At 33.5% G+C, this 71411-nt stretch overlaps 7 protein-coding genes across 10 annotated transcripts; 6 read left to right on the forward strand and 1 right to left on the reverse strand.

Moving 5' to 3' along the window:
- The first annotated feature begins 5382 nt into the window (after positions 1 to 5382).
- Positions 5383 to 7734, forward strand: LOC133290863 (protein PLANT CADMIUM RESISTANCE 2-like). The gene is made up of 4 exons (XM_061489005.1): positions 5383 to 5664; positions 5744 to 5815; positions 6281 to 6493; positions 7496 to 7734. The coding sequence occupies exons 1-4, from the start codon at positions 5472 to 5474 to the stop codon at positions 7579 to 7581; spliced, it is 564 nt and encodes a 187-aa protein (XP_061344989.1). The 5' UTR covers positions 5383 to 5471; the 3' UTR covers positions 7582 to 7734.
- Positions 7735 to 14411: 6677 nt separating this feature from the next.
- On the forward strand, positions 14412 to 15540 carry LOC133290835 (protein PLANT CADMIUM RESISTANCE 2-like). Its single transcript, XM_061488956.1, has 4 exons — positions 14412 to 14577; positions 14674 to 14745; positions 14907 to 15119; positions 15458 to 15540. The coding sequence occupies exons 1-4, from the start codon at positions 14412 to 14414 to the stop codon at positions 15538 to 15540; spliced, it is 534 nt and encodes a 177-aa protein (XP_061344940.1).
- Positions 15541 to 22613: 7073 nt separating this feature from the next.
- LOC133290889 (uncharacterized) lies at positions 22614 to 25598 on the forward strand. The gene is made up of 2 exons (XM_061489035.1): positions 22614 to 22999; positions 25078 to 25598. The coding sequence occupies exons 1-2, from the start codon at positions 22760 to 22762 to the stop codon at positions 25237 to 25239; spliced, it is 402 nt and encodes a 133-aa protein (XP_061345019.1). The 5' UTR covers positions 22614 to 22759; the 3' UTR covers positions 25240 to 25598.
- Positions 25599 to 28306: 2708 nt separating this feature from the next.
- LOC133290877 (F-box protein SKIP28) lies at positions 28307 to 29824 on the forward strand. Its single transcript, XM_061489019.1, has 2 exons — positions 28307 to 28702; positions 29115 to 29824. Exons 1-2 carry the CDS (start codon positions 28343 to 28345, stop codon positions 29718 to 29720), a joined length of 966 nt encoding a protein of 321 aa, XP_061345003.1. The 5' UTR covers positions 28307 to 28342; the 3' UTR covers positions 29721 to 29824.
- Positions 29825 to 30087: 263 nt separating this feature from the next.
- LOC133290882 (glucan endo-1,3-beta-glucosidase 3) lies at positions 30088 to 34938 on the reverse strand. Of its 2 annotated transcripts, none has more exons than XM_061489026.1 (4): positions 34780 to 34938; positions 31461 to 32714; positions 30560 to 30587; positions 30088 to 30343 (listed from the first exon to the last, which is right to left on the reverse strand). In XM_061489026.1, exons 1-4 carry the CDS (start codon positions 34859 to 34861, stop codon positions 30190 to 30192), a joined length of 1518 nt encoding a protein of 505 aa, XP_061345010.1. In that variant the 5' UTR covers positions 34862 to 34938; the 3' UTR covers positions 30088 to 30189. The 2 variants fall into 2 exon arrangements, with proteins under 2 accessions (XP_061345010.1, XP_061345009.1); XM_061489025.1 differs by having other exon boundaries at positions 34774 to 34938.
- A 5590-nt stretch (positions 34939 to 40528) lies between these two features.
- LOC133290836 (uncharacterized) lies at positions 40529 to 42302 on the forward strand. The gene is made up of 4 exons (XM_061488958.1): positions 40529 to 40660; positions 40760 to 41062; positions 41180 to 41477; positions 41572 to 42302. Exons 1-4 carry the CDS (start codon positions 40529 to 40531, stop codon positions 42300 to 42302), a joined length of 1464 nt encoding a protein of 487 aa, XP_061344942.1.
- A 22516-nt stretch (positions 42303 to 64818) lies between these two features.
- On the forward strand, positions 64819 to 68610 carry LOC133290853 (protein TIFY 6B-like). 3 transcript variants are annotated; one of them, XM_061488987.1, is made up of 7 exons: positions 64819 to 65141; positions 65790 to 65989; positions 66435 to 66709; positions 66786 to 66876; positions 67013 to 67325; positions 67487 to 67544; positions 68184 to 68610. In XM_061488987.1, the coding sequence occupies exons 1-7, from the start codon at positions 65054 to 65056 to the stop codon at positions 68305 to 68307; spliced, it is 1149 nt and encodes a 382-aa protein (XP_061344971.1). In that variant the 5' UTR covers positions 64819 to 65053; the 3' UTR covers positions 68308 to 68610. The 3 variants fall into 3 exon arrangements, with proteins under 3 accessions (XP_061344971.1, XP_061344972.1, XP_061344973.1); XM_061488988.1 differs by having other exon boundaries at positions 66792 to 66876; XM_061488989.1 differs by having other exon boundaries at positions 65790 to 65866.
- Positions 68611 to 71411: the final 2801 nt, after the last annotated feature.

The raw sequence follows: 71411 nt of genomic DNA on the forward strand, positions 1-71411 counted from the left end.
AACACGGAATAACAACAATCTGTATACAAGGACATATTTTTTCATATTGGCGTCACGCGGTACAACTATCCTTTTCAATGCTTAATTATTTAGAGCTCATTTTGATGGGCTTCAAAAGGATTTTATTATTTCTTTAAGACACTTTTTAAAAATTAAAGTTTTTTTTTTAAAGTATTTAAAAAATAATTTTAAGTAAAACATCTATTTGAATTTTAAAATTAAAAAAATATTTTTTATGCATAAAATTATTAAAATAAATATGTAATCGTAATAGTGGTGGAGTGGATATTATAAGACTGGTCAATAGGGGTGTCAATATAGATTTTGACACGCGGGTCGACCCGCAGAAAAATTCGTGTCGTGTTCGTGTTGGAAAAAAATGATATGTAAAAAATTTGTGTCGTGTTCGGGTTGATGTATTCGTGTTCGGTTTGACCCGTATTCTTTTTAATTTTTTTATTTTCGATCCATTTTTTTTAAAAAAATTGTCAATTACCGTTTTGACTCCTATTTTACGTGTTATTTGTGTCGTGTCAACCCGCAAAAAATTCGTGTCGTGTCAGTGTTGAAGATTTTGACACGAATAAAAATTCGCGCCGTATTCGTGTGTTACAAGTCGAAGGAGATCAAACCGTGAGAGAAGGGATTCGGTTCTTCTAGCTGATTATGTGGCTTAGTGGTTAGTAGTTTAGACACGTATTAGTTGTTGAAACGTGTTAGCTTAGGAAGCATGTGAATAATACTGGCTTACACGTGTATGGACAGATAGCATTTGCAGTTACATTAGTTGGTTAATGTTGAATTGTATAAATACATGTAAAGAGATACTCTTCAGATTCATCTTGAATAATATCAGAATTCTTTTCCTCTTCATCTTCCTTTCCTTTCTCCTTTTAAGGGTTTCTCCCTTAACATTGGTGCTTTCATTTTGCACTCCCTGTTCTTGACGCTATGACTAGGGTTCAAGAATTGTCGGAGGAGTTTCATTCCTTCAAGCAACGGGTTGACAACCAATTTGAAGAATTGCGTGCGCAATCAACGATGCAAGCGACGGACACCCGCAACCAGATTTCCTTGCTGGTTCATCAGATGCAACAACTTCAAGAGGTGGTGATTGCTAACCATTCACCTCGCCGTGACCCTCCTCATAGCAATAGTTCAAATTCGCTACCATTGCGTTCAGATTCCACCGATAATCGTTCCTTACTCAAAGGGATTCGGATGGAGATGTCGTTGTTCAATGGCAATGATCCCAATAATTGGATCTTTAAGGCTGAACTCTTTTTCACTCTTCAATCGATTCCAGAAGACACCAAGGTGCCATTGGCGGGGTTGAAGATGGATGGTATGGCTGCTTCCTGGTTTCAATGGATCTTTAAATCAGGTACTGCTTGTTCTTGGGGTGATTTCAGTTCTGCTCTTCGTCATCGTTTTGGCATCCCTGGGTTCACCAATTTGAAAGGGGCGTTATCTAAATTGACCCAGACCTCCTCTCTTCGCCATTTCATTCAGCAATTTGAGGCGTTAGTGAATCAAACTCCTGAATTAGATGATGATCTTCTTAAGAATTTTTTCATATCGGGCCTCCAATCGGAGCTTCGAGGTGCGGTTCAATTACGGGAACCCAATTCTTTGCACCAAGCCATTCAACTTGCTATGGCATATGATGATCATTTCAGTGAGTTGAAGAATTCTTTTCAGGGTACACAACGCAAATTTGCGACACGATCCAATTCGGTGGTTGATCCCACACCTGTTACTACACATTCACCTACTCCTATGGGAGTCAACCAACTTCCTGTGTCCACAACACAACGTTTGGCCCTTCCTGCTCCTAATCATGGAAAACGTTTTTCGCATGTTGACTTGCAAAAACGTAGAGATTTGGGTCTGTGTTATACTTGTGATGAACTCCTAGACGAATTGGGAGGCTCCACTGTGTTTACAAAGCTGGATCTAAGGGCAGGATACCATCAAATTAGAATGTTACCCACTGATATTCACAAGACTGCCTTTAGAACTCATGATGGTCATTTTGAGTTTCTAGTCATGCCATTTGGCTTGACCAATGCCCCAGCTACTTTTCAGGCAGTTATGAATCATCTATTCAAGCCTTACCTACGGCAATTCATCATAGTATTTTTTGATGATATCCTGGTGTTCAGCAAATCATTGGAAGACCACATTCAGCATCTGGAAATAGCACTGGATTGTTTACAGCAACATTGTTTCTTTGTCAAGCTTAGTAAGTGTTCCTTTGGCACTCAAAAAATGGAGTATTTGGGTCATGTGATTGATGTCAATGGTGTTTATGCGGATCCTAAAAAAATATCTGCTATGGTGGAGTGGCCTGTGCCTAAAACACTAAAGCAGTTGAGGGGATTTTTAGGCCTCACTGGCTATTATCGAAGATTTGTCCGCAGCTATGCTACATTAGCATTTCCTTTGACAGAACTTTTAAGGGGATCAGAGACATTTTCCTGGTCTGCCAAAGCTGATGAATCCTTCTCACAACTTAAGGCTGCCATGACTCAAACCCCTGTGTTGCGTTTGCCAAATTTTGAGGATCCATTTGTGCTTGAAACTGATGCATCAGGAAGTGGAGTAGGTGTTGTTCTTCTCCAGCATGAGCAGCCCATCTCTTATTTTAGTAAAAAATTAAATTTCAGATTAGCAAATGCATCAACATATATACGGGAGTTGTATGCTATAACGGCTGCGGTTAAAAGATGGCGCCAATATTTGCTAGGCTCCAAGTTTGTTATTCGCACTGACCACAGGAGTATCAAGGAGCTTCTTACACAAACCATTCACACGGAGGAACAGAAAAAATACCTCTGCAAGTTAATGGGGTACACTTTTCGAATTGAGTATAAACCTGGAAAGGCAAATTCTGTTGCTGATGCCTTATCTAGGAAGTTCGAAGAAGGAAATCTCAATACCATTTTATCTGAGCCACTCTTTGATATAGTAACTGAGATCCAGAATCAAAACACTACAGATCTACACTTGTTGCAACGTCATCAGCAGCTTAAGGACAACCCCAATGTTGATCCTGAATTTGTGGTTCACGATGGAATTATTTTTTTCAAGGGGAGGTATTATCTCAGCTCTTTTTCTTCTCTTATTCCTATACTCATTACTGAGGCTCATTCTTCTTTACTTGGTGGTCATGCTGGAGTTTTACGAACCTTCTTGAGACTTTCTGCTACCTTCTACTGGTCTACTATGCGTAAGGATGTTAAATCCTTTGTTAGAGAATGCCAAATTTGTCAACAAGTTAAGTATGAGACCTCTAAGTCCTCTGGTTTGTTACAACCTTTGCCTATACCCGAAGGAGTGTTCGAAGAATTGTCTATGGATTTTATCACTAGGTTACCAACCTCTAAAGGATTCACCACCATCTTGGTAGTTGTAGATAGGCTATCCAAGTTTGCTTATTTTGGTAGTTTACCTGCATCTTATACAGCTGCTAAGGTTGCTGCATTATTTTGTGACCTCATTGTGCGGGTACATGGTTTCCCACGTCCGATTTTGACGGATAGAGATAGTATATTTCTTAGTCAATTTTGGATCCATTTATTCAAACTAAGTGGCACCACATTGAGGACTACATCTTCCTATCATCCTCAATCGGATGGACAAACCGAAGTGACTAATAGATATTTGGAACAATATCTTCGCTCGTTTTGTTTTGAGCAACCACAATTATGGTCTCAATTCTTGCCTTGGGCTCAATACCACTATAATTCAGCTAATCATTCTGCAATAGCTATGACACCGTATCAAGCAGTCTTTGGGAAGCCACTAACATTGATCCCTTTTTATCCAAGGGGACTCATAAAAATAGAAGCCATTGATACTATGTTACAGCAACGCAATGATATAATGAAGCATCTGAAATTACATTTTCAAAGAGCACAGAACCGGATGAAGATACAGTATGACAAACACCACAAGGAGAGATCTTTTCAAGTGGGAGATCAGGTATGGGTCTGCTTACAACCTTATCGTCAAGTCACTGTGGAACGAAGAGCTAATCATAAGCTCAGTAAAAGATTTTTTGGTCCATTTGAAGTATCACGTGTAATGGGGCCTGCTGCATATGAAGTGAAACTACCACAAAGATGTCAAATTCATCCTGTTTTCCATGTCTCACAGTTGAAGCCTTGCGTAGGAACTCAGCTAGTGACTCCCCATCCTCTGCCTTCCTTCGCTGTTGACAACAAGCCTGTACAGGTTCCTTTGGCTGTCTTAAGTGAACGGGTTGTATCTTCTAACAACCAGCAAGTTCGTGAATTCCTAATTCAATGGTCTCACTCAGTTCCTGAAGATGCCACCTGGGAGAAGGGAGATGATTTGCAACGTTGCTATCCTAATCTTGACCTTGAGGACAAGGTCACTTGTGAAGAGCAGGGGAATGTTACAAGTCGAAGGAGATCAAACCGTGAGAGAAGGGATTCGGTTCTTCTAGCTGATTATGTGGCTTAGTGGTTAGTAGTTTAGACACGTATTAGTTGTTGAAACGTGTTAGCTTAGGAAGCATGTAATAATACTGGCTTACACGTGTATGGACAGATAGCATTTGCAGTTACATTAGTTGGTTAATGTTGAATTGTATAAATACATGTAAAGAGATACTCTTCAGATTCATCTTGAATAATATTAGAATTCTTTTCCTCTTCATCTTCCTTTCCTTTCTCCTTTTAAGGGTTTCTCCCATTTTGACGTGTATTTGTGTATTTTCCTCTTCATCTTGAATAATATCAGATTCATCGTGTATTCGTGTCGTGTCAAATTCATGTCGTGTCAACCTATTTTGACACCCCTACTGGTTAGATGGAATTGGGCCTAAATTAAATTTTAAATAATATTTGTTTGTTTAACACGGATGTTGACTTAAAAATAATAATATTTTAAAAATTACCGTTTTTAAAAAATTGGTATCCAAATGCATGTTGTAAACCAAGAACTTTGGACTTTTTATAATTAATTTCTTTTTAGGTAAAGCGCCATCCAAACACTCTCTTAATAGTTGTGGATGTATTTATTATTTTCAAGTTTGAGTTGCTGATAATATGATTATGTTAAAATTTGGTAGGACAATCTTGCCATCCATTTGATTAATACTCGCCCTAAATCGAATTATGTTAAAATTTGGTAAGAGAGCTTTACCGTCTATTTAATTGTACTCGACCTAAATTGAATTAATCGAATAACTGGAAAAATTGTACACGGTTAATTATCCACTCAGTTATTGACCTTGACTGACAATTAATATCATTGAACCATTCTACCCTACCGCGTCCCTCACTAAGTTATCCAAATTCTGCTATTATAAATTGTGGAGCCATATTCATAGATTTACAAAACCGTCTATCAACGCCCCCTTACTTAAACAAATTGCTCCAACTTTAATAATTTCTGCTCCTTTTTCCCAACACCAGAGCTAGTTCCGGCAGCATTTAGTTATGTATCAAACATCCTCAGACTCAGCAAAGCCACCATCCAATCAGCCAGCAGCCACCGGTTTCCCGGTGAGCTACAGCAACCCAACACCCTACTACACCACCGACAATTCCCACTACCATCAACCACCGCCACCTCCCCAGCCTACGGAATGGTCCACCGGCCTATGTGACTGCTTCTCCGACACTAAAAATTGTAAGCCCCCTCCTCTGCTTCACCCCATTCCAGTCAATAGTATATATATGTTTTGTAATAAGTGTCTAATATGTTTCAGGTTGCATAACGTGTTGGTGTCCATGCGTTACATTTGGCCAAGTTGCAGAGATTGTTGACAAGGGATCAACCTGTAAGAAACTCATTTATGGCTACTAATTCATTTAATATTGAAAAAAATGTTTGTACTCTTAGACATAAATTATGTGATTTTATTTTACTCTGTTAAAGAAATGGGACTTAGATTTTTATTTTTTTTCGTGATTTATTTCTTTCTTTCACTTAAACAGTTTTATATTCTTTAAAATATTACACATTTTCCTTTTAACATTATATATAAACCATTCATTAATTATTATTGAAATTAGTGTTTCTCGTATTGTAGGAGATAATTTTATTTTCTACGTACATAAAAATATATGTGGGACTCGTAATTTCTTTTTTCTCTCCCTTTTTTTTTTTCGATGGATTCACAAACTTTTATTTTGGGATAAAATTATCTCCTAAAAGAATCCCATCATTAATACTGGGTGGAGATTGTTGGTTTCTTGGCAATTATGATTAACGAGACTAATTGTTTAAAATATGTGATTGGCAGCATGCGGTGCAAGTGGGGCTCTGTATACGCTAATTTGTTGTGTGATTGGAAGTGGTTGCTTATATTCTTGCTTCTACCGTTCCAAGATGAGACGCCAATACAATTTGAAGGGAAGTGGTTGCGTTGATTGCTTGACTCATTGCTTCTGCGAGTCCTGCGCCTTGTGCCAAGAATATCGTGAGCTTGAAAATCGTGGATTTGACATGGATATTGGTATGATCCATATAAGAACTATTAGCTTCTAGCCGCTGATTTTTTTTTTTTTTTTTTTATTATTATTATATAAAATTTTGGTCTTTGTTTTGAATCTTTTCTTCCTTCAATTTAGGATGTGGCTGGACATGTCTAAACTTAACATAAAAACGATCGTTTGTCGTAACTGTCGCTTGAATTTTTTGATTGGGCTCTGTTTTGTGACTCTTCTCTTCGATGTATAGACGTCATAGAATATCATGTCTCAAATATTTTCTCATCACTCTTTCTATTTACTTTCTTCCTATAAATTTTATCCTGAATAGTAGAGGACGTTAAGAATTCACATTTTTTAACCAATAAATACAACTCTCTAGCTATTAGTTAAGAACCGTGGGATACACCACCCAAAAGCTAGCTCAAGGGTGGGAGTGCCCAAGGCCTTATAAAGGTCATATTAGTTGCCCATCCAATCAATGTGGGACTATATATCTCAACACGCCCCCTCACGCAAGAGCCCTTTAGGCTAGAAGCGTGGAAATTGCACAGGCCCATTTTCGGTTTACCTTTTTGTGCTTTTTTATTTTATTTTTAATTCTACTTTAAAGTGGGGGACGGTGAGGCTCTGATACCAAGTTAAGAACCGTGGGATACACCACCCCAAAAGCTAGCTCAAGGGGTGGGAGTGCCCAAGGCCTTATAAAGGCCATATTAGTTGCCCATCCAATCAATGTGGGACTATATATCTCAACACTATTTTCCCCTCTTAGATAAATCTCTCATTTCAAAGTAGCCATAAATCTTATATGCATTTGAATGTTCTATCAATCCTCGATCATGGGTGACCTTGCGGACATGTTTTATTTATATAACGACCCTCTTGTTTAAAATCTTCTGAATTCCCTGCAAAGAAGCAATCGAAATAGCAATAAGGATAAAGTTTGGAAAATAAATTTCTCATTTTGTAGATAGATTCTTTCTTTTTTGGTTTAATTAAATTTTGTTTGAACTTGCTATGGTTAGGGTGGCATGGAAATGTTGAGCAACGTACCCGGGGAGTAGCCATGACTGAAACAGCTCCAAAAGTCGAACCGGGCATGAACCGTTGAAGGGACGATCAATACAATAGTACACGCGCTTCTGTAATTGAGCATGATTCTTGTGTGAGATCTGATGTACAACAATGTATGAACAATAAGTGATTCCATTTTAGTTATTGTAATTGATGTTATATATTCCTCAATAACACAATGTATGAACAATAAGTGATTGCATTTTAGTAATTGTAATTGATGTTATATATTCCTCAATAAATTTTCAGTGTTTAACTTAACTGAGCCTATTTCAAGTTGTTATATATATAGATACATAAATATTTCTGGATAGTGACTACAGATAAGTTATTTACATTTATTCCCAAACGACGTTGTTTCGGGATTGAAATATTAAAAAATTATAATTATAAAGACTATAATAACCCTGAAATAAATTAAAATTAAAAAAACACTATAATTTCCGCACTAAAATGACGTCGTATTGGGCTTACTGCAGATAACTTATTTGTAGTAACAGCAGAAAAAGCGAACCCATATATATATATGGGGCAGGTTATATTTATAATTTTTTTTGTTTACAAACTACACTATCTTCTCTCGAGAGAACACTAGGTTTCACTATGTTCTCCCGGGAGAAGATAGTGTAGTTTGTAAAAATTTGTCAAAAAAATTTGTAAACGGATCCTACCCCTATATATATATATGTGAGGTAGGATCTTTTGACACCAATGTCAAATTTGAAATTTAAAACCAGTGTCAAATTTGAAATTTGACACCTCATTTGATAGTCGTTAGATCAAAAAAGATCAATGATGTCACATGCTTACAAATCAGAGTCGTTATTTTTTTTATGTAACGGCTCTTAAATGAGGTGTTAAATTTCAAATTTGACAATGATTTCAAAGGATCCTATATATATATATATATATATATATATATATATATATATGGGAAATAAACATCTCCTGTTATTGGAGATGTTTCCTCTTCGGCAACAAAGACAAACACAAGTGGGCCTCATTGTGTCTTTATTTTAAAAAAAAATGTTTGTGAGGACAAAATCATCTCCATATATATATATGAGAATGTTATATTTAAAATTTTTTTGTTTACAAACTCTTATAAACTACATTAAGGGGGTGTATTGGATTGAGATTTCAAAGGATTTTAATAGATTGTTTTTGGATAAAAAAATCCGTTGGTATTCGATTAGAATTTTAATGGATTGAAAAAAAGTCATGTGGTATTCGATTATGATTTTAAAAAATTATTTTAGAATCCGTCTAAATTCGTTGGTATTCAATTAGAACTTTAAATAATGGAATCACAATCTCGTGGTATTCAAAAATCCGACGATTTTAATGGATTTTCTATTGTTGTGGATTTCGTGAGACTTTTTAGTTAAAAATATAAATAGGATGCCTCTCTCACAATCTCACCGTAACCTCTAGGATTTCTTGAGATTTCTCTATTGCAGTGTTTTCTTCTTCCTTTGGCAGGTTGACCCGCTCGAAATCGGGTTCCGCCATGAAAGCTTCATCAAAACTCAAAATAGATATTTTTTAGCGATTTTCATTACAAAACCCAGAAACAAAAACCAACAAAAACATATTTTTCAATCATTTTTTAGAAATTTTGAAAGTTTAAAAAGTTATTTTTCAAGCTATGGGTCATAGTTTCTCTCGCCACAAAAATATGTGATTTTTGTATTAAAAACAATATAAAATAGTGGAAAAACAATAGGGAACTAAAATCCTCAAATCAATTTTCGTTTTACATCAATAAAACAATATCAATTGAAAGAAATATTGAAACTTTCATAATATTAATATGAACCCTATATTTTGTAACAATACATTCATGAACGAAATTTCTTCACTATAGGAAATGATTTCAAACAATTTTTGTGTCAATGGATAACTAAAAAAATTATTTTTCAAAAGTCCCAAAGCAATTTAAGGTTTCAATGTATGGATTGGAAATTTTTTGAGAAATTCTGTAAACTCTCATGTAATAAAATCAAAAAAATCAGATTAATGAAAATATGCATATGATATATGGTTAGAAAACTCTCATCACATAGAACAAAAACCCCAAGGTTTTCAAGATCAATTGCAAAAAATTCCATACAAAAATTTATAATGAACTTTAGGTTCTATATGCAAATTTAGAATTATTTTATTAATTAAAAAATTGGGTTTTATATCATTTATGCATAGCTTTGATACAAATGAAGAAGATAATTTTCAACCCATTGGTCAAACCCAAGAGCATAAACGAGAAAATGTTAATGCGTGGAGGACTAGTATAACTTTATGTGAAGAGCTGTTGCTTAGTAATTTTGAATGTTTGTTAAAAATTATATTATGTTTTACTGATTGAAAAAATTATATTACGTTTCAGTTTTTTTATTAATTTCATTGCATTTCTTTGTTATTTTGATTATTGACTCTTGTAATTTTGAATGTTTGCTAAAAATTTATACCGTTTTTTAAAATCTGATAAATTCATATTGTCATTTCAAATCTTATAAATTCTATTAAAATCCTTTAAAATCCAATCTTATGAAATCTTGATTATAAAAAAAGTCTTTAAAGTCTCTCCAATTCTAAAATGTCTTTTAAAATTTGTAAGATTTTTTATCTCAAAAAAATCTTTTAAAATCCTAACCCAATACACCCCCCTAAGTATGACCGGTCATACTTCAATCAAGAGTGTATGACTGGTCATACTTTGTGTAATTTGTAAAAAAAATTGTAAACGGATCTTTTCTATATATATATATAGATAGATAGATAGATAGATAAATAGAGAAAAAAAATATTTCTCAAATCACTTGAGATATATTTATCTCCAGTTAGGGGTGTTCATCAACCGATCCAAACCGATTCAAACCGCGGAAACCGAATTGAAAAATCGAAAACTGAATAAACCGAAAATCGAAAAACCGAAAACCGAAAAAAATCGCAAATTTTAATTAGATTGGATCGGTTTTCGGATGGGTTGATGAAAATCGATCCAATCCAAACCGATCCAATATATTAATTCTCCTCTACCTACTTGGTCCTTTCCCCAATCATAGCCCAAAAATTTCTATACCCAAGACCCATTAACTCATCAACTAAACCCAAGAAAAAACCTAGTTATATCTCATCAATAAAATTTCATCTGTGTATAGAGCTTCATATCTCATTGCGAAAAAAATTATAGTATCGTTTACTCTTATTTTTTTATTTTAAATTTTTTTTTTACAAAGCCAATATATACAAAAGATGTTATTTGCACAATAATCATGAAACTAATTTTAGTATATTAAAAAAATCGAATACCGATCCAATCCAAATCGAAAAAAATTAGATTGGATCGGATCAGATTTGAAAAAAAATTCAAACCGAATGGATGATTACATGATCAAACCGAAGGGATTGGTTCGGATGAGTTTTGCTTCCAAAATCGATCTAATCTAGACCGCGAACACCTCTATCTCCAGTCACCTTAAAATTACGTTATTTTGTTTATTTATTTTCTTATATTAATTGATTCATCTTTGAACAATTATGATTCCCTTTTTCTCTCTCTTTCTTTATCACCATTGATGCATCTTATTTGTACTGTTATGATTTAGTGGCCGAAGATAAATTTATCTCAAGTGACTTGAGAAATGATAAACTCATATATATATATATATATATATATATATATATATACACACATTTGTGTGGGTCTAACTTGAGAATTGCCCTTTCTTTCTCATCTCGATGACCGACGGTGAAGCAATACCGTGAGGGAAAGGTGAAAAAATCTCATTTTTTATTATTGTGACTCTTCCATGTTGTGTCTCAAGAACCTTTTCAATACGGTCTGGGTAGATTCCACCCTTATGTTATGGCTCGTCTCGCGCTTAGTCACTCGCAGGATTCGGATAGGGAAGCCTAATCATCAGATAGGGAAGTCGAGATCCTCTACTTAATTCCCGTAAGAAAAAGAAGACAATTCTCAGCCCGCCTAGAAGCTTCCAGCTTGGCTAAGCAAGGACTCCATCCTAAGTAAAGCAGTTTTAAAGAAAGATATATATATATATATATATAGAAATATTATATTTATAATTTTTTGTTTACAAACTACATTAAGTATGAGCGTTCATATTTCAATCAAGAGTGTATGACCGACCATCCTTAGTGTAATTTGTAGAAAAAGTTTGTAAACGGATCCTTCTCATACATATATATATATATATATATATATATATATATATATATATATATATATATATATATAGGGGCAGGATATTCTTACACTGGTGTAAGAGTTAGAAGTCTTACACTCAATCTTGATCATTGATCCACTTGAATCCAATGGCTCACATTACTAAAAAATTTGAGCCCTTAGATATAAATGAGATCAGTGGACAAGATTAAGAGTGTAACTTACACTGGTGTAAAATGATCCTAACCCATATATATATATATATAATATTTTCTCATGTTGTAGGAGAATTGTTTTTCTACTAGTAATCCTTCAATTTTCGTGCAATATTTTCTTTTGTTTTTTTAATAGATGTGGGCCCAACAAAAAATATATCTATGGCATAAGAAAATTTTCTTCTACTACACGAGAAATTTGAAACTCATATATATATATATATATAGGGGTAAACATTTCTACAGCCACTTTAGATAAGGTTATCTACAACCACCATTTTTAACTATGTTTTCCCGGGAGAACATAGTTATAATATTAAAGTTGCTTTTTTTTTCTCTCTCCTCAGTTACTTTTCAGAACTTGTTTGCTGATGTGGAGAGAGAAAAAAAAGCAACTTTAATATTATAACTATGTTCTCCCGGGAGAACATAGTTAAAATCGATGGCTGTAGATAACCTTATCTAAAGTTGCTGTAGAAATACTTCTCCCATATATATATATATATATAGAGGTAGGATCCTTTGACACCAGTGTCAAATTTGAAATTTGACACCTCATCTAAGAGCCATTAGATCCAAAAAGATCAACGACTCTGATTTGTAAGCATGTGACACCATTAATCTTTTTGAATCTAACGGCTCTCAGATAAGTTGTCAAATTTTAAATTTGACATTGGTGTCAAAGGATCCTACCTCATATATATATATATATATATATATATATATATATATATTAAAAAACACGTTTGTAATACAAAAAATATGTTTCAATGTTTCAAACTAAAAAATGAGTTTTTTTTTTTTATAAATTCACCTTTTGGGACGCTTAATTGTGCAGCTTACGAGGTCCTCATTAGAGGTGACAATGTGGGCAGCCCGCTCATCTCTGTCATCAACCCGCTAAAAAACAACCTAGTCTGCCCCATCCAGCTTTTGAGAGTGGGTTGAAAACCTCAGCCCGTTGGTCCGAACCTGTTTTACACTAAAGATTTGCATTTGTTATTTAACATGACACAACAAATTTTTCTACACACACAGTATTTTGTGGGGCCCACACTTTTTGAAGAAAAAAAAAGAAAAAAATTATGGCATTCTAAACGAATCTCTATAACATTACACAATCACTTTTCCTACACCATACCTCTTATAAAACCCTTTACACTAACTCTCCCTATCGTCAAAAAATGAGTTAACTTGTCCCGTCTCACTTTTGTGAGTGGATTGTAAAACTCATCCATCCTAATTCCCCGTGGCGGAGCCACATGTATGCTAGGTGTGGCCTCGGTCCGGGCTAAATTTTAACAAATTGTATTTATTATATATAATTATATAATTAATTATAATTTGGCCTGGGTTACAATTTGTAATTTGGCCCTATCTAAAACTTAAAATATTTTTGGTGAAAGATTTGAGTAAGTTGTATTAGGTTAAGTGTTCAATTTTCACTTATATATAAAAAATATTTTTAGTAAAATTAAAAATATTTAATAAAATTATAGCTCTTCTTAGTGCTATATGTTCAAGTACTCTGTATTTAATATAATTTAAATATATTATATATGAACCAACTAAAATTAAAAAAAATAAAAACACATAATTTTTTGACCCGGATTCAAATTGAAGCCAGCTCGCCACTGCTGGGTCAAACTTGTTTTGCCGGCCTGAGTCCTCGCCCCATCTATCAAATATCACTTATGTTCATTTGCATTGATTGGATACATTGGCATTGACCACGTTGTGAGTTGTGAGCTACAAGCAGCGAATGGGCTTAGCCGCGAACTGCGAAGGGCAGAAAGGGTTACCGAATATTAGGAAGTCACCGAGGAAAGCAAGAAAATAACGATTAGACTAAGGTGAAAGGTCACCATTTTTCAGTAATTTTGTACAATAAAGTATTTTAAATTTTAATTTCCAGACCATTTTTCAATAATTTTTATGAATTACATGTATTGTAAATACAAAATAATTTAATCTTTTTAAAAAACAAACTTCTAAAAAATAATAGATTCAAAGTTCAATTTTTCAGAAATCCATCAGCCCTCCGACTTAAAATCCACCATCGTTAATAAACATGATCCAAGTTTGTATATTAAACTCATATTATTCTTTTTCATTGCTTATTGTATGCCAAATTGACTCTGTCTTACATAGTATTTGGTTACAAAATAACCTTAGCAATATCCTCTTTTAATTCATTTTATTAACACCCACCCTTACTTGAAGAATTCATGTGGATTTTATTAGAATTTATTTGAAGCGTACGTTGGATTTATAAACCGCAGTTGGTGCGGTTAGATTTATAGTTTTCTCTTCGGCTCTTCCCTCGTACATATCGAGGAACCACTCCACGCTCGCAGTGTTCCTCAAATTTAACGCTTATATATATTGATATTCACACCCTCGCCATCATATTCATACCCTCCCTTACCAAAAATCTGTGCTTATTTTCCACTATAGTTAGTTATGTATCCACCAACCTCCCCTCATGCACAGCCACCTGTCACCGGTTTTCCGGTGACTTACAGCAGCTACAACCCACCGGTTACTCAGCCAGCACCACCTCCGCAACCTAAACTCCAGGTGGATTGGTCCACAGGCCTCTTTGACTGTTTCTCCGACTTCAAAAACTGTAAGCCCCTCATCACACAGCACCCTCTCTTAACTGATATTTATTATGTTATCCAATATTGCTCACAAGAGTCCTTCCCTCTCTATTTTGTTTCAGGTTGCATAACTTGCTGGTGTCCCTGTGTCACCTTTGGCCAAGTTGCAGAGATTGTTGACAAGGGATCAACCTGTAAGAAACTTGAATTAATTAAGTTCAATTGTTATATATACATATGATATGATTTTGGATATGAAAGCCAAATTCACATTAATTAGGGGTTGGTGTATATGATATGATATGATATGATGAATGAGGCTAATTAATTTTTTATTTTATTTTGTGATTTGAAGCATGTGGTGCTAGTGGGGCTCTGTATACGCTGATTTTATTTGTGATTGGTTCTGGTTGCTTATACTCTTGCTTCTACCGCTCCAAGATGAGGCGCCAATACATGTTGAAGGAAAGCCCTTGTGGGGATTGCTTGGTTCATTGTTGCTGCGAGGCCTGTGCCTTGTGTCAAGAATATCGTGAACTTCAAAACCGAGGATTTGACATGGTCATTGGTATGAACCATTTATGAAATGTTATTAGACTCTTATGTGCTGGCCCTTAACCTTTTTTTTTTTTTTTTTTATTTGTCTTACATTAACTTTTTAAAAATTATGTCTTAGTTAGCTGTTATCTGATTTTTTTATTGGGCTTTATTTTTTACTCCTCGCTCTCTAACACAGGTCATACTCAATCGGTTTCAGTTATTTATCTTACAATTATAATACTCAAGTTTATCTTTGAAATTCTCAACGAAACGAGCAATCAAAAGCAATAACGATAAAGTTTAGAAAATAGTTCTTTAAAAAAAATTTATATCTGCCTTGAATATATTTTATTTGAAATTGGTTAGGGTGGCAAGGAAATGTTGAGCAGCGAAACCAAGGAGTAGCCATGGCTCCAACGGCTCCAGCAGTTGAATACATGAACCGTTGAAGTGAGGATCCATACGCGATACGAGTTCACGTGTAGATCACATCGAGATCAATTATGATTGAAGAATGGATTATTACTGACTTGTTGATTTGTAGTTGTTGTAATTAATGTTACAAATTCTTCTATATGTGCGATATTACAATGTATGTAGAATTTCCAAGGCGTATGATGCAAGCGTTACCTTCATTTTGTGTGAAAAATCTCTTATATAAACTGCTAGGTGATCTTTTTCATTATGTATTCATATTAGAGTCACTGTGATGATTTGAATATATGACTTGAGAGTTTAGACTAAGGTATAGTCATGTTATTTTATAATCAATTATCAGTGGTTTATTATTTTATCACTAATCCCATACACTTTTTTTTTTCTTATCACTTACCTTTTTGTAATTTTTTCCATCCAAATCCACTTTAACAACGTTAATCATTGAACTAACTTACCTATTTTATCCTTGTTTTGTCTACGTCAAAAGCTCTAATTTATCATTCAAATTTTGGTCAAAACCACTAAATCATCAAAGGAAGTTTGTTGCTAGTAACCAATATTTATATCAAATTAATTAATAACTTTTGTGAAGGTAAAATAGGGATAAAATAGGCAGGTTGGTTCAATTATGAAACAAGTTAAATGTGAACTTAGATAAAAAAAAATCACAAGGAAGATAAGTAATAAGATAAAAAACATATGGAGACAAGTGATAAAAGAGTAAAATACAAGAGGATTTTTGGACTTTTCCCTTAATTATATAAATTGTGAATTCAATAGATCTATAACCAGTGAATTATAAAATGATATCAAGGTATTTAATCATAAATATTAAATAGCAAGTAAACTATTCCTAGTATGTTAAACAATCAATGAATTACTTATATTTTGAATAATATATTTAGGTTAATTTCTCATGAGAGTTGTTAGTAGGATTAATGGGGTTTTATGAGGAGGGTAGAGAGATTAAACAAGTAACATTTTGCAAGTAACATGTCAACAAGATTCGAACTTGAATCTCATTATTTGAGGATCAAAAGACTACCACTAGATCACTTTTATTTGTTGGCGCAATATTTATAATTTAATATTTTGTTATATATTATTTTAAATTTGAACCCGATTGAACCACTGACAAAATATCTCAACCAAATTAACGATTGATTCGAATTTTAAAACACTCTTTCAAACATCGGAGGTTGTGACTTGTGATATGTTGATATTGACATATATAAATTAAATATTATTTTATGGGAAAAGTATTTCTCATTACTGGAGATAAAATTATAATGACAAAAACTAATATAACCCTGCAATATATTATAATTACAAAAACACCTTAATTTTTGTCCCAAAACAACGTTGTTTTGAGCTCACTGTAGATAACTTTATCTCTGGTGACTGGAGAAATCTTTTACCCTTATTTTATAGTAATAAATAGTTCTTAAAAGAGAAATATATTTTAGAATTCATTATTAAATCTTGGGTACCAATCATATGTATTATGCTCCAAAAAAATATCACCTACTTAATTACGTACTTGTGAGCATGGCAAAAGGTAAAGGACAGTTTTGAAGCAGAATACAGGATGGCAGGACAGTATGATTCGTGAAACATTCCAAAAACTTTTTAGGGTGATTCATCATTTCAAAAAATAAAATAAAATCTTTAGTATCCAACATATAATAATGTACCCAAACTAGTAATAATGGATGTCTCGAGTCGAAATCCACACAACACCACTGGGAATGATAAAAATCAATAACCGAAGAGGAGGGAAATGACAGAAAGGCTAGCACTAACCATCAGATAGCAGAAAATAATGTCTTCGGTATTAAGATCATCACCATCAGAAGATAGAAAAAAGAAAATTAGTTAAGTACATTTATTCTATCACATTTTTATGATTAATGTTATATAAATCTCACTTATTTTTACTTTTAATACAGGCCTATGTACTATATGAATACTGAATACTTACTTCAGTGAGCCAAATCACTGTTTTGTGCTATTTACTCCGTTGTACCATGTTGCAGAAGGCGTACATTTGGCTAAATAGTTCACATTGCTAATAAAGGATGAACACATGTAACTAAGAAATTCGTTCGATCGGTTAACAAATTCTTATGCCGGTTATACTCACTTTCTTGGGTGGCGATCGAATTTCGTTTTGTCATTTGCAGTCTTCTGAATTCTTATTTTCAAGTGATCATCGGATACTCTTTTATTATGTTTTTTTAACATTTACACTTAGAAGTATATGTTAAAGAATTAAAATAATTTTTATTAATTAGTTATTAAATATTAAATATTTCTTTTAGAATTTTAAAATAATAAACACTTAAAAATTTTATTTAATATTTTTTATATATTATTCTTTAACATGTATTGTAAACTAAATTCTTATTGATTGATTTGGTCAAGGTTATGATTTTTTTTTTCTTTTTCAAATATATCTGTCGAATCATCGATTACCGATTCGAATATAATTAATTCAGTACTGGCTGGAAGAGACATCTTTTCATTATCATAAAAGCTTTATTTTTCTGAACTATATAAGCTTTGAGTATCTTTAACATTCTTTATGTAATATCTTGTTAGTTTTTCCAATACTGGTTGTAGCTAAACGTGTTTCCATTAATTTTCGAAAAACTCTATTTCTTTTTGTCCTCACTAGCCTCAAAAGGTTTCTCCAATAGGGTCTGTTTTGACTATTCTCTACACTTTCACAAGAAGTAATTCAATCCCTCACTGTACAAGAGTCAATTTGTTGCATGTCAATTTCGTACTCTATAAGATGGGACAATGACCATATTGTCACTTTTTTGGATAAAAATTTACTTGATTGTCACGCCTCAAAAAAAATTTGTCAAAATGCCACGTCACAATCTCGCTGGTCTGACAAGCGGAAATAGACTAGACATGTGTTAGCGTCTGAATGGTCAACCATTCTCGCTGGGCTGCCCAGCTAGAATGACAAAATGCTGACACGTGGCAAAAGTACAGGCATTCTCTGGATGTCTGTACTTTTGCTATGTGTCAGCATTCTATCATTCTAGCTGGGCAGTCCAGCGAGAATGGTTGACCATTCAGACGCTGACACGTGTCCAGTCTATTCTCGCTTGTAAGACCAGCAAAATTGTGACGTGACATTTTGACAAAAGAATTTTCAGACATGACAATCAAGTAAATTTTTATTAAAAGGGTGGCACAATGGTCAATGTCCCCCGTAAAGCTCCCTTTGAATACAAGTAGTAATTAAATTGTGAATTGGAGCTTGAATCAAAATACTTTCAGATTTTCAATTCTTCTATATTAGTTACTATAATTCGGTATATTTGTCTTACCGTTATTTTTAATTTTTTATTATTATTTTCAAAATTATTGGGTTGTTTAAGTAGTAGGTAATAATTTTGTTTGTTTTGTTATTTGAATTTTAACTTTGTTAAAGGATAGTTGTTATTTGAATTTTTTACAATTCAATGTTAGTGGATAGTTACTTTTATGGTTGACTTGTATTATCTATTTAAACCTTGAAATATTATAATAAAGATGATCAAATAAGAAGAAATATTTTATACACTTGTTTGTGTGCTTGAGGCCGTTCCCTCAATTGAACTCAAATCTCCTATTTTCTCCCAAAATACGTATATGTAACAACTTGGAGAAACGGTTGGAAAAATTTAGAAGGTACAGTTCAAACACTCTCCATTCAATTGAAGAAGATGTTCATCAAACTCTCTAATCGGTTAGATGCTCTAGTACCAACCACCAAACTCTCCCATTTTCATCGCTCTCATTTCATTTCTGAGGCTTCCACACTTAAATATTTTTTTCTTTCTCTCTCCATCAAATGAGTAACCTCGCTAAACACCTCAGATACCCCGACACACAAAATTTTGGAAAATATGCGTGTCGGACACCGACATGCGGTCAACATTTTGGGACACGCGGTCAACTCTTCGACACGTTCCGACACGTTTTTCTGACACACAGTCAACTCTTTTCGACACGCAGTCAACATTCTGACACGCATCCGACACTTTTTTTTTCTACTCTTAACTTTATTTTACTAACTAAACATAAAAAAAATAATTTATAAATCAATTTTTTTCTGTTATGAAATTTGACATTACAAATTAACAAAGTACGAAAAATTATTTTTATTTATATGAAATTTGAATATTTGATTGGTTATATGATTTATTATGGACTGTTATATGTATTAAATATAAATTAAATTATATATATTAAAAATATTATTTAATATCAAAACGTGTCCCAACATGTTGAAATATGACATTTTTTAGAATTAACGTGTCGGCGTGTCGTGTCGTGTCTCATGTCAGTGTCCATGCATCATAGCTTAACACTACCATTGCTATTAAAAATTTGAATACGATCCAATGAGTACCCTCGACCAATTAAGATCCCAAATTTTTGGTCGAATAAGTCATTCCCTTATGCAATTCTTTGAAAAGAGGAAAGAAAGAATTGTGGCCGAAGGACACTTTTCAATCAACAATAATGGAAAGACGGATATATCGAAGATAATTCAATTACTTGAAGTTGATTTTACTCTTGAGGACAAGAGTAAATTTTCAGGAGGAGGGAATCGTACCGTTATTTTTTTATTTTTATTTTCAGAATTATTGGGTTGTTTAAGTAGTAAACAGTAATTTTGTTTGTTTTGTTATTTAAATTTCATTTTTGCTAAAGGATAGGTGATGATTATCAATGTTAACGAGTAGTTACTTTAATGATTGATACTTGTATTATCTATTTAAACTTTAAAATATTAAAATAAAAAATAATCAGGGCAAAAAAATTTAATTATTGCATTTTAATTAAAAAATTACGTATTTATTGCAGTTTTAAAAATAATTACGGATCTATTGCACAATGTAACGCCTTTTTTGGGCGTCATATGTGACGCCTCATTTAGGCGTCTCTCACCTAAGGGAAGACGCCCCGTCTCTCACCTAAGGTTGACACGTGTCATTTTTTCTAAAAAAATAATAATTTAATCATAAAACTTCTGAAGGCCATAACTTTTGATTCGGGTATCCAATTTAGGTAATTCTTTTTTTGATTCCACATAACTTTTCGAGATCTACGCAATGACATCTCATTTTATATATTTTATTTCTCACAAAAATAATTTAAATTTAAATTAGGTAATCCTTCTTCCTTAGAGATTTAGAATATTTATTTAATTATTTCCTTTATTAATACAGATTTTTTAAATTGATTTTTGAGTTTAAATCACAAATCAAATCTTTATCTTGTTTTCCTTATTAATAATAATTGTTACTTTTAATTTAAATCACAAACAAAAAAATTTTATAATAAAAATAAAAAAATTTATTTTTTAAATTAAATCACACATCAAATCTTGATTTATTTTTTATATTAAATCACAAACGCAGAACTCAGAGGCTTTTGAGTTTAAAAATGTGACACGTGTCAACTCCTGACACGTCACCAATCACGTCTAAATTGAATTTTAATCAAGAGGGAATCACGCCTAATTTAGGTAATTTTATTTTTGAAAAATATTCATAAGCCATCATTAATTTCAGACCACGAATAATAACCCAGAAGCTTATAGCATTAATCATTAATTTCAGAAATATTATCCTTCTGCATTAAAGATTTAGAATATTTATTAAATTACTTTCTTTATTTCTACAGATTTTTCAAATTGATTTGTTAGTTTAAATCACAAATCAAATCTTTATTTTATTTTCCTTATTAATAATAATTTTTTTTTTATTTTTAATTTAAATCACAAACCAAATTTTGTTATAATAAAAAAAATTAAATCACAAAAGAATTACCTGAATTGGATAGTCGAGTCAAAAGTTATGGCCTTCAGAAGTTTCATGATTATTTCTTTTAGAAAAAAAAATGACACATGTCAACCTTAGGTGACAGATGTCTAAATGAGGCGTCACATGTGACGCCCAAAAAAAGCGTCACATTGTGCAATAGATCCGTAATTATTTCTAAAACTGCAATAAATACGTAATTATTTAATTAAAATGCAATAATTAATTTTTTTTGCCAAATAATCAGATAAAAAATATATTTTATGCACTTATTTATATCTTTGAGGCAATTTTCTAAATTCAAATCTCCTATTTTAGATGTATGTAAAAATTTGTAGAGATTTTATCGATAGCAAAAAAAAAAAAAAAAAAACTCAACGCCCAAGACCCAACTATACTGTTTCCTAATATCCTAGTCATTTCATAATTCATCGAGCTTGCAAAATTGCACATTGGTTGCGAGAAACGAAGCTTTTGGGTGACTTTCTAGGACCAAATATATGCTAAATACTGTTCTGTAGTCCGTAGGAAACTTCTACTTTAGCCAAATCAACGGCAAGAGTGGCAGACATGTTCCCTCTTAGTAGGTTTTGTCAATGTTTAGCAAATAAAAAGTACAATTCTTTATTGCTAAAAAAGAAAAGAAAAAAGCAAAAGTGAAAATGATTGATTTTGCAGGACTGTAAGAGGTAGGGTAACGACTACCATTCCTAATTCCGCAACGCCTTTTACTTCAAAAGAGTAGAGCAAGTGTATATACTACTTAGGACAAAGATAAACCTCTCACAATAAATTAAAAGGGTCATGCTAATCTATCAAGTATGATCACTTCAAATGCATTAGCTATGTCAGGGATGAAATACATGTTAAAAATAACACTTTTCAAAGGTTAAATATGATTACATTACGATCAATCAATTTTCATATGACACTTTATTGATATATTCAGAGATTTCAATGCCAAGTTTAGTTCTGAAACTTCTGTTTTTATTAAGTGCAACTCTCAGCATATCATAGTAAACTAGTAATTTGCAAACCGTGTCTACGCTTTAACCAATGACCTCGTCAACAGGCAACAGAGCCAACAGTAACAAATGCATGCATTAAAAGAAACAACTAGACTCAAAAACCAATACCAAACCCAACAAAGACATTTATACAGTAACACCACATCTCATATTTATGCTCTGTCTTAATCTTCCCATACTTATTCTGTTCTACTCTCTCTGTTCTTTTTCTTTTCTTTCTTATGGGCCCCTTCCGAAGCTAATGGAGTGCAAAAAATATTTGCCATTGCTTTAAGGTGGATTGTTGGCCACAATCTGAAAAGGCCAGTGCAAGAGAAGAAAAAGGGTTTCATCTGTGAGTTATGAGAGGGTAAGGAAAGTTAAGAGGGAACATGGAAGGTGCAGAGGAGGAGCTAGAGAGAAGAAGCATGTTTCTGAAAAGCTTGATACAGAAGAAGAAAGCCATAGAGCAACAAGAGCAGCATGACCACCTTCACAATAATGTCCGAATCAGAGCTTGTGACATGCCTCTTCCTTTGCAGAACCGTGCCTTTCGTTGTGCACGTGATATCCTAGATTCTATGCCAGGAAAAAAGCTTGATAGTAAACGTCTGGCCCTGGCCCTTAAGAAGGTTACTTTTTTTTATTAATGTTTTGTTTTAGTTTTGTTGGGGTAAATTTCTTTACCAAGATCTGTTTCTGGGTTCTGATCTTTTACCACATAGTACGAGGTCTGAATGGCCAATTTGGATGCTTTTGGAATTAGGAAAAATGCTCAGATATGGCATACAGTTATTCTTCCTTAATTTATTACTTTATGTTGGTTGTTTGATTTTGATGACTAAAGTACTTTTTGTTAATTCGTTCAACAATCTAGCTTGCACAATCAATGGTTTAAGGAACGCAAGTTTTATATGCAGATTTTGATTTTGGGTGTTGAACTGTTGATATTTTGTCAGTTGAGTGAACAACTATGGAACGTGTCTAATTGCTTGCTAGTTTCACTCTCTCAGATGGAACTAGGCTTGCTTGAAATTGGTCTGTTTCTTTATCTTTCTTGATGGTGATCTTTCTTCATGTATTGTTGGACTTCTACTGCCGATAGTACATATCTTGCAAGCACATGGTTTAATTGTTTGTTTGTGTTTGGTTGACTAAAATGTTTTTTTGTTAATGGTCATATGATGTCTTGAGAAAGTGCCTCTTTGCAAATAAGCAAGCGTAAGATTGCCCACATGGATCCTTCAGCTCACCCTCCCTAGTGGGAGTGGTTTAATGTTGCTTTGATGTCTAGAAATATTGCTTTCATATTTCTAAACTCTTATTTTCATAGTATCAAGCAAACTTTGCTTGAATTATTTTTTATCCTACACATTTTGTCTAGCTTTCTTCTAGCTTCACCATAATTACTCCTCGTTATCCTCAATATTCCTAGCTTACGCACACACACACAAAAAAAAAAAACCTTCTGTTCACTACAAACCTAAATTCACAAGTTCCAAATATTTCAATTCTGGTCTGGTTACCACCTGAATTTCAAGAAATCTCTGACCCTTCTTTCTTGAGCAGTGAGCACCCTCTAATATGGACTTTGTTTATAGACAGGTGGTCCACCCAGTAGTATAGTTGTAGTTGAGCACCCCTCTAGGCCACCATACAGTGGCAGCTCCTTAGCCTGGTGCTTGCTAAGTCTTACTGATTAACAGGGAAAATATAGCTAAACAATTCTGAAGTCCATACTAATAGACTAGTGTGAATGGTGAAGTCTTACATTGATTAAGAATAGATTAATAAAGGACCATATATGTGTAAGGACCCATTTGTCATAGGCTCGGCCAAAACTGCAGATTTATGGCATGTTTTGTTGGTTTTACTTTGAGTATACAGATGCAGCAATAGCCAATAGCTGATATTGAGCAGATTCATGAGTTTCCTCATGAGGAATGGATTAGGAATATGTAGATGAATTATATAAGTGGAATTAATAGAGGACCATATATGTGGAAGGACCCTTTGCCATGGACTCCCTTGGCCGAATATGTAGATTTATGGCATGTTTTGTTGGTTTTACCAATAGATGATATTGAGCAGACTCAGGAGTTTCCTTATGAGGCTTCACCAATTTTATACTCTATTTTATTGGAAAAGACTTGAAGTTTCAATAAAATGATAAATATGGGCAAACAGCCTCATGAGTATGGCTATAGGTTTGTTGGTTGTGATTATTAATGAATTTAGGTGGCTTGGTAGAGGTTATTTATGATGTCAAGAATGTTAGATGGTCCCTCATTTCATTGATGGGGGTCTTCCGGGATGGTAAGAATGTTAACCACAGTATGCATATCCTGGTTTTATTTAGAGCTTCTTGCTCACAGATCATGTGGATTAGTGGCAACCGAAGTGGTGTTTTTGTTCGGTGTATTTTTTATCCTTTGTTTCTTCACTAGACTAACAATATTTAAACTTGGATGAATTACAACTATATTTAGTATTAGATTACTTGCGAACCCTGTGATTATTTTTGGTGATTATCTTGATCTTTTTTGTTTTGGTCCTCTTGAGAAATGATGTTTTTTTGCAGAGTTATATTTCTCACTGCTCATATCTAGATGGAAAGTGACATTGGTGATCATTTTACCCCTCTTTCTGAATTATGCTACATGGTATGAACTACTTGATGGCTCATGACAGAAACATACTGATTTTACAGGAATTTGATTCTTCGTATGGTCCAGCTTGGCACTGTATTGTGGGTACTAGCTTTGGCTCCTATGTTACTTATTCTCTTGGCGGCTTCTTGTATTTTTCCATCGACAAGGTTTATATCCTTCTCTTCAAGACAGCTGTTGAACCATTAGACGGTCATTCATAACTTCCACAACTTCTCTGAGTTATATGCACATCTCTTTGGGAACTTAAATTTTAACAAAATAGACATCTGTGTTCTGTGAAGTATTTGATGCACTTCAGTTTGGATATTTCGTCCGTGGGAGAGCATTTCAGTGTGTAATTTGTTGTGACAAGCCACAGGATATTCATTCTTCACTCCACCTCAGAAGAAGAGAAATTTACCGAATCAATTCAGTTTAAAAATGTTTGTTGATTCTTGTTGGCTTATTTGTATACAAAGTGTTGCTTTATGGAGCATTTCAGTGTGTAATTTGTTGTGACAAGCCACAGGATATTACATTTTTTCTTTTAGACAATTGTGGGGCTCAGATCTCGCAGCTTCTCATTGAGTCATTGTTATCTAAATGGAATCTGTTTCAATATGATAGCTTTTTATTTTTTTAGTGTAAATTTTTTTTCTCATATCACACAGCTTTTTGACCACTGTAACTTTTAATTAACAATTAATTACCAAATTGACTCTGCTTATAAACTTTTGCAAAAATTTAACCTTTTCAACAAATATAATATCAATCTGTCAGTTTGACCGTTGACCCCTAAGATACCCGGGTATCCCCCTCCTTACCTGGGTATATTTCGCGAAATATAACTGTTCTTACATAACTTGAATTTTTATCTGAGTAAGGCACTCGGATACCCGTGTATGCAGTTATTTACCCGGGTAGGGAGGGAGATACCTGGGTATCTCAGAGAGCATATAAGCCATTCATCGATCATTGCACAATTGAGAGCATATAAGCAATTAGCTGATCTGGATGATGCACAAATTTCTCTGCTTGCCAAGGCAATAGCAGTATATCCTCATCTTTGGAACTTTTGTGGGGAGTTTAGTGAGCGCTTTCAAGCCTTGATGTTGAGAACTTTGGCGGATATGTTGTTGTTCCTTCGAGTTGAAAGCCCCATTAGTGTTACTTCTCAGCGAGAAAAGGAGTTCCATAGACTTTGCGATGCTGTTGTCCAACTTGGATTCGAGAGGCCATGGGTTGATGAAATGCGTCAACATGTTATGGTCAGGGACCCAGAGGTGGACCATGCGAGGGCTCAACTCAGTATGCTTTGCGAGAGGCATGATCATCTAACTCGCGAGCTTCGCAAGACAAAGGATGAAATTAATGACTTTGTTGATGCCCAGAAGAAGTTTCACGATTTTTTAGATATGGAAGTTCCACCTCTAGCAATTAAAAAAACTACTAGCAATTAGAAGTTCCACCTCTAGACCATGGTTTGTGTGGATTTTCTGATTCTTCTCTTTAGATATGGATATTGGACTTCTTTGCAATGCTTCTAAGATTTAAACCTTCCAAGGATGAAACTTTGATTTGTTAAGATAATTCAGGATCCAATTGTTTTTTCCGATTTTAAGGTCATTTTTATATCGTTTTATAATGTAAGGACAATATAAAACTGGGAAAGAGCAAAACTGGGAAAACTGAGAAATGCCAAGGTTCCCTGGGTCCTATTTTTTCAATCTGTTCATAGTCCTATTTTTTCTTTTCCCAAATCCGCCCCTGTTGTCAAACCTGTGATCTTGCTATAATGAATAGATACACGCGTATTCCCTCCTTACCGAGTAAATAATTCAAGTCATTTCTCAGATTTTGAACAATACCCGGGTTCTCACTTGACTATTCGAGTAGGGTGAAATTTTTAAAATATACTTGGATAACCGCTTATGTACCCGGATATTTTATGTTGTGCACAGTAAAACAGGAACAGATGAATAATATATTTTGATTGAAAGTCGAATTGATAATTAATTATTAAATAAAGCCTACTATAATCAAAAAGCCCACATCACACCAGCTTTGACTATATGATTTTGTTGACATTATTTTTGGGTCCACATAGACCTACAAAATTAGATAGCGTAATTAACCCATCTGGGAAAAAAGGTAATTACAAAAAGAGAAAGCAGAAGTTTTCTTTAGAGACGAAAGGCGATTCTAAATTATTTTCAGATATTGCTGTCAACACACAATTGGGGGTAAAATTAAGGAAAGAGTGCTCGGTTATTTTCCTTTGCAGATCAAGGACCTTCTATGCCCTTTTACTTTTAGTGGTATAACTTAGAATTGCTAATGTCATCAGTTGTGGTGGATATACTCAGTGGCACTGGAAGTAAATTTTAGCTAGTTCGAAAAGACCCAACCAGTTAGAATTCAACTGGTATTAAGATTGTACTGTTTTTAAAAATTAGCTGATGTAAAGGGAAAATTTTAATATCATCCCGGACCATATAATATTCATGTGCTTTGTATCACATAACTTTTTTATTTTACCCTTGTTTTTTTACATATTTTTTTATTTTACCCCCTATTTAATTAAAGGAACAAGTGCTCTAGGACCACACAATTATTGCTCAGTGCCAAGGCACCATCTAAGTAACAAGCAAGGCACCACCTAAGTAACAAGTGACTTTTTCACTGGATATACTTGGATTTACCTATTTGTGTTTAAAATAAGTTAAATTCGGTTCATCATTTCTTTTGGGGGATTATATTATATTTTTATTATCTTTTTATTACTATTAGATTAAATTTAAATTAATGGTCTCAAATATTATTTTACTTCTCTCTTGCTTATTTTCTTAATTAATTACACCCTTTATTTTTGTTCTTTTAACCATTGATTTAAATATAATCTAATAGTGAAAAAAAATAGTAGGAAGATTAAATAATAATGATAGAAAGACTAAATAAATAGTCAATATCGCCATTTTTTTAGACCAATAATAATAATAATTTAAGCCTTCATAAAGCTCTATTAAAATTATGATTTTTTTTTCCCTTGACTTTTTCACTAATGGTTAAAATTCTTTATTTTATTTTATTTTTCTAATGTAAAATTGATCTTTAGCTTTGATGCCAATCCAATTGAGACGGTCCTCGTGTGTTTTACGTGCATTACCGTCAACCATATTTAACTGTATTAACGTGTCACACTCTCCTTCAATTGAGATCTAATCTTAGCTCCTTCTCGTATCAAGTTCTTTTTATTTTATTTTAAGAAACCTGGCTATGGTTGCTGCCATATGTTTGCATTTAGAGAATAAAGTGAAGTCAAATATGGAAGAGTCTTCCAAGGCTTCCACCTCTTCTCTTAGCTTTATAGTTGAGCAAGTACAAGCAGAACCAGAGCCTCCTCACGAGGCTGTGTTTCTCGTCTTAGCTTACCTTCCAGTGTACGAGCTTCTAGTCATGTCTCAAGTTTGCACATCACTAAGGGATGCAGTGAACGATGATGTATTGCCATGGCTCAATGTTATTGTCGAAAGGCCTCTGAATTCGAGACTCTCTGACGAGATTCTAATGAAAATAACCTCCAAGGCCAATGGTAGGCTCAAAACTTTGGCTTTGATGAACTGCATCCACATTACCGATGAGGGGCTCCAAAGGGTCGTAGAACAAAACCCTCTCATAAACAAGGTATTAATATCCAAAACCCATGTTTTAGATTTCTATTTTGGTCATCTGATTCAACGGTTTTCTTTAAATAAGCAAAGTTTTTAGTCTGTCTTGAATGAAATTATGAGGTTGGTTTTAGCTACTTACCAAGTAGGTCAAATATTGAATTCAATGGATAACAAGTGTCTGGCTATCCTTGGTTGGTATTTTCCATAAAATAGTTGAAAATTGACACAGCTACTTGACAAAAGGGTGTCATATACATCTTGAAAACCAAGTTTAGAGAAGAAACTGAATGCATAAAAGAGGAAAAATTAAGTTTTGATAAGATACAATATTTAATATCCAAGGCAGTGTGAAGGCACCTTGGAACTTGCTTCCAACATAGTAGGATTTGAGTGTTGTCTCATTTCTGGTTTCATTTTCGTTATAGCTCCATATACCAGCATGCACTAGCTTAACCCCTGAAGGAGTTCTATGTTCCGTGAAAACGCTGTGCCAAATGAGCAACTGCTTAAGCACCTTAAGTTTAAACGGCATCTACAACCTGCAGAAGGAGCATCTTGACATGCTTGCCTTGAACCTCAGAAAGAACCTGCATTTAGGGGAGCAACAACCGCAGCAGCCTATCTACTATCATGAACGTGGTAGCATTTCATTATTTAAGCAAGAAGAAAGCCACCGGATTATTGATTTGGAGATATGTCCCAAGTGCTTTGAGGTGAGGATGGTTTATGATTGCCCCAAAGGGATGTGCAAGATGAGGGAATGGCCCCTAGCTCATTGTAGGGGATGCATATTTTGTATTCCAAGGTGTGAAAACTGTGGTGAATGTATTGGATCCGAAGAAGCGGAAGAGGGTGCCTGTGGAGATATCTTGTGCCTTGAATGTTGGTTAAAGCTTCCCAAGTGCAGTTTCTGTAACAAACCATACTGTAAGCAACACACAAGTTGGTGGTGCACTTCTTCAGACTCTTTATTCCTCTGTAAAGTTTGTGATGAAAATTCTCATGGATATACTTACACTGATGTTCTGTAATGAAGTGTTAAGCTCATGATAAGCTAAATTATCATGCCTCGCACTATGTAGTTTTGTTGTAACTTGTATATAAAGATTATAGCACTATAGAAATTATTGCTGATGAATGATGATAGTATTTGCATTATGTGTGGACCATATCCTGGTCATCATGCCAAAGACAAACATTCCAATGGATGCAAGAGACAAAATAATTCCAATTAAAAGAATATAAATTATGGTTAAAAAAGGCCCTAATAAGGTTACAACAATCATGTCTAATAATTACTCTGGTTTGTTAGTACAAAATTCAATGGACAACTCAGAGGTACAATTGCTGATACACATTTTGATCAACCTTGCCACCCTTTGAATTCTCAACAGGAGCAAAACAAAATTAGGCATGCTGCAATGCAATCTTCCGTAAGGCAGTTGAAGAGGATTGCTCCATGAATTATATTCCAATGATGAACAGGTAATGTGCCTAGTTTTACATGACAACTGCACTAAACAGTAAAACAACTAGAATCACACAGCTTGTGAAAGATCCACCATTGTAGTAGTATTGTGACAAGCAACCCGAACTTGTGGAATTAGATGGGGCCAGTGACGTGCCGTTTATTCTGGTGCCATTTTTACCGTGACTGTAGTTCACCACAAATATGCAACCAAAACAAAAAAGAATAAGACAGAACACTTTAGCAGACAATGTAAAGTCACTTCACAGCTTTTGGAGCTGAAAGAGAAGAGGCTTGGAAAAAGACACTACTAAGATGTCAGCAAAATAAGAACAAGACTAGCACATATAATCGGGAAAGAAATGACAACAAGCACACAAATGTAAGCTCGATAGATCATACCTTCCTGGAAATATACAAGAACCATGACCTGTAACAATTATAACATAACAAATGTCAGTTGTTAAAATGCTAAGCAATTTTAAATAAAAAACTGATGATGCTAGATTTTCGATGATGTATAAAAAATGTGAGTCAACAGAAAATGGCCAACAAATAGAAAAGATGCGAAATTTTAAGAGATTTATTCACACCAACTGATAAAAGATGGCAATCACTAAGATTCCCACGCTTCCTGTCAAAAGGATGCGAAGCAAATTGAATTCAAAAAGTACTCATGTAACAAGTTCTTTCAAATATAAGTACATAACTAATGAGAATCAAATATACAGAAAAATGAAGAACAAAAACGGCCATATGGTCATCCATAAGTTGAACAAATATTTTTGTGAAACAAACTGATAAGCAACATGATTTTAATACCAATATTTTCATACTTCTTGTCAAAAGATCAATTCTTTTCTCCCCAATAAAATAAAGGTTTGATTGCCATTTTAGTCCCCGTAATATTTCAATGTCACGATTTTGGAAGATGCCAAGTGTTGAGGTGGCACATAGTTAGGTTATGTGCTAGTTAAATGGCTGAGGTGTCAGATAAGTTACTTAAGTGCCATCTGAACACTTTTTGTCACCAAATTGATGTCTGATCTAAGATTGAACTACATGAAAGAACTTTAAAATTCCAGAGACCAAAGGTGTAATTAAGCCTAAAACAAATTTCATCATAATTCACCTTACTTGTAACCTGTAAGTCTATCAAAAGCTGGTTATTGTGTTAGGGTGCAAACATGCATATTTCCTTATTGCCTCTAATTATGGTGTACTACTGGCTTTACAAATAACTGTACACATACTTTTATTGCCAATTCAAATATAAATATTATGTGAGTGCGTAATGCCATACTTGGGTCTGTGGTGGTGATGGTGGCAACCCCTTTGAAATCACAAGTCCCAGGAGATTTAGCCATCTTTTGATAATATGCATTGAAAGCATATGTAGCATGTGCAACTACATTATCTGGTTCATAACATGGTTGACCCTGCAGCAAAGGGGAACAATCCACCTTTCCTGGTCCACAAGCCCAATCAAGTGCTGCCTGTAGCATCTTAGGGTCAGCATTGCTCTTTGTGACACAAAACGTTTGATTTGTTGTATCATTTGCAAATATAATTCCAGCACCGGTCAAGTGTAAGGTATACACTGGTTCTCCATTAGCATAAAAAAGCCCCCAGTTCTTTTCTGAGACTGGACCTGACCTTAAGTCTTCATTATAAAGCTCATAAATATATGTACTGACCGCAATTCCAGGATGTTTAGGAGTCCCCGTATTGTTTAGGACATGTCTGATCAAGTTACTGTTGTAAGTGTTAGCATTATCAACAGTTGCATCTGACTCAGATGAGTCACCTTTGGAGGGCCATCCTGACTCAGTCACCAGAATAGGGACATTGGTGAAGTTCAAATTAGACATTGCAAAATAAGCAGCATCAACAACTGCATCAAAAACATTAGTATAATGCAGGAGAGTATTGGCATCAACAGCTTCCTTATTCGGAGGTAGGGGGCGGAATAAAGCATAATCCAGTGGGATTACACCATTGGATTGCTGGTAATCATAATAGGGGTATACATTGAGCATAAAATATGAACCTGTTGATTGCAAAAATTTAAGCAAGGGAACCATGACTGGATTCCAAGTACGATTGAAAAATGCTTGGGAAGGTGGGAAAGAGTCAAGTATGACAGAAGAAGAGTGCGGACTAGAGACTTTAATTTGCCTATCCAGATTAGCAGCAACAAGAGCCGAGTGAATGAATTTCAAGGCAGAGACTAGAATAGGTGCAGCATTTGGGAGGGCAGTTAGAACCTCAGATCCAACAGCTATGGTAGTGATGTTGGTAGCAGGTACATGACCTATGACATTTCGAGAAACCCAGTTTGCTGCAGTGGCATTGGACTGACCAATGCCAAGTAGCTGGTCATTGGGAACAGAAACAGTTACACGGATTCCTGTGTTGGCAAGTGCAAGAAGCAAGGCTCGATCAGCATCATAGAGTCTGACATGTTGGATACTTTGAGCCTTAAGAAGGGCCACAATCTCTGTTGGACTCGGCATGTCAGATACATCTGAACCAAGGTTGACACCTATAAAAGCATCTGTAGGAAACAAAAAAAAAAAAAGAGGTGCCGTCAAATTAAGGACTTCCATTTTAACAAAGTGACCATGTGATGCTGTTCACAAACTGCAAATGAGAAATGAAAGAATAATGAAACTTCAGCAACCATCCATCAGAGATAAAAAAGGAAAAACATTGTACATTGATATATCAATCCAAATACAAAAAAAGGATTTGTAAATTAGTGATATTGACTAACTTACAAGAGCATCTGAGGTATAAATCCTCGATCTCAATGTAAGGCACTTCAGGGTAATCAAATAAATGCACTAAAATTTCAGCAAAAGGATGCTAAAAGTCTAAATAAACCTTCAGAAACAAAATGGAAGGACAATTGGGACATTAAGATGGTATCTCATAACCTACAATGTATGTAAATATACCCCTAGGAGTGTTATAACCCCTACTTTTGCAGACCCCGAGTCAAATTCTGGAATAAAGCATAGTTGGAATCAAGACTCTATACCATAATTGCAAGTAGTTCTAACAAAATCCAGCATTTGGGTTACCCGTCAAAGATACTACAATAACTGTTAGAGAAATATAAAATCATTAAAGCAGCCTCACCCAACAGCTTAAGCTTTTGGGTTAAAATGATTATTTACAATAACAAAAAGTATGACAAGGATATAAAAATGATTGAATTGTTCTTCGAGCAAATTAAAATCCTTAGATGCAATTAAATTAGTAGTGACTAGTGAGTGGTGACTGTTAGAGAGATATAATATAAAAACTATTAATGTAACTTCTTCACCTAAGAACTTCAGCTTTTGGTGAAATAGTTTTGTACAATGACACATGATACATTACCTGAATAGTTCATATTTGATCATGAACCATGACAAAATTCAACGTCAGTTTTTTTTACCCGTCACCCCATCTATGTTTCATGTGTTCTTATCTACAAGGGTAGGACCCTAGGAGACATGGATTTAGCCTAAAGAAGGGTAACGATTAACATACTCAAATGATGGCTAGTTGGTAGATTACACATCAGAAGCACCAAACTACCAGCCAATTTATATTTGTTAGAGATTCACTTTAATTCGCAAGCAACAAATTATATGATAAAGAATTAGTTGCTTACATTGTCCAGGGGAAATGCAGAGGTCAGAATGAAAAGCCACCACCCCCATCATTTCTTAACTAGTGAATACGATTAATTGAATATATTATAGAAGAAAATTGTTAGTTACACGTAGATGCTAAACACGGAATCTCACAAAAGACAGGTGTTTGTCATCAAATGTCAAAATCACCACCAAAACTTTTCCTCACTCGCTGAGGCTGATGTTTTTCATGTGGCATGTGAGGATTCTGTGTAACCATTATTGCCAAATCTAGGATGCAAATTATCTTGATACTGCTGATTATCCATTTATAATTACCCATATTTTATATTTAATGTTGTGGATCACTATGTTCAACTCTCTTGGCAGTTTCACTACTACAAAGCAGTTAGGTTGACTGACAAATCCAATTGAAAACGAAAATGTATCCTCTCATAGTCTCTCATGTTATAATTTGAGAATTTTTGTGTCTATCTCTTTCTTCGTTAATAATAATTGAAAATATTTTTCAAATTTTGTCATTGGCTTCCTCAATAAGGGTATTTCAGTCTGTTGACATTTTCTATAAAAATGCAGATGCAATTAAGTGCAAACTGCAAAGTAACGGCGTGATGAGCTGGGACGCAATATAAGATTGTTCCCACAATTCCACCAAAGATGGGTAAGGACAGATTATAGATTCTGTACAAAGGAAAAGATGTTCTCACATCAAACACTCTGCTTTGCTCAGCAATATATATATATATATATATATCTATATATATATATATATATATATATATAAAATATATAATTAAAGATAACCATAAGACAAGCAAATATTAACTATTAGAGATCAATGCCACTTTCAATGTGAGTTATCAAAAAGACTAGGCTCAAACCCACTTGGAGAATGTAGTCAAGGACAGATAGAACTATTTATGGCAGGAAGAGGTTGATGATGAAAACCATAGAAAGGAAGAAACTTACATCCACCAGCAGAAATAGAGTTTGCTAGCATGAAAAAAAGCATTATCCTCATCATCATCAGCAGCAGCAGCAGCAGCAGCACAGCCATGAAAGCTCACTTGAAAAGAGCACTGCATTCACTGTAAAATTCAAAGAAACTCAGAACAGAAAACTGGAAAAGGAAACGGCCCAAGAGGAAAGAAGGGAAGTAAACCAAAAAAATTGAAAGAAGGTAGAAATTTTGGAATTTTAGAGGGGATGGGAGGGAAAAGCAAACGAAAGTTTGCTCCTTTTGAGGCCCTTTGGGAGAGAGAGAGAGAGAGAGAAAGTGGTGGGTACTGTGATCATCTGAGGTGGATGAGAGAGACATAGGCTTTCTTTTGTTGTTGCTGTGGTCAAACGTCAAAGAGTTTGGATTTGTGCCAGATCATAGTGCGTGTGTATACGTGGAATCCAACGGCTATGATTAACGTGGAAGCTTTTTCGGTACTCCGAAAGTACTTACATTCCTTTATAAAAGAGTAAAAATATAAATAAAAATTCAAATGGGATAAAAATTTTACTACGTTAAATTAATATTTGATATATCATCAATTTATTTATTATTTGTCTAATCCGATTCGAGGATAATTCTTCTAAGATAATTTTTTTTTTCATTTTCAGGAAAATAAGCTCTCTCTTTTTTGGTAATAAGAAAATAAGCTCTTTAATTATCTCTTGAATTAATGGTTATTGATGCATTAAATTAATATTTGGATCTGTATCAGCATATAAACCAATAAGTATCTATCTTAGAATTTTTAAAATTTAGATAAAATATAAGAAAAAAAATGTAAAAATTTTAAAATTATACAAAGTATAAATAATGATCTTTTAATAAAGTTCAAATTTAAGTTTAAAATAGTTAAAAATGAAATGTATATTTTAAAAAAAAAACTAAAAAAAAAATTCTTATTTAATAATTTAATATGAAGCTAGAGGTGAATTATATTTGTATATCTTTACAAATATTTCAACCACGTTTAAATTTAATCCAAGTTAGCCGGAAGTGAAATAAAATATACAAATATGGTTTTTTTTATAGCCCAAATATAGTTTAATAAATTTTTATTTATTTATTTTTAGAAAAACTAATTTTATTCAATTAATTTTTGATTTTTTAAAAATTAAGCTAATTATTCACCTAAGAAAATTAAGCTAATTTAATTCAGTCAATTAATCTATATTTTTTATGACTAAATTTATACTTTTATTCCAAATAGTTTTAATGACTCACATACTTATCTTACTCTTCATGCATCAACTCCTCCCCAATTAGATGTTATTTTATACATGATTAAATGGCTCTCTTTTTTCTTGTCTTGTATTACCTTTTATTTATTTATTTATTTTATCTAATGGGTTGAGCTGATTTTGGCCCATGATTATGGACTTGAAAAATAAATAGTGGGTCGAGATCAATCACTTAATGTTGTCAAAATCGAGTTTTTACGTAGAAATAAAAGAAAATGGTATAAACATAAATCGTAGAAATGACACAAAATATAAAGTTTCTACTACTTAAGGTCAAGATACAGAATTATATATATAGGGCTTATCGTTTCTCAAGTTGTTTGAGATAATTTTATCTCCGGCTACTTAATCATAACCGTACAAAGATAGATCAATGATGATAAAGGAATGGAGAGAAAAAGGGAATCATAAATATTCAAAGGTAAATCAATTAATATAAGGAAATAGATAAACAAAATGACATAGTTTTTGGATGGACGGAGATAAATATATCTCAAACTGCTTGAGAATATATATATATATATATATATATATATATATATATATATATATATATATATATATATATAGGATCATTTGACACTAGTGTTAAATTTTAAATTTGACACATCATCTGAGAGCCATTAGATCAAAAAAGATCAATGGTGTCACATACTTGCAAATCAGAGTCGTTGATCTTTTTTTATCTAACGGCTCTTAGATGAGGAGTCAACTTTGAAATTTGACACTAGTGTCAAAGAATCCTACCTCATATATATATATATATGAGGAGAGATATTCTTACTTCCAAATTTTCTACTACCAACTCACTACCTATCTAATCACCATTGGATCAACATTTTCTCTTTTTTTAAAAACTTTTTAGCATTCTCTCTCTTTGATTCAATGGTGATTAAATAGGTAGTAAGTTAGTAGTAGAAAATTTTGATAGTAAGAATATTCTCCCTCTATATTTATATGGAGTTTATATTTCTGCAACTACTGTACATGTAGCAGTCAAATACTTGTCCTATATACGTGAAAGCATTAAATGTGAGAAATCATAACCATACATAAGATGAAAGTATTAAATGCGAGGAATCATAATCATACACTTGTCATTGTTGTACGTAAAGCGGCTGTAGAAATCATAACCATGTGTATATATATGTAAAAAAAATCACATAAGTCACTACTCAAAATTTAATGAATAACTTCATATTTAGAATATATAAGTCACATGATTATATAAGACATAAGTCTAAAACAAAAAAAGAGAAAATTGAGTTTTAAAAAAATGAAAAATAGGGTTTCTTTAAAAAATAAAAATAAAAATATTGAGCTTAGGTAAAAAAGCAAAAACTTACGTTTCTACCATTTTTTACGCTTCTACACGGCATTTCTACCCGTTTTTACTAAGGACCATTTTTACTTACATTTTGAACGTTTTTACACTGCGTTTCTATCGTTTCTAACGTTTTTAGAGTAATTTTTTACAACAATGTGTATGTGAGATAGGATCCTTTGACAATGGTGTCAAATTTTAAAATTTGACACCAAACCCTAACCGTTGATTTTTGTCAATCAACGATTATCATTTATTGGGAATTAATTAATAAGTTTGATTGTCAAAAATCAACAGTTAGTATTTGGTGTCAAATTTTAAATTTTGACACTGATATCAAAGAATTCTGCCTATATATTTATGTTTTAGGGTTTAATATTTCTACAGTGAATACATATGTATAAGTTATCTCCATTCACTCCCACAACTAGGGGTGTTCATCAACCAATCCAAACTGATTCAAACTGCGGTGACCAAACCGAAAAACCGATAACCGAATAAATCGAAAATCGAAAAAAATCCGCAAATTTTAATTGGATTGGATTGGTTTTTGGATGGGCTGATGAAAATTGATCCAATCTAAACCGATTCAATATATTAATTTTCCTCTACCTACTTGGGCCTTTGCCCTCTACCTACTTGGGCCTTTGGCTAATCATAACCCAAAAATTTCTAAACCCAAGACCCATCAACTAAACCAAAGAAAAAACCTTGTCACATCTCATCAACAAAATTCCATCTATGTAGAGCTTCATATCTCATTGCCCAAAAAAAAACTATATTATCGTTCACTGATGCTTTTGTATTTCAAAAAAAAAATTACAAAGCCAATATATACAAAAGATGTTATTTGCACAATAATCAAGAAACTAATTTTAGGATTTTCGAAACATCAAAAATCGATCCAATCCAAACCGAAAAAAATCGGATCGGATCGGATTTAAAAAAAAAATCCAAATCAAATGGATGATTATATGATCAAACCGAAGGTATTTGATCGGATGATTTTTGCTTCCAAAACTGATCCAACCCAGATCGCGAACACCCCTACCCACAACGATGTCATTTTGGGGTGAATAATTAAAAAATTATAATTATAAAGACTATTATAATTCTGGAATAAATTAAAGTTACAAAAATATATTAATTTTTGCCCTAGAATGATATTGTTTTGGACTCAATATAAATAATTTATCTGCATTCATTTGAGGGGGAAAAACGAACCATTTGTTTTATGATACAAACTATGAAGGGTGAAAAAAGAGGAAAACAGAAATAACAACAGGGAATATTTTGATTTAATCTAAAAAATGACTATTTCTGACATTAGGCATAGAAGAATTAGATCAAGAGCTGAAAAAGGAGGTGGAGAATGGTACGTAGATGAGCAACAATAGGATATTATTCCTTATTTGCATGACTTTCCTTTTATGTTATCCTTTATTGGACATTTTAGAATGTGGGCCTTTATCAGGTCCATAACATTGTGTCTGCTTAAGAGTTTTTTAACTTCTTTTTAACTTCTTCGATGTTGGTTACCTCATGTCAAGCCAACTCATAAGCGAAAGGCCCTTGACATAGACCGAAAAAAAGGATGTGAACTTGAACTTTGGAATCAAGACCGTGAATCAGCAAAGGTGGTGGTGACATGACAAAGATGATAGGTCACATATGTAGTGGCTAACTGATGGTGGTTGGTGCTAAGTGGTGGGGGTGGGTGATATGCCTCCAGCATATGTATAAATCTAAGCCAAAAAAAGAAAGAATATTGATCAATACTGGGTAAAAAGGGCTAGAATTACTCTTGATTTGTTAAAATCTCAATCAGAGATCACGTAACTGATTTCCTTTTGATTTTGTAGAAAACAGGACAAAAAGAAGCCTAAATAGAAGTTTCCAAGCTGAAGCACCACGCTACTAGCGTGAAACTCATGCTAGTAGCGCTAGAATAAAAGTTCATCCCGAGACATCCACGCTACTAGCGTGAAACTCACGCTAGTAGCGCCAGCTTGCAGTAGGCTTAATAAAACTCTCACGCTATTAGCGTGAAACTCACGCTAGTAGCGCGGGAGTTACGTGAGAAATTTTTAAACAAATCTCTGGCTGAATCAGAGGAAGATTGGACCAAGATACAAGATGAAGACTTGATCAAGATTTCTAAGCACAACCTAAAGTCTATAAATAGAGGCTTAGACTCCTAGAGAAAAGAACTTTCGCACAGAGAAGAACACGGAGGCAAAGATCAAAGCTTTCTTCTTCTCTCAATTTTCTGGTTATTGTTTTATTCATGAATTCTTTTCTACATTTTGAATTGTCAGACATGAATATGTCTGGCTAGTCTTTTATTATTGTGGTAAGGGTCACAACCCTTGATGTGAACCCCTTGTAGTTTGATTAATTTTTATATTTAATTATTTCAATTGCATTTATTTTACCTTGTTCTTCATCTTCTAATTCTTCTAGAACTGATCACTCTTTTGGGATTGCTAAGGTTAGGATTTCAATAGGAATATTGAGATTCTAGTTCCTGACAAAGGGTAAAATAACAATTCATGTATGCACTAGGGATAGGCTACATGAATTGCAAATGTGGAAAATTCATTGGTTTAAAAGGATTAACTTAAAAAGGAATTTCTAAGGGATTAGGATTCTAATAGGGTTAATAAAGTTAAGATCACTAAGGAATTAGGGCTTAACCAACCAATTAATAGATGGTGAATTGTTTGATCAATGGGTGATGAAATGTAAACATTAATCAATATTGCAAGGTGGGGATCAGAAAGGTGTTGACATCCTTTACCGCAATACTCTTCTAAATATTTTCTCAATTTTAATCTGTTGTTCTCAAATTTCCAAACGCATCTTTGAATTATTTACACTTCTTTGAACTGTTCTCAGTTTTCACAAATCACAACCATTTTCAATATCAATTTTATTGATCCAACAAGAAAGGAATAGTTAACATAATTTCGGTGCCTCAATCCTCGTGGAGACGATACTCTACTCATCATTTTATTACTTGGTACGATTGGTGCACTTGCCAATTTTACACAACAAGTTTTTGGCGCCGTTGCCGGGGATTGAATACGCCAATTTTATTTTAACTTTTGAATTTCTTGATTGGATTTTGTTTTGTTACTAATCTTTTTGCTATAGTTTATGCGAGGTAAAGTACATCGAGACTCTTTACAGTTTGATCCAGAAATAGAGAAAACTGGAAAGAAAAATCGAAAGCAAGCCAAGCAAAGAAAGCAAGAAACATCTTCAAGTTCTAAGCCACACACAGAACCAGTAATGGCTGCCCCTAATCTACCTCCTGCACCAGAGTTGATGGAGTCAATTCTTACTCCTATGTTCACTAGGCTAAACTCTAGCATTGTCCGGCCATAGATAGATGCCAACAACTATGACATCCAACTGTCGCTGATTACCTTGGTGGAGAAGACTCTTTTTGGTGTAGAAGATTACGAAGATCCTCATGACTTTATGGACAGATTTCTGAGAATCTCTGACACCACTAAGCATCATGGAGTGTCTGATGATGCAATCAGACTCAGGCTGTTTCCTTTTGCTTTGACCAGAAAAACTCTCAGATGGTTAGATCGACAAGCTCCTAACAGTATCCGAACATGGGATGATTTAGCAGCTAAGTTCTTTGCTAAGCATTTTTCTCGGGAAAAGTACAATAAGTTGGTGAATGAAATCACCAACTTCATTCAGCAGCCGAGAGAGACTCTCTGTGCGTCCTGGACAAGATTCTAGGAGTTGGTCAGAAAATGCCCTCAATATGACTTCCCTGATGACAAGAAGGTCAGAGTCTTCTACAATAGGATGACACTCGACTCCAGGATGGTTGTCAACGGTGCAGCCGATAGAACCATAGGAAGGAAGACAGCAGCTGAAACTCTGGAACTGATTGATTACATGGCGAGAACCGAGAATGCTTCAATGGAAGTTCAGCCAGTTAAACCCAAGAGAGGAATCTTACAACTGGGGAACAATGATGCGTCACTAGCTGAGCACAAGGTTATCTCTCAACAGCTAGCCAGTCTGAATGCCAAGCTCGACAAGATGCAGATCTCAACATCTAAAGTTAATGTATTTAACTGTGAGTATTGCAAGGAGCCGCATGATATTAATGAGTGCCCTACATTCAATGGAGCTGAACCATTCCAGGACAATGGTATTTGGTATAATCCAAGGCCACCACAGAATACCCAAAGTTACCAGAGGAATCAGAATGGCGGCCAAGGGAAACTTTCAGAGGAGAAATCAAGGTGGAGGCCTGGATTACAACTCCAACAATTATCTGCAACCTTCTCCTCTTCCACATAATGAGCCATCTGAACTAGAGAAAGCAATGTTGCAGCTTTCCAAGACCACAAATGATCACATGCAGACTACTAATGCCTTCATTAATGAGACAAGAGCCTACCATAAGAATCAAGATGCATCCATCAGAAACTTAGAGACTCAAATAGGCCAACTTTCAAGACAACTTGCTGAGAGGAGTCAAGGAACAATCTCTAGTGATACCATTGTGAATTCAAGGGAGCACTGCAATGCCATCACTACTAAAAGTGAGGAGCTAGAAAAAGAGAAAGCGGAAGTTTCTACAGACAAGAATGAGCACATCCAAGAAGGCAAAGAAAAAGCAAAAGAGCAACTTCCTGCAGTTCAAAAGAAGCAATGGGATTTCTCTCATTTTGAGAAACCTCAATATCCTATGAAGCTCAAACAACATGAACAAAGGAAACAATTTTCTAAATTTTTAGATATTTTTAAGAAATTGCAAATTAACATTTCTTTTGCAGAAGCTCTAGAGCAAATGCTTTCGTATACCAAATTCTTGAAGGAGATATTATCTAAGAAGCGGAAGCTCACAGAGTATGAACCTGTCATATTAACAGAGGAGTGCAATGTGATCCTATAGAAAAACATGCCTCCAAAGTTGAAGGATCCAGGAAGCTTCAGTATTCCATGCACCATTGGTAAGAAAACTATAGAGAGAGTCTTATATGATCTTGGTGCCAGCGTTAATGTGATGCCATTAACCCTGATGAAGAAGCTGGGAATTGATGATGTCAAGCCAACTAAGATGAATGTTAACTGGCCGACCGCTCAACAAAGAAAGCACATGGTATTGTGGAAGATGTGCTAGTCAAGGTAGACAAATTTCTAATTCCTGTCGATTTTGTCATCCTTGACATTGATGAAGATGCCAGTGTGCCTATGATCTTCGGGAGGCCATTCTTAGCAACCTCAGGAGCATTAATCGATGTACCTAAGGGTGAGATGATAATGCGCGTGGATGGAGAGCAAGCAATATTCAAGGTACTCATAAATGAAGTCCTCCATTGACTGCTTCTCAACCTAAGAATCAAGTCAATTACTTTGCGGAGAAAAAGGCTGAGGAAGGGAACAAGAAGGAAGTTCATCAGTGGCATGAAGGAAGCAAGCCAAAGGTGAAGATGGAAAAGCCCAAGAGCAAGGAAAAACATGTGAAAACTAAGTTTAAAGTTCTTGAGAACCCTCCTCCTCATCCACATGCATATGATCATGGAAGGAAACAATACTGGACCAAGAAGACTGGGTCATCAATGGTAGCATGTTTCCAACCACCATAAAAACTCAAGGGGTACGTCAGGCTCATGACATTAAACAAGCGCTAATTGGGAGGCAACCCAATAGTAGTTTTCTGTTTTTATTTTATTTATTTTATTTGCTTAGTTAGTTTATTTTAACAAGTCAAGTGATTGGTGAATTAGTGATCAGATGGAAAAATTTTAAATCTGGAAATTGGCGCTATCAACGCCAACTTGGCGCTAGTAGCGCCACAAGACCAAAAGAGGCAGTGAGCTCCGCGCTCACAGCGTGAACTCCACGCTGTCAGCACCAGAAACCCACGGAAGACTCGCGCCAACAGCATGAAATCCACGCTGACAGCACCACTGGGTCCAAAAGTTCCAGTGAGATCCGCGCTCACAGCGTGAACTCCACGCTGTCAGCGCCAATGTTCTCACCATTTACATTGACTTTAATGTTTTCTTTTTGCTGTTTTTAGATTATGGTTTGATTATATCCCCTTTTACATGCTGAGGTATGATTGTTCTGTTTGATGTTTAACAAGTGTGTGAGTGTTCCACCTGTGCAGAATTAGCTTTACTCGACTAGTTTAGTTGTTGCTGAGGACAACAACATTCTAAATCTGGGAATTGGGCGCATACCATATGCGATAACTGCCAACTGCGGAATTGCACAACAGAGACGTCTAACAGGAAATTTTTTTTTGTAAAAGGGGAGATACTTTAACCTTTCTTTTTATTAATTTCTGCTATTTTTAATTCAATTTTTCATTTTTTTTAGAAGAAAAAAAATTTACAAAAATGGAGATTTCCTGAACAAGCATTCTTAGATTTTACGAAGCTTACTCAATAAGTAATTGGATTGAATTATAAGAAGCATGATATCTGTGGAGCATTTAATTGTTTTTATAATCTGAGAATGATGATTGCTCGTTTGTATAACTGTTTTGGTGAAAATTCTTAGATAATGCTTGATGTGAAATTTTGAAATTAGATTCTAGTTTGAATTATAACTGTGAGGAATTGAGCCTAAATAGAAATATTTTTCAGAGAGACCTCACTGTAGTAGTTTTCTAGAACTTGAACTGTTTCTCTGGCTTGCATGCATTACTGACATGATAAAGGCATGTTTATTCTTGATAACTTAGAGCCAAACAGCCTACCTAGAAAGAATTTCCATTGTTAAGCCCTTTTGAGCCTTAAACCAGTTCATTCAAAAACCTGATGAAAAATACTTAACATTGTTTCCCTTGACACACCTTGAGAGAGATTGAATGCTGATCAAAAGAAAAAGGTCAAGGTACTTCTCAAAGGAAAAGTTAAGTAAGTCGAAAAAGGAAAAGAAGAACAATTTGCAGAAAGACAGCTCAAAAGAGAAAAGAAAGAAAACATTTGCAAACAAGGAAAGAAGAGAAAAAGGTAGTGAACAAGGGAAAAGAATCCCAAAATGAAGAAAAGTGGCAGAACAAAAGACTGAGAAGAAAGTATTGTCAAAAATCTCAGTATTTCAGTCTCTCAAATTAATCAGCCTCTGTCCAAAAGATTCTTACCCCCAAACCAGACCAAGTTATAACCTATCAAAGACCTTTTGATCAGTCTATGCATGGCAAATGGGTTCCTCAATCTTAGGAATTTGAGAATATGTTCAAGCTTACGGAATTACTGCTACACTGATGGAATGAGTGTGAAAACCTCAAACACTGAGAGTGATGAAAGTACATTTATCCAGTGAGGGATATTCAAGTTAGGGTCTGATTTCTTGATACAACTGAAAAGCATTGTTTGAAGTTTTTAATATGGAGTTATACATGCATAGCAGTCTGATTTCTTAAGATATTCATGTTCCGTGTTTTTTTTTTACAGAGTTAATCTTTGCTTCTAAACTTTAATCTATTACATTGCTGAGGACAACAACGTTCAAATCTGGGAATTGTTTGATATGCCTCCAGCATATGTATAAATCTAAGCCAAAAAGAGAAAAAAATCTTGATCAATCCTGGATAGAAAGAGCTAGAATTACTGTTGATTTGTTAAAATCTCAATTAGAGATAACGTAACTTATTTCCTTTTGATTTTGTAGAAAACAGGACAAAAAGAAGCCCAAATGGAAGTTTCCAAGCTGAAGCCCCACGCTACTAGCATGAAACTCACGCTAGTAGCGCCAGAATAAAAGTTCATCAAGAGACATCCACGCTACTAGCGTGAAACTCACGCTAGTAGCGCCAGAAGAACTTTTTCATCTAGAGACTCCCACGCTACTAGCGTGAAACTCGCGCTAGTAGCGCCAGCTTGCAGTAGGCTTAATAAAACTCCCACGCTAGTAGCGCGGGAGTTACGTGAGAAATTTTTAAACAAATATTTGGCTGAATCAGAGGAAGATTGGACCAAGATACAAGATGAAAATTTGATCAAGATTTCTAAGCACAATCTAAAGTCTATAAAAAGAGGCTTAGACTCCTAAAGAAAAGAACTTTCGCACAGAGAAGAACACAGAGACAAAGATCAAAGCTTTCTTCTTCTCTCAATTTTCTGGTTATTGTTTTATTCATGAATTCTTTTCTACATTTTGAATTGTCAGACATGAATATGTCTGGCTAGTCTTTTATTATTGTGGTAAGGGTCACAATCCTTGATGTGAACCCCTTGTAGTTTGGTTAATTTTTATATTTAATTATTTCAATTGCATTTATTTTACCTTGTTCTTCATCTTCTAATTCTTTTAGAACTGATTACTCTTTTGGGATTGCTAGGGTTAGGGTTTCAATAGGAATATTGGGATTCTAGTTCCTGACAAAGGGTAAAATAACAATTCATGTATGCACTAGGGATAGGCTACATGAATTGCAAACGTGGAAAATTCACTGGTTTAAAAGGATTAACTTGAAAAGGAATTTCTAAGGGATTAGGATTCTAATAGGGTTAATAAAGTTAAGATCACTAAGAAATTAGGGCTTAACCAACCAATTAATAGATGGTGAATTGTTTGATCAATGGGTGAAGAAATGTAAACATTAATCAATATTGCAAGGTGGGGATCAGAAAGGTGTTGGCGTCCTTTACCACAATACTCTTCTAAATATTTTCTCAATTTTAATCTGTTGTTCTCAAATTTCCAAACGCATCTTTGAATTATTTACACTTCTTTGAACTGTTCTCAGTTTTCACAAATCACAACCATTTTCAATATCAATTTTATTGATCCAACAAGAAAGGAATAGTTAAAATAATTTCGGTGCCTCAATCCTCGTGGAGACAATACTCCACTCATCATTTTATTACTTGGTACGATCGGTTCGGTGCACTTGCCAATTTTACGCAACAGTGGGTATTAGCAGTGGACAATGGCGACAACGATGATGACGATGATGGTGGCTGGCTGGTGTGGGTGGCATGTGTAGGTAATAGTGGTTACAAGGCTGACGATGACCAGAGTCAATTATCGGTTGTGATGGATGGCGATGGTGATTGGGATGACAATAGCCAATAATGGTAGTGGCAGCTAGTAGCTCATGGTATAATGGTGGTGGTTGATTGGTGGCTGGTGGTGGCGACACTAGGTGGTAGAGGTGCATAATTGCCAATGTCGGTATCTACACGTGCTTAAGGATTGGGAGAAATGTGACATTTGATATCATATCCTATTTATTCCTAAACTGAGTCCCCATAAAAGAGCATGCAGATAGGATAAAATGAGTAAACAGGATAAGCTTATTGGCTCACCAAACAAAGGATAAAAACGTAATACGATACCATATTTATGATTTCTTCTCTATCCTAACCACCAAAGAAGTGGTTTAAAATATTGATTTGTTTGTAATCAACTATCCTTATTATTCTTCATATTTTTTGAAAACTTTACTTATTTTTAGGTAATTTTTCTTATCTTTATATTTATCTTTAGAATATTTTCCTTATTTTCAGGGAGTAACTATATATTTTTATCTTTATCTTTATCTAGAAGAAAATCAGATTTGGTTTCTTTTATTCATTCAGAGATTTTTGTTTGTTTCTTGTTCTTGGTTGGATTAGATTTGCGTCGGCTAGCCAGTAAACTTAGGTTGTATTAATCAAATTGTGATCTTTATTATGAAAATGCAATTTAGGGCATCGGGGGAGAGGTTAATATACGAGGATTTTGTGGCAAACCTGACTTGAAAAATTCGATTAGGGAGAGGTTCCATGCGGGTTTTGTGCGGAGATTCACAACTTGTTCACACCCTCGTACAAGCTGGATGAGCCGCATGATTTCCGGTTTCTGCTTCTAGTCGACGAAGGTTGTGATCTATTGTGAACTGTTGACCACTGATATCTTATTGTGAAACTTATTTGCACGTAACTTTGGTGCCATACATGAATTGAAAATCGCTCTGATAAATTTCTTTGAACCATTTTATTTGTAGCCCTTATTCAACATTTTGTCATCTTCTTCACTTGAATAATCTGTAGCATATATGATGGGTCACTACACATAATTCGGATTTTCTTGAAAGAATTCAAATTTTTTTCCCGGAACCTTTTCTTTTCCTTTCTTGCAATTGGTTCTTGTTTCAGAGGCTGCCTTGGAAACCCAAGATCTTAAAATTAAGAAAGTCTTGTCATGTAAAAATATATATATATATATATATATATATATATATATAGAGAGAGAGAAAGTTTGATCTAGAATGAGGAAATAGAAAATCAAGTTTTTTTGAGTATCAAGAGAGAAAACTAAGAGGCGAAAACATTCAGGTTTTTTTAACTAAATATCTCAAGTTAAGGAAAAGAAAGAAATATATAGCTGCTTCAGAGCTGAGCTACTGCAATTACAGTGATCAGATTCAGAACCAAACATATATATATATATATATATATTGGTTCCGAATTTGGTCACTGTACGAAACAGATATATATCCCTTTCTTCTTGTTTCTCTCCTGTGCATACTTTCTTGAATCTACTCATTCTTCATCCTTTACATGCTGCACAGTTCTCTCATCAAAAAGGTATGTGCTTGCACATTGATATCTTTCAATGTATATTTTGAAATTTATGACATGTATTTTAGAGGATTTAAAACATGTATATTACTTTTCATTAAAGAGCTTTTTTTATATAGTATTTTAAGCAGTGACTTCTATCTATTCAAATTGAAAATTTTGGAAGGCTTCTTCTCTCTTGATACTAAAAGAAAGATCTTAGATTTTCTATGTCCTCCTCGTTGATTTTTTTTCTATAGAACAAGGGAATCTCCTTGATCAAATCCTTTTTCTATATTCTTTTCCCTTCTTCTTGTCAAGACTTTCTTGGTTTTTCCTTCATCAAATTTTGGGTTTGTCCTAAAAAATGCCAAGCTTTCTACAGAAACCTATGAAGCAGGTAACAAATTTCAAGAAAGCAAAAGAAAAGTTTACAGGAAAAATGGAAAACTTGAATTCTTTCACGAAAATAAGAATTATATACAGTGATCCAGAAGCTACAGATTCTTCAAGTGAAGAAGATGACAAAGTTTTGAACGGCTTCATATCAAATGGTTCAAAGAAATTTATCACAGATTTTCGTTCCAAATATGCCACCACGGTCATGTGCTGATAAGTTTTTACTACAAAATTTCCGTGGTCAAAAGTTCATAATAAATTCCAACCTCTATCCAAGAAGCGGAGACAGAAAATCATGCAGCTTCTCCAGCTTCAATAAAGGTGTTCGACGCAGTAAATGGAGGAAATATGAAGCAGAGACTCAGGACCCATTTCGAGGGGTTCAAATGGAGCTTGGTACTTTCGATTCAGAAGAAGAGGCTGCTAATAAGATTTATACCCAAAAGAAGATTGAGCTTGACATACTAGTAGCTCTGAAAAGAAGGGATGCATTACATTTGGAGGATCCTGTTTTCATCTCACTCACCTTTTCTTGTTGTTACTGATGATAGAGCTTCGGTAGATAATGGCATTAATATTTCAGCTAAAGAAAATTTCAACAACGTGAAAACAAATGGTGAAGCAGGAAATTTAATGAAACCAGTTTATGAAGATGAGTCAATTCTACATATGTTAGAGGAGCCATTTGCACCATATTTGGCTGGTGAGAATCTCAACTTGGAGGAACACGGCAGAACGAGGCAAAGTCTTTTGGTAATTATTTTGATCATTTCTCGTACAATGACATTGGTGGTTGCTCCGAGTGGGATACGGAAAATGAAGGTAGCAGCAATCTACCCCTTGTTAATATTAGTCCTTTAGATGATATTGACTTGGCTTGGTTTGACGAAAATTGAAGGTTGGAATGCCCCTTAAAGTTTTGATTTTGCGGAACAGGACTAATAACTTTAGTTGAGAGTTTATATCAATGAGAAGCAAAACGGAAGCTGTTAAAGCTATATAGCCTTTAATTTTTGTTTGGCCTGTTAGAGCATTCCTAGATTTTCCAACTCTCGTTTTTGCTTCAGACTTGAATAATCTATATGGAATTAATCAATTTTGTCATTAATATTATAGATGAAGCTTAAAAATTGTTTGTCTTTTCTTGTTGCAGAGAAATTGTATGTAAGTAGTTTCAATTTCTGTAAGTTGTTATATAAGCTTAGTTCTCTCTCTCTCTTTTATCATTCTTCATCCTTATGTTCACTTTTAAAGAGGCCACAACATTAGCATGAGGAAGAAATGTTGGAGGACAACATAATAAAAAGTAAAAACAATTCGTCTGTTAGAGGAAAAATTGTTGGAAATGAAATACGAGGGACAAAAAGTTACATACTGAACAGAAATGAACTACAGAGGAGCAGGTCCTTGAATTGAAGCTTGGTATAGAGCCCATTTATTATATCGTTTAACTTATTGATTGAGGTCTCCCCATGGGTCTAGCCTCATGACATTGCGTCTGGCCAATGCCCAGTAAGGGTAGGTTTCCTTCTCTTTTCATGATTATTTTTTTGTCAGAGTTGGGTAATTGAAATTTTTGTATGATGGTGCGTTATTGCGTTCTGTGAGATCAGAGGAAGAATGAAATAAAACAAAATAAACTAACTTGCAAATTAGATTTTTTAAGATGGATTTTGATTTTCTCATGCGGTAAGAGAACATTTTCTCAGGTTGTAGACATATTTTATGTGAAGCTCACATCTATTAAAAAAATTAAAAAAGAAAAGAAAATATTGTACGAAGATCGAAGGATAACTAGTAAGAGAAAATAACTCTTCTACGACATGAGAAAATATTTTTCTTTTTAAGAATTTTTTTTAGCGTTAGGTTAAGTTTACAATTTTTTTTTTTTAGTTTACAACTCTTATAATTTTAATTATGTATCCCAGAAAATATATATATACAGTGTATTTTTTGGAGTACATAGTTAATGTTATAAAAGTTGTAAAATTTTTTTGTAGATGTAAGCCAATAATTTCATTTAACATAACTATACAAATCATATTTTAAGATTAATTAATAATTTCATTGTTATTATATAACAAAATAATTACATCAAACATGTAAATATGTGCAAATGAATATATCATTGCATCTTGTAACTGGAATTTCATAAGCATTAGTTTGATTTGTATAGATATTAGCATTTAAATCCAAAAACAAATTGAAATTTATTTTATTTTTTGTATAAATCTAAATCAAAAGTGAATAAAAAATAACCTTGTAATATAATAACATTATACATGGCCTTAAAATAAAAAAATTTGTCTCACATAATAATCATTCACATATAGACCAATAAAACCATAATCTAATATTTAATATATATATATTTTTAAAAAAAAATTACATGCCGGTTGACCCACCCCGCCTATACCCGTTTAAACTCATCCCGCATATAGATAGATTATTTGAATTGATAGATTGAAATACACGAGTTTTAGTTGATTGATGAGTTGAAATGTTGCGTTCAACCCATTTTACCAGGCTTTATTTTACAGCTAACATTCGAACAAGTATGAACAAGGAAACAAGTATCCCAAAAAACAAACTAAGCTGGCAATGAAAACTATATATAATTGAGACAGTACTAAAACCTGCTTTTGCTTTGTTAATTCCCTTATTTCTTCTTTTGGACATCTGTAGAGAAAGAAGTGAAAACTCATACATCAATCCATTATTAATTGAATTATTTGTAAATGTTCACATGGGAGGCGGGAGACACTTTCCCAAATTGTATTTTTTTAGGCAGGAGCAATGCGTAATAAACAATTTTTAAGTCTTAGTGACAAACTTTATAGAAAAATAATGAAGTCTAAAGCAAATGATTGGAGTGAATGACCTTAATTTATTAATGTACAACTACAAAGAATGAAATCATATATATTGCGCATGTGATCTGCATGGCCAGTTTTATCTAAAAGCGTAGGACCAAAAAAGGTCTTCCAGACAAACCTTCCCATTGCTGTTAGCATGGTCTTCTTACCAATATTATTACAATATTCCTGAAATTTGCTATTACATCCTAATTCCATTTCTATCTACGAATACCAACAAAGATTTTGATAACCCTTATATGTACTTTTTATGTTAAATGGATCCCTTTACGGTGCTTCCTCTATCAATTATATCTTTTATCCATAGAAAAAAAACGTTGGCATATTTATTGATTTATATTAGTTTCTTTCTTTGTTAAAGTGGAAAAAATTTTTGCGGATTTTGGATAATATATATGTAGAAAGTTTATTTTTTTAAGAATTTTTTTTTCTGTGTCAGTGTCACGTGATGATACATCATGGCCATATCATTAAAAGCTTTGGAGCAAGCATGGGTTTCCATTCGAGCGAGTGAAGATTCATATCCCCCGTTGCCATTTTGACGATGAACAAACAGTTTTGGCAAGCAAAATCCCTATTGGATGCAAAAGAACATACCTAAAAAGTACCAATTTCAAAACAAGAACGTGATTGTGATAGATACAGAGGCATGTTGATGTATCTCATATATACGCACGCGGGCCTAAGCCTACGACCATGACCACCTTGAAAAAGCACATAAATCACTGTTAGTTAATATAATCCGATTAAACTAAGAAATATCTACGAACATATAGAGATTATAGATCATTTTCTGTCAACTTGAATATCCGGAAACTGATTGGAAAACTACAGATATTTACTTATTTATTGATGTTTTATGAGGTTTTGTTTTTATGGTACCGTAGAGGTAGAGACATTATGACTCATGTACATGCGTCCTACTCCTACACATCATGCTCAAATTGAAGTTTACAACAAATATATGTTTATAATTGAAGTTAACTATCTAAGAGTTTATAATTGAAGTTAACTATCTAAGAGCCTGTACGAGTTTGGCAAAGAAGAAAAACTCCTTGCACGTGCAAGTTAGTACTCTTAATAACAAAACAACTATACAATACAATGGTTATCTGTGTGCTTCTGTTGTAAGTTTATCGAACTACACTTCATTCAGGAAAAGGAGAAAACTTTGGGTAAATCAGATGTACGTAAATACATCTTTACCTAATGGGAATTTTTTTTTGGGATTTTGTACGAATAAAAAAAAAACATGGGTATAAATAAAAAAATAATTTCTTTATTTTAGAAAAAAATATACCGAAATAGGTACGTATGATATATTAAAAAAATTTCCCAGGAAAAGATTGTTTATATTTTTTTCTGTGCCTCTCGGAACTCGTCACCGAGATCACGACAAGTTTCATTATTGAAGTCTGAAGATGCATGCACCTTGTCAATTTTCTTCTAACAAGTACGCAGCAACAGTACAACTGTACAAATATCTTTTCTCAGAGAGCATTTGGTTCGAGTTTTGAAAAAATATTCCTAAAGTAATTAACATATAAAAGTTGATATTATTAAATAAACGGTGGTCATCCCGAGGAATGACAGTTGCTGATAAGTTATGTAAAGAATCAATTTAATTCAGAAACTTAAGCTGAACGAAGCTACAATACACAAGTTCACTTATAAAGAATTAATTCAATCCAAAAGTTTAAGTTGTTAGATAAAATTATATTAATAATTTTATATATCTCAATAAGCTAAAAGAAATAAATTGCTGGGGTGAAAGGTCTCTCTCTAATTTTATTTCTAACTAAATAATTTGGGGTTAATGATAAAAATCTTCAACTTTACATTAGGAAGGTCATTATTCTCAAGAATGAGAAAAAATCCTATAAATATATATGATAATGTTTTTGGTTGACTAGCAAAATATTGTAAAAAAATGTCATTGATCACCGACAAGGGCATGAATCAGTAATGACCGGCTGCGGTGGCCAGAGTCAATTACCACATTTGATTATCTTTAGGGACAGAAGGTAATTGGATTTAACCCATAAACTATTATTGTGAATGGCGATGGCCAGAGTCAATTACCACATTTGATTATCTTTAGGGACAGAAGGTAATTAGGCTTATTTGATCCGTCTTCTTAATACATGCACATTTATGCCTTATAACATGTCTTTAGTCATTATGCCATTTTTTTTCATATGCTTTGTTTTATCTCATGCTATTATTATTTTTGATAATGTCAAAGGGGGAGAAAATATGATAAAAGAATGTCAAATTGAGCTTATGCATATTGATAGGGGGAGTTTAATTAAATTTTAAAGTTGATATATTACATGTTATCTAACCTTTGCTACTAATCATTTTACTTGTTTCAATTTGAGTTTAAATTGCCATTATCAAAAAGGGGGAGATTGAAGACCTCCTATGCATTATGGAATATGAAATATATATTTTGATGATGACAAAGGATTTACAAGAAGTCTCAAATTGAAGATGGAGTGTGAAGATAAAAGTGATTAGGTATTTTAGATTTTTTGTAACACATTAGATATATCACTAAGCATGATTCCAAGCTCCATTGCATTTCATTGCATAACATGTATTTAGCTATGTTGAGTGATTTAATAAATAAAATAAAGTAAAAATAATATATGTATTATATATATATAAAAAAAAAAAAACTCACAGACTTGCGAAAAAGAAAAAAAAGGCGCTCTTTCTCTTGGTTCTTCACGCTGAAAAACAGAGTCATTTCTCATCTGAAAAATCGCTGTTCGTTTCTTTCATCTTTGATTTGCTTGTGAATGAGTGTTTGATACTACACCTTATATTCATCTCCCTCCCAAAAATTCTCAAATTTTCATCAACAATTTTTTCTTCTTCTTGAACCCTAAACAAAGTGCATCACTGTTGATGAGTCTCTTGATCGATTTCTGAGTCAAGACTGGGTGATTTGAAGTGTTGTTCATGATTCTACAAGTTTGAAGGATTTAATTCAAAGATTCTTGGAACTAAGGTTGTAGAACCCTAACCACATTTTGTGTTTTACTTTGCTGAAAATTTGAGATCTATTGAGGTAATATCTTAAACCTTGTTTTGAGCATCCTTTGGTATAATCTTGATACTGGATATTATTGAATTAATTTTCAGTTTTCTTGTTGATATATTGTGAGCATTCTGATTTTTCTATTTTGATTTTAAGTGAATATTTTAGAAATCTTGATGCTCTTTGTGTAAGATTAGTGTTTCTAATTTTGTGAAATATTGATTAAAAATATTAAATCTGAATTTATTTTTATACCTTGTTATACATTGTGTTAATTCAGATTTTTGTTTGAAATTTATTGTTTAGAAACCTAATCTTGAATTGTTCTAGAAATTTTATTGTTGAAATACTAAATCTGAATTTTCTGTTTTAATTGAGATATATTTTGATTAAAATTCAGATTTCTTGTGGTTTATCAATAAAAGATTTATCTAGAACTAATTCTGAATTTTTTGTGAAATTTTGAGAGAAATTACAATTCTGATTTTTCTGGATATAATGTGATAATTTCTTTTTAAATCAGAATTTTTAGTGTCTATCATTTTGATACTTGATATAAATAAATACAAGTTCCTTATTGCTGAAAATTTATAGTTTGTGATACACATACTTGTGCTCTAAATTTTCTGCATACATCATATCATTTTTGGAGCTTGTTGTTGTGCTTTATTTGATATATCAAGTGTGCTAGGACATTGTAATAGGTTGAAAAAATTTCTGTTATAAATCTGAGATATTGTATTGGTTGTTAAAGTGGAGTAGTTGTGTGCTGTAAATCTGTCCTAGGTGTGTGGGTGCAACCGAGTGGGTTGGCGACCTTGTGCTTGGCTTGAGAGTGTGTCTCAAGGCCTGGAGCCTCAAGAATCCACTAGGGAGAGTGGAGGTCTTGTGTGAGAGGAGTTGGTGAACTCCTTAGGTTCGACTTGAGAGTATTCTCAGAGCTTGGAGCAGTGTAGGCAGTAGGAAGATTTTTGGTATTTTGTTTGATTGCATGTGTGACGCGTGTTTGTAAAACTGGTACACTTGTGATAAATAAAATATCTGCAGCTACTTCAGTCTGGACGTAGCACCCTACTTAGGCTTAGTGAGTGTGAACCAGGATATATCGTGTGTCCATTGTCTCTCTCATTTAATTTCTGAATATTTTGTTTAGAGACTGATAGTTACACTAATTCTATTATAATTGCTGCGTTTATACTCTATAATTGCTAAGGTACGCCTACATTGTTCTTAGCATTGCGAAAAACTATTTTGGGCATATAGGGATTGAAGAAAAATTATGTAATTGTTTACTGAATTCAAAAAGATTTTGAAAAAGTTGAGAACACCTATTCACCCCCTCTAGGTGTTCCGTAAGCGTCCTGTGTAAGAAGCCACTTGCCCAACAATTACCACATTTGATTATCTTTAGGGACAGAAGATAATTGGATTTAACCCATAAACTATTATTGTGAATGGCGATGGTGGCCGAAGTCGTTCAATACCAATGTATATCATCAACATATGTGCAATAAGTTAATGTATTTTGGTGACTAACAACAATGGGTGAAGTCACCAACCATCGCCAACAATGACAGATTCTAGTGATCAATGACTCGTGGTGGTGGAAAGTGTTAAATTTTGAGAGCTGCAAAATATAGAGCATGATAGTTGGTGGCAAATCATCAATGACAATATTAATTGTGGTGATTATATTTTGATAACATGGTAGTAGAAGGATAAATTGTTTACACATTTTAAGTGAAAAAATATTTTCCATGCTATGAGAACAAAAGAAATTCACCTTTTCCCATGAAAAAACAATGGTGTCGAGAAATTTCCTTCAAATACTTGGATGGACTGCTTATATAAAAGAAAGAGAGGATCAAAACTCCCTTTACGAGGAACTTGATCAAAATGAGTAAGCTTATCCCTCTCTTCTCTTACACTGAAGTTTGAAAACTTCTTTTCTTTCTTTTTATTTATTTATTTATTTTCACTTTCTTTTTTTATAAATAAAAGTGGATCCGGTTAAAATAAGACGTCCACATCCTCCACTCAACTATTTGGTATAAATTATTAGGAATAAGTTATTGTACCAATTTTTTTTATTTATCTTTATCTATCATTTTTCAACACTATTAAATCAGAATTTCAATTATCTTTATCATTTTTTTCTCCTATTGAGATTTTGATATAATGATGTTAAAAAATAATAAGCAAAGGTATACAGAAAAAAAACTAAGTAAAATAACATATTCCAAATTATTAAATTAAAAAGAAGATAGGACAACCAAGTGCAGAAAGCCATGTTATGGACAACAAACTCAAACTAATTTTAAGCAGTGGTAGAAAGTTCACAAGACAATAAATATTAATTCATAATTAATCGTGATTCTCCACTATAGTTAATTAACTCTCTTGTAAAAAATCAGAGAGAGAGAAATTATATCAATCAAAGGCACGCGCACTTAGGGGGCGTTTGATTCAGGAAATTTTTTTGGAATAGTAGAGAAATGAGATAGATAGAGAAATGATTGGAAAGATAGATAAAGTGAGATAGGTAGAAAAATATAAAAAAAAGTTGTTTGGTGGGGAAAAACTTTACTGGAAAAATTAGGTAGCTTTATGAAATCAACAGTGCATTAAAAGCCAGATAACCGGTTTTCCGAAAAATCCCACCTTCAAATTGGGTTTCTAAACAGTGCGGATATCTATGTTTCTCATAAATCCAGACAAATTGGATAGATGGGTTTTTGGTGAAAAACGTTGAAACAAACATGGTGTTTCTAAAAGCCATACTTGAGAAAGATAGATATCCGCTGAAAAGCTCCCAACCAAACACCACCTTAAGAATTCTTCAAAAACCCTGTTTATTCGGTTTTTCTGTCTTACAAATAGTTTTATATTTATTATGATTGATAATGGATGATTGTTGCCGTCTTCCATGAATATTGCTACTTCTTTACGATTTAGAAATATCGAAAATCACTATTAATGTTCAATTATATATATATATATATATGAAAGCATTAAATGTAAGAAATCATAATCATACAAAAGAGGAAAGAATTAAATGAAAAAAATCATAACCATACACCTGTCGTTGCTATACGTAAAGCGGCTATAAAAATGATTTTACCATATATATATATATATATATATATATATATATATATATATTATTTGTTCTTCTTCCAAAGAATTAACCCAATTTTCTTAAGATAGCCCATATTATTTCTACAATTTGATGCAAATCAAGTAGGAAGGTCCACATTATAAAGCATCAAATGATTAAGGGTTTTATAATTCTCATTTAACATGAGAATTTGAATTTTCTTACACACTCTTTGATTTTTGTGCCAACGTGGGTCCTACACATAATTTTTTCTAACATACGGGTCCCACATACTTTTTGTCTCTACAACATGAGAATTCAATTCTCATGTTGAACGAGAAATATAAAACCCAATAATTAAATAAAGGGGCAGTTAACTTTTGCTAGGGGACGATGGGGCCCAAGGTCTTCCTTCGCACATGGTTTCCTTTCAGATGTGATAGTCGCTCTCATCTTAGCTATATTATACATCTCGTAATTGATTTATGGAAATTATTTATATAATGTTGCATCAGATGATTATTTCATTTAACAAAAATAAAATAGTAAGGTTCATCATTGTTTTTAAAAGAAAAATAGTGGATTCTACTATTTTGTCTCTGTTACATGAGGTAATTATCGCATGCAACATGAGATATTTATTTTCCTTTTATACATACCAATTATAATTTGAGTAGGGTGCTATCTACTTTTTAAATTGTAATTTGATTAATAGAAATTACAGATAATAAAAATGTGTAATTTTTATTAGTTTGTAACATTTAGCAATTTATATAACTGTATGCAAATTTCATTACTCAAATTGTAATATTTCACAAAAAAAAAATATAATTTTAAAATATTTAGTGTGATGTTTAATTAGTTTTTTTAATAAATTTATCAATTATAAAATTAATTCGGTTCCAATACCGTCCAATCTATATCGAGGGCGGCTCTCGAATATTATTTTATTTAAATTCAAGATTCAACTCTGAATCACTTATTATGGGAAATAAATATCTTGAATTAATAATTATTGTTATGCTTATCTTTTAGGAATATTATTGAATTAAATCGTTTTTCTAAAAATATTTTTTAAAGTTTGAATTCCACTTTGATATAAACAATACGAAGAAAGAAAATTTAATAAAGGTAACAAAGATAGAAATTTTATATAATAAATTTAAGGACAAATCAATTTTCTTATCAATCAGTAGAGGCAATCATGTTGAAATGTCTCTATGTTGAAATGTCTCTTTAGTTTCCTGTGTCAGCTAGAATGTTTAAAAGTCAATTGTCTCTTAATTTTTTTATGTCAGTTATGAAGGTAAATAATTATGATGTTTAATGTGGGTGTTATGAGTAGTTGATGATGTGGTGTAACGAGACTCTTCATTAACAATGTATTGCGTCTCTTCATCCGTATTTTCAGTTTTTTGTATTGCCATTTAATAGGCTTAGTGTATTGGAGAAATATGTAGCATTTCCTATTTTCAATATTTTGTACGTGTTTCAATTTAGAGTCTCAATCTTCTATTAGTGGTATCAAGAGCCAAGTTTAGAGTCATTCCACGTTTCGATGGTCACTATGATCATTGGAGCATGTTGTTGGAGAATTTCCTTCGATCTAAGGAATATTTGGACGGAGTTACCAATGACGTTGCCGAACTAGCAGAAGGAGCTAAGTTGACAGCAGCACGAGTAGCTTATGAAGCGACAAAATTGAAGGATTTGAAGGTGAAAAATTATCTCTTTCAGGCCATTGATCGTTCCATCTTGGAAACTATTCTTTGCAGAGAATCTTTCAAGGATATTTGGGACTCAATGAAAAAGAAGTATCAAGGCTCTGCAAGAGCAAAGTGGTAGCAGCTTCAAGCTTTACGCTTGGAATTCGAAACACTTTGAATGAAGTCAGGAGAATCAATTGTAGATTATTTCTCTCGCGTGATGACAATTGTTAATAAGATGCGAAATTATGGAGACAGGACAGAAGAAATAACTGTCACAGAAAAAATTCTTCGATCGTTAACACCAAAATTTAATTTTGTTGTTTGTGTTATAGAATAATCTAAAGATATAGATGATTTATCACTTGGTGAATTGCAGAGCTCATTGTTGGTGCATGAACAGAAATTCAAACCGGAAGATGCAGATGAGCAAGCATTAAAGGCTTCTACCAATACTCGTTTCAACAATTTTCGAGGAAAAGGTAGAGACAGAGGAAGGGGAGATCTTAAGATTAGAGATACTTCCACTAATTTCAGAGCCAATAGTGATCAATTTCAAGGCAAAGACCAGAGGAAGAGCTCTTGATAAATCCAAGGTAGAATGTTTCAAGTGTCACAAATTTGGTTATTATAAATCTGAATGTTATACTAGGCTGCCAAATAACAAAGAAAAAGAAAGTTCAAACTTTACAGAAAAAGAGGAAGTTGAAACCTTATTTTGATGGTTGTTGAAGATGAAAAGAAAATTGAGCCAGATGTTTGGTATATGGATACTGGTTACAGCAACTATATGAGTACTCATTTGAATGAAAATTTTCAATCTACTATAGTTTTGGTGATCATTCTATTGTAAAAGTAATGGGAAAAGGTGATATCAAAATAAGAACAAGGAATGATTTTGTTGAAACAATATTAATGTATTGTATGTTCCTGATTTGAAAAGTAATGTATTGAGTGCTGGCCAATTACAAGAAAAGTGTTATGTAATCACTATTAAAAATGGTGTTTGTGAAATACATAATTCTATTAGAGGTGCTATTGTTTTTATTCATATGAGTTCAAATAGATTGTTTGCATTAAAGATTGAAGGAATCTAATCTAGTTTAATGCTGAAATGAAAGATCCTTCATGGTTGTGGCATTTTCGCTATGGGCATTTGAGTTTTGGTGGGTTGAAGACGCACTAATAGAAAAACATGGTGACGGGCCTCCTTCAAATCATAATTCCACCTTCCTTAGTATGTAAGGAATGTATTGTTAGCAAACAACATCGTTCTGAATTTGCAAAAGGGAACTCATGGAGAGCAAAGGGAGTTTTGCAATCAGTGCATTCAGACATTTGTGCTCCACTAAACTCAATTTCTAATGGAGGTAAAAAATATTTAATTACCTTCACTGACGATTTTTTTATAAAAACGTGGGTTTATTTTTTATAGGTAAAGTCAGAAGCTTTCTCTACATTTAAAATTTTTAAAGCTCGTGTGGAAAATGAGATAGGAAGGAAGATTCGGACCCTTAGCACGGATCGTGGTGGTGAATATTGCTCAAAAGAATTTGAAGCTTTAAGTGAAGAACTTGACATCCGAAAAGAGCTTACAACTACATATACACCATAACAAAATGGTGTATCGGAGAGGAAGAACAAAACCATCCTCAACATGGTTAGAAGCTTATTGGCAAGAGAAAGAGTTCCAAAAATGTTTAGGTCAGAAGCAATAAATTGGTGCATTCTTTTGGAACAGAAGACCAACTTTGCAGTTCAAAATATGACGCCTGAAGAGGCTTAGAGTGGGAGAACACCCAATATGGATCACTTTAGAATTTTTGGATGTATTTCATATGCTAATGTCCCGAATCAGAAAAGGAATAAAAGTGATGACAATGCTGAAAAATGTGTCTTTCTAGGTGTAAGTGATACATCCAAAACATGTAAATTATTTAATCCACTAACAAAAAGAAAATGTGATTAGGAGGGATGTTATTTTTTTATGAATAAAACACTTGAGATTGGAATATGCAGAAACCTACCCAAGTTCTTTATGATATTGATTCTGAACAACTGCAAATTTTAGCATCTAGTATGCCTGCAAATTCATCCACTGCAATTTCTTCAACCATTGATTCCTCACCATCAGTAGTTGGAGTTAATGAAGAAGAAACTCAACATCTTCGTCATGTTAGAAGAAGGCTTGCTTGGATGGAAGATAATGAAGTAACTAGAATTGAAGATCAAATTACTCACTTTGCTTATTTTTTAGAATGTGATCCTATAACTTTTGAGAGTGCTGTAAAAAAAGAAAAATGGTGAAAAGCGATGGATGCTGAGATTGATGCAATTGAGAGGAATGATACTTGGGAGCTGATTGATCTTTCAAATGGACACAAAACCATTAGTGTGAAATGGGTGTTCAAAACAAAGTTGAAGGAAAATGGTGAAATCGATAAGCACAAAGCACACTTAGCTGTCAAGGGGTATAAACAACAATATGAGATTAATTATACAAAAGTTTTTTCTTTTGTTGCTAAACATGATACAATCAGGTTGGTGGTTGCATTGACAGCACAAAATTATTGGCCTATTTACCAGCTAGATGTCAAATTGGCATTCTCACATGGGTACTTGGAGAAACATGTATTTATTGAACAACCCCTTGGTTATGTGAAGGTTGGAAATGAGCATAAAGTTTACAGATGAAAAACAGAACTTTATGGACTAAAACAATCCCCTCGGGCTTGGTATAGTCGTATTGAGTCTTATTTTCTTAAGGTTGGTTTTACAAATTGTCCTTATGAACATACACTTTTTGTTAAGATTGGTGATAAAGGAAAAATGGTTATTGTTTGTTTATATGTAGATAAACTCATATTCAGTGAAAATTGTGATGTTATGTTTGAAGAATTTAAAAAGTCTATGATGAATGAATTTGAAATGATTGATCTTTGAATGATGCATTACTTTCTTGGCATAAGTGTAGCACAATCAAGTGATGGAATTTTTATTTCTCAAAAGAAATATGTGGGAGATATTCTAGAAAGGTTTCAAATGAAGGATTGTAATTCTTTACACACTCCAGTAGAATGTGGCTTGAAGCTACACATAGATCATGAAGGAAAGAAGGTTGACAACACCTTTTACAAATAAGTTGTGGAAAATTTGATGTATCTCACTGCAATAAGGATAGACTTAATGTATTATGTGAGTTCAATTAGCAGGTACACGGAGAATCCTACAGAGATGCATTTGTTAAGAGAATCATTCGCTACTTGTAAGGAACAGGAAATTCCAGGATATTTTATAAGAATGGTGTAAAATCTGATTCAATGGAATTTACTGATAGTGATTATGCAATAGATCAAGACGATAGGAAGAGCACATCAGGTTATATTTTTATGATTGGTATGGGTGCTATTTCATGGGCATCGAAGAAGCAACTAATTGTCATTTTGTCAAGCATAGAAGCTGAATTTATTGTTGCTACAACTTGTGCATGTCAAGCCATTTGGCTAAGGAGAATTCTTAAGGAGCTTCAATTCAAGCAACTAGGAGCTACTAAAATTATGTGTGACAATAATTCAACAATTAGACTATCCAAGAATCCTGTGTTACATGGAAGAAGCAAACACTTTGACGTGAAGTTTTATTTTTTAAGAGATCTTTGTAATGATGGAGCTATTGATCTAATTTACTGCAGGAGTGAAGATTAGATTGCTAATATATTCACTAAAGCTCTCAAGATAGAGTCATTTGTGAAGTTAAGAAGGTTATTAGGTGTCTGTACACTTCAAACTGGCTGTTAATAAACATCAGTTTAATGGAAAGAATGTTGAAATGTCTCTTTAGTTTCTAGTGTCAGTTAGAATGTTGAAGAGTCAATTGTCTCTTGGTTTTCTTATGTCATTTATGAATTTAAATAATCATTATGTTTAATGTGGGTGTTATGAGTAGTTGATGATGTGGTGTAATGAGACTCTTGATTAATATTGTAATGAGTCTATTCATTCGATTTTTAATTTTTTGTATTGCCTTTTAATAGATTTGGTGCATTGAAGAAATATGTAACGTTACCTTTTTTAGTATTTTAAAGTGTTTCAATTTTAGAATGTCAAACTTCTATCAAATCAATCATCCTAATTTATTCGTGTGTCTGCCACTATATATAAAGAGTGTCATATATATTTTTCTAATTATATACTTTGTGTCAAATGTTCCATACTAAATAATAAAATTTACAACTGAAAACAAAAAATTATAATTTTAGTAATAAAATGATTATTACTGAGTCTGTAATCTTTATTATTAAATTTATAACTTTTATTATTTAGTATATAATTTCAAAAAGGTAAAAAGATAGTACTCAAGTGTTTTTTTTTTTAATTTCATGTTTTTAATTGGTTTTTCAAAATTTCCTTAGTTGGGCAAAATGACTGAATTTTCTTGTTTGAAATTTTCCATGCAAAAACCTTAAAAAATAAAAAATGCTTCTTCTATAATAAAGATAATTTTTTTAAAATACTTTTGTTCTGCCAGACGAAATCGGGCAGCAAATTATTTTCTTTTTTTAATAAAAATTAATGACTGTAAATTAAATCTAACTTTGTAAACATATTGATACAAAGCTTTTTTGAGAATATAGTTCTACGGATAGAAAATTATATTCGATTAATTCAATTAAACGAAGCTACATGCTTTTACATTTTTGATATTTTATTTTTTATTTTTTTCACTAGTTTATTAATTATCCAATTAATTTGGTTGGAGTCAAATAAAATTATAAGAATAACAAAACTGTCCATCCTGAGTGTTTAAGATAATCGTTTACCAATACTTTTTTTTCGAGGTACTTTTAATAAATATTATTATAAAATTAATATCATCAAGGCTTTCATAACAATTATTTTTATAAATGTTAACTCTTAACCGTAATTCATTTTAGTAACATTACTCACTTACTATTACATTTAAGTTAATTGATTAATACAATATGAATTGGAAATCTATTAAACTTGATTTTTCCGTATTGTTGACATCACTGAGTAATAGTGACTTGCTTAGATACCATTATATCATTCAATCTTTTCAAAGTTTGAATTAATTGTTAAATTCGGGGCAAAAGCACCAATTTAAGAACATTGGAAAAATGATTATCAGTTTAAATTGATTGAATAAGTTTTTTTTCAAATTAATACAGTCAAACACGTACTAAATCAGTACGGATTAGTCTCGTACATAATCAATACATGACACTGATGTCATATCAGCACCACGTAAACAATCCTACATCTTTTAGATACGAGACTAGTCTCACATCAATATTATACTATACGTATTCTCTCCTATAATCTATTTTTTATATCCGGTCACGATATACTTGATTTGATCTAACGAATTTGGATAATATATCACATCGTTATTCCTTCATTACCAAATTGATATGATTGTGTATGCAAGTTGTAGCTTAAAAAAAACGTTGAGTAAATTGCAAGAAGCAATCCAAATCAAAATTTGAATACTTTATCTTTATCCTGCCCCACAGTGTCATGCACACCCTAAAGTCGTCACGTGTAGTACACACGTGCTTAATATTCACCGGGTGGCAGTACCAAATGGCGTTTTCACCGACAAGTCATTGGCTCATAGACTCCGCATAGGTTCTCGTGAATCAATCAAGTAATCACGCACGTGCTCCTTTACCGGACCATCCAGTCATTCTACCGGTTTACCGGTAAACCAACAACCTTTGATAATTGATAATTCCTCTTAAAAAACAAAGGAGTTAACGGTCAAGATCTCATGAAACTCCTTGCGTGAAACAATACCTCATTGGACTCGCCTCTTTTTTTTTTTTTCCTTCTGTGGTTGGAACCTTTTCCTTTGGTCGTCTTTGATTTTCTGTCTCTCTGGTTAACGTTGTTCTGAGGAAGGAACAAGTGGTTTCTTCCCTTTTGTCTGTGAAGGAAGAGGATTTTGGGTGGTTGGTTTTCATTGGGTTGTGCTTTCTGTCAAAGTTTTTGACTCTGAAATGGAGAGAGATTTCATGGGTCTGAGCTCAAAAGAACCACTAGCTGTGGTCAAAGAGGAGATGAATGATGATGGGTGCAACGACTCAGGCATGTTTCTTCCTCATCCAACTTTTTTACTTGTTTTACCTTTCTCTATTCAAATGCTCTCTTCCAAAATTTGAGTCCTTGAGCTTAAAGTTGTGAATTACGTCTGGGTTGCTTTCCTTCTTCTTTTTATTTTCCTTGTGTTCAATTCTACCTTTTTAGATTGCATGCAAGTTGATTTGAGCTAGAAAAATAATTTTTTTACCACGTTGTTAGATTTGCTTGGTTAACGTGATTTTTTTTTTTGAACATTTTTTTGTTCTTTTTCTTTGTTCCTTCTTTTAACTACGTAGGTGTTTTCTCTGGGCGGTCTGTTCCCGCCTCTTTTTTAGGGGTTCATGTGTGTGAGATTTTATTAGTGGAACTACATAAGTTGCAACTCTTGTTGTAGATATTTAAAGTAGTGTATGTGTGGGTGATAAGTTTGCAATTTGGGGAAAAAAATCATTGTCAAGTTCTTACCAATTTTGTTGATCTGGGTATGCTCCTAAACAAAGACACGTACATAGATGTTCATGTAGGTTAGTATATGCCAATTTGTGAAGCTTTTTTATTTTTATTTTTAATATCTCTTTTTTTCCATCTTAGGCCATATTGGGCAATCAATTTCTTCTACCTTATTATGTTGATGGTCCCTTTGGGTATGTGTAGGCTTCACGAAGGGTTCGGTTGCACAATGGCCCTTCTCGAACAAAGTCTCTGCTCTTCCAAATCTGATGTCTTTCAAGGTATCTCAAGATGATAAGACTAAAAATATGGTCTCTGATCCCATAACATCTACTGGGTTTTTGACTATTTTAAGTCAAGATGCATTTGACTCTAGTCAAAAACGCTCTGCTGGTGAACCACTGGTTTGATACTACCTTTCCTCTCTGTATTTAGTCAAAATTGACAAGTTAGCACTACACTTAGTGTTATTTAGGCTTTAAATCAAAGAAAGTTGAAGACAACTTGTTTATGCACATTTAACAGTTCGGATGCCTCCCGTGTGTTCTGATTGTTACTCTAATTTTAAGTCAACTCTGTAGTTTAAGAGGACTACTTTTTTTTCCTTTAAAAAACTATAAAAACCTGATAATGTTTATAATATTAATTGTAGTTCTTCTGGTTTATGAACTTCACCTTTGGATCTGACTGAACCTAGCATTCGGTTGTTTTGCTACATCTCATATCTGATGTGATGTTCCAACATCCCTCTAATAATTTGACTTAATTCACAAGATCCTGCATTCAATAAGTCTCAGATGACGTCTTTCTTTCCCTTCCTTCCACTGATTGTTTGTTATTACGATTTAGAAATCTTTCAATCATGATGGGCAAGGTGGCTTTCATTTTTCGCTGGCTCCGTATCCTGCACAGCATGATATGAAGTATGTGACTTGTCCTCATGATGATGTGAAGACGTTTTCAGTTTCCTCTGGAAAGCCATTCCTGAAGAATCATTTTGCAACTGCTGCTCAGAATATGAATGGTACTAATGTGAAGCAGCCGCTACTTGGGGGAATACCTGTTGCAACGCCTCATTCGGTTCTTTCAACCATTGGTGCTGTTGCTGGAATGACCGAATCATGGTAATTTTAATTTTATGCTTGAAACGTTACCAGTGCAGTGCACAAACTTGTTTCTCTAACATATCTTATTTTGAAGTAACAGTGTGAAACCATCTGCGCCTTTCCCCCAGCTTACCATCTTCTATGCTGGTGCTGTCAATGTCTTTGATGATATTTCTGCAGAGAAGGTGTTTGTTTATGTTTTTCACATTTCCTCTGCCCTCCATCCATAATAAAGTAGATAAAAAACAAAGTTAAAAGGGAAGCATACATCTTCTTTCCTTGTTGACCGGGTTATGCTTAAATGTGACCATCTTTCTGCAGGCACAAGCTATCATGTTGTTGGCTGGCAATGGCTTATCTGCAGCTTCTAACATGGCACAGCCAAAAGTTCCGGCACCTGGCTTGAAATTGGCAGCTGGTGATGGTGTGTCAGTGAGTCCCCCTGCAAATACACTACCCTGCTCTGCTGTTTCAAGTCCTCTGTCTATTTCATCACATACTGGTGCACAGTCAGGGAGTGGCTCAAGTAGCACTGATGAATTTTTGGCCGCCAAAACAACTGGAGTTCCTACCACTCCTGTTAGCAATGTCGAGCCTCCAAAAATAGTCAATGCAACCACTATGTTGACGTCAGGTATGTTTGTCTATATCATTTCTCCCAATCATGCATTTTGGGATATTTGTCTACAAATTACATTTTGATGACAGACGAATCTATCTGCTGTCTAGAGTTATCTGTGTTTAATCATTACAAATGTTTCTATTTAATGATTTTACGAGCTATCTTTTATGCAGCTGTGCCTCAGGCTCGTAAAGCATCCTTGGCTCGATTTTTAGAAAAGCGCAAGGAAAGGTTAGTTCTCATACATGATTTTTTTTGTTTAGAGTGGGTGGGAGGGAAATAATCTGATACACAATTTCTGTTTCTCAACAAAAGGAAAACAGAAAACATACTTATCATCCTTGGACTGTTAAAACTGGTTGAGAGCCTACACGGAAAAGGACTTTCCAATTGTAGAGTTCACTGCTTTTGTTGTCAGTGCTACTTGTTTACCTCTGTAGTGGCACTCTCCCCTTAGAGTTTGTATGGACGAGAGTATATGAAGGGAATGGAAGGGGGGGAATGGGAAGGGAATAATTTTCCTTTCCTTGTTTGGGAGTAGAGAAATTTATGAAGGGGATTGGAATGTAAGGATAACCTTTCCTACACAAACTCTCACTCTTTGTTCGCCTGCAAATTGAGGAGTAATGATGGTTATAACTTTGCTTTTGTTAAAACTTGGTGTATTTACCATTTTACATTATTAATTTAGTTGCTTAAAAATAGTTTATATGGGTTATACTGAAATTTTGCACTTGCAACCTTTGAACTTGACCAATATTTTCCCTCACTAATCATCGTGTCATGTGGAGAAAGATTAATATGATGCCATTTTCCCTCACCAACCTTTGGATGAAATTATTAATATGATGCCATTTTTTGTCCTTGCAGGGTGATGAATGCAGCACCATATAACCTCAACAAGAAGTCTGAAGAGTGTACCACTGCAGAATACAATGGTGCTAACTTCTCTGCAAGTACTGCTACTAATACTATCTCAGTCAAGCAAGGATAGTAGCCCGTACCTTTGGGAGAATATTTCAGAGAAAAGAAATTGTTGTAACTTCAAAAAACAGATGCTATCATTTTTCGTTGATCAAAACTTGTGTTGACTTTTTCAAGTACCGGACTACGTTCAGTACATAGGTAGGTCATTCTTAATTATTTTGGTGTTGTAGGGCTTTTACCTAATTATTTGAGAGGTGGCTCGGATTTCAGCTTCCGAGCATTGGACCATTATTTAACTCTCACAATGTTACTATTTTACATTTGTGGGGATAAAAGCTCATTAATATATTTATATTTATTTAGTGTTAATATTTTGGGTTGTGATCAAATATTGTACAAAGTAATTATAATTTATAATTTACAGAGTATAATATATTATTTTTTAAGGCTTGATAGGTTGGTATGTTCAAAAAACAAATATAATTTGGTTTGTATTATGGTAACAAGCCAGCTTGGAATAATTTACAAATGCATAGTTGATAAAGCTTGATTTGGCCTTTCATTTATACCCTAGCTGTTATCAAGGATTCCTTATATATACATGGAGCTTTGGATATGATCCAATGATAACAGAAGTTAATTAATCGAGATAGTTCAGTTAAAGTTAATTAGAACAAAATTGACTAACCGAAACTTAGTTGAATGATTTAAAATTTTTTTATTCCTAAAACTGGATCTGATTATGCTGACCCAATTGAAACACAAATAATTGGGGAAAACAAGGTTTGGTTATATCGAGCATCCGTCATAAAAATCCCAATGGGCCTGAATAGAAGCGCAGCCATTAAATTACAAGGCTATTACTTAGCAACTAATAGCTAATTTTCATTTGAGTGATAAATTTTTTCGCAATCATTTTCTTCTACCAGTGATTCATGGCATAAGTGAGTTTTATTTTGAATTTTTTTTTTCTCTTCACTATTATTTAGACCTCACTTATGCCATGAGTCACTGGTAGGAGAAAATGTTTTCTCTAAATTTTTACATATAAATGAGAACAATTTACTGTTTTAAAGCTGCACGATCAAGATAGGGATGACCCCCAAACCGAATTTAAGGACTCAAAATAAATACATATAGTATAGCTCAAATCTTCTGTTCCTTCAGCAAAGACTCTTCAATTCACGGGAGTGCTCTAACTCTCAAAACCTGAAGAGTGAATACACACTTCCCAAATGCCGAAAAAATTGTAATTTACCGATAATTGCAATTTTCGCAAAACACTTTGTCAAACAATTTTTGTTTTTTATTTAATTGTTCTTAAAACTAAATTTTTTTCTGAAACAGAAATCAAACATGTCCTAAATCGCTGGGAAGGCTATCAATTCAGCGTATACAATTTTGTTTAAAACATTGAATACATAAAAAAAAAAAATTCAACATAATATGATAAACCCTATGAACGGTATAATTACTAATTAGGGATGCTGACACGTGAATTATAACATTGAACAAAAAGTGTGAGGAGGTGGTGGTGGTGGTAAGCTACGGGCTTCTTCTTCCGCCATCAATTGATCCTTCTAAAGAGTCTACAGCTAGATTTGAAGTCTCTACATTATGATTCATCTCTTTATACTAACAATTGGCTCCACCATTGACTCAAGTGTGAATTTTTAGAGAAAGTAGAACACACAAATCCGGCAACTTAATTAATAGTATGGTTTGTAATTTAACTAACAAAGATAGATTCTCATTAATTATGCTTATGTTAATATCTCCAAATATTTATCAAAAAAGCAAGCTTAGCCAAATCTTTATTAATCCCCACCATAATGCCATAATGCCACTATCCACTATAACTTCAACTCTTTCCTATGGAAGAGTTGAAAACGTATTGTACTATTGCTATAGATTAATTAGATATAAGAGAATGCTTACACAAATATAGTCCCCATCAAATGCCACCAACCACTATTTTTGTCAAATTGCAAATTGTGAGCAATTTCAATATATATATATATATATATGAGATAGGATCCTTTGACACCGGTGTCAAATTTTGAAATTTGACACCAAATCCCAACCGTTGATTTCCGCCTATCAACGATTATCATTTATTGGAATTAATAATTAATTAATAAGTGTAGTTCCCAATAAATGATAACCGTTGATTGGCGAAAATCAACGGTTGAGATTTGGTGTCAAATTTTAAAATTTGACACCGGTGTCAAAGGATCCTGCCCATATATATATATATATATATATAGAGATAGGATCAACTTACACCGGTGTAAGAATAATAAATCTTACACTAAAGCTTAACCGTTGATTTCCGTGCATCTAACGGTTGAGATTTATTAGGAATTGAAAATTAATTAAAGAGTGAGACCTAATAAATATTAACCGTTAGATGAAGAAAATCAATGGTTAAGATTTGGTGTAAGACTTCTTACTCTTACACTGGTGTAAGATGATCTTGCCTCATATATATATAGGGTTAAGATCATTTTACACCAGTGTAAGTTACACTTCCAATCTTGTCCGCTGATCCTACTTATATCTTAGGGTTCAAATTTTTTAGTGATGTGAGCCATTGGATACAAGTGGATTAGTGGTCAAGATTGAGTGTAAGACTTTTAACTCTTAGACCGGTGTAAGAATATCCTGCCCCATATATATATATATATATATATATATATATATATATATATATATATATATATACACACATATATATACACACACACACGAAAAATCCAAAATTCAGTCACTGGACTATCCAGTGAGTGTATTGTGACTATGGTGTTCTTCCAGGAGAACATAGTTATAATATTTTTTGCACTATATTCTCGCGAGAGAATACAGTGCACTGGACCAAAATTACATCCAGTCGCTTGATATATATATATATATTTGAACATTAACAGTGATTTTTGATATTTCTAAATTGTAAATAAGTAGTAATTTTCATTTTCTCTATAATGTCAGCGTCATGGAAGACGGCAACAATCATCCATCCATTTTAATCGCAATAAATATAAAACTATTTGTAAGACAAAAAAACCGAATAAACAGGTTTTTGAAGAATTCTTAGTTGCGCATGCCTTTAATTGATATAATTTCTTTCTCTGTTTCTCTCTTTCTTTAAATTTTTACAAAAGAGTTAATGAA

The sequence above is a fragment of the Gastrolobium bilobum genome, unplaced genomic scaffold, assembly GCF_033153095.1.
Source record: "Gastrolobium bilobum isolate Gb01-03AN ecotype WA unplaced genomic scaffold, APGP_CSIRO_Gbil_v1 utg966, whole genome shotgun sequence".
NCBI classification, from domain to species: domain Eukaryota; kingdom Viridiplantae; phylum Streptophyta; class Magnoliopsida; order Fabales; family Fabaceae; genus Gastrolobium; species Gastrolobium bilobum.

What these genes read in the sequence shown, in the direction of transcription:
- LOC133290889 (XM_061489035.1), top strand. Translation starts at nt 22,760, where the DNA reads ATGGAAGGTGCAGAGGAGGAGCTAGAGAGAAGAAGCATGTTTCTGAAA. An exon ending in TGGCCCTGGCCCTTAAGAAG is followed by an intron (nt 23,000 to 25,077) that starts GTTACTTTTTTT and finishes CTGATTTTACAG; the next exon opens with GAATTTGATTCTTCGTATGG.
- LOC133290835 (XM_061488956.1), top strand. Translation starts at nt 14,412, where the DNA reads ATGTATCCACCAACCTCCCCTCATGCACAGCCACCTGTCACCGGTTTT. An exon ending in TGTTGACAAGGGATCAACCT is followed by an intron (nt 14,746 to 14,906) that starts GTAAGAAACTTG and finishes TGTGATTTGAAG; the next exon opens with CATGTGGTGCTAGTGGGGCT. An exon ending in AGGATTTGACATGGTCATTG is followed by an intron (nt 15,120 to 15,457) that starts GTATGAACCATT and finishes GAAATTGGTTAG; the next exon opens with GGTGGCAAGGAAATGTTGAG.
- LOC133290882 (XM_061489025.1), bottom strand. Translation starts at nt 34,861, where the DNA reads ATGGCTGTGCTGCTGCTGCTGCTGCTGCTGATGATGATGAGGATAATG. An exon ending in CATCACCACCACAGACCCAA is followed by an intron (nt 30,588 to 31,460) that starts GTATGGCATTAC and finishes TAATTGTTACAG; the next exon opens with GTCATGGTTCTTGTATATTT. An exon ending in TCTTGTATATTTCCAGGAAG is followed by an intron (nt 30,344 to 30,559) that starts GTATGATCTATC and finishes GGTGAACTACAG; the next exon opens with TCACGGTAAAAATGGCACCA.
- LOC133290863 (XM_061489005.1), top strand. Translation starts at nt 5,472, where the DNA reads ATGTATCAAACATCCTCAGACTCAGCAAAGCCACCATCCAATCAGCCA. An exon ending in CTTCTCCGACACTAAAAATT is followed by an intron (nt 5,665 to 5,743) that starts GTAAGCCCCCTC and finishes AATATGTTTCAG; the next exon opens with GTTGCATAACGTGTTGGTGT. An exon ending in TGGATTTGACATGGATATTG is followed by an intron (nt 6,494 to 7,495) that starts GTATGATCCATA and finishes TGCTATGGTTAG; the next exon opens with GGTGGCATGGAAATGTTGAG.
- LOC133290853 (XM_061488987.1), top strand. Translation starts at nt 65,054, where the DNA reads ATGGAGAGAGATTTCATGGGTCTGAGCTCAAAAGAACCACTAGCTGTG. An exon ending in AACCACTATGTTGACGTCAG is followed by an intron (nt 67,326 to 67,486) that starts GTATGTTTGTCT and finishes TCTTTTATGCAG; the next exon opens with CTGTGCCTCAGGCTCGTAAA. An exon ending in TTAGAAAAGCGCAAGGAAAG is followed by an intron (nt 67,545 to 68,183) that starts GTTAGTTCTCAT and finishes TTGTCCTTGCAG; the next exon opens with GGTGATGAATGCAGCACCAT.
- LOC133290836 (XM_061488958.1), top strand. Translation starts at nt 40,529, where the DNA reads ATGCGAGGTAAAGTACATCGAGACTCTTTACAGTTTGATCCAGAAATA. An exon ending in CTAAGCCACACACAGAACCA is followed by an intron (nt 40,661 to 40,759) that starts GTAATGGCTGCC and finishes GTCCGGCCATAG; the next exon opens with ATAGATGCCAACAACTATGA. An exon ending in TAAAGTTAATGTATTTAACT is followed by an intron (nt 41,478 to 41,571) that starts GTGAGTATTGCA and finishes GTATAATCCAAG; the next exon opens with GCCACCACAGAATACCCAAA.
- LOC133290877 (XM_061489019.1), top strand. Translation starts at nt 28,343, where the DNA reads ATGGAAGAGTCTTCCAAGGCTTCCACCTCTTCTCTTAGCTTTATAGTT. An exon ending in AAAACCCTCTCATAAACAAG is followed by an intron (nt 28,703 to 29,114) that starts GTATTAATATCC and finishes TTTTCGTTATAG; the next exon opens with CTCCATATACCAGCATGCAC.